General features: G+C 39.0%; 1 long non-coding RNA gene across 4 annotated transcripts; it reads right to left on the reverse strand.

Annotated features, from left to right (window-relative positions):
* Positions 1 to 34,105: 34,105 nt before the first annotated feature.
* On the reverse strand, positions 34,106 to 48,697 carry LOC143490898 (uncharacterized). 4 transcript variants are annotated; one of them, XR_013125025.1, is made up of 9 exons: positions 48,683 to 48,697; positions 47,275 to 47,300; positions 46,056 to 46,110; positions 38,364 to 44,133; positions 38,104 to 38,219; positions 37,534 to 37,625; positions 35,551 to 36,911; positions 35,256 to 35,441; positions 34,106 to 35,154 (listed from the first exon to the last, which is right to left on the reverse strand). It is a non-coding gene; the product is annotated as an uncharacterized LOC143490898 (long non-coding RNA). The 4 variants fall into 4 exon arrangements; XR_013125027.1 differs by lacking the exon at positions 48,683 to 48,697 and having other exon boundaries at positions 35,551 to 36,206; positions 36,508 to 36,911; positions 47,275 to 48,645; XR_013125026.1 differs by lacking the exon at positions 48,683 to 48,697 and having other exon boundaries at positions 38,104 to 38,247; positions 47,275 to 48,645.
* Between the last annotated feature and the right edge of the window lie 23,392 nt (positions 48,698 to 72,089).

Consider the following 72,089-nt stretch of genomic DNA (forward strand, 5'->3'; position numbering starts at 1 on the left):
TATTGTGGTTTGCACTGGAGTAAAAGTTGGTAGACAAGTGCTTTCTTAAAAGGATGGCATACATCATTGTGGTGTGTGGAATATTGCAGCACACATGCTCTATATGCAGGAGCCTTTGCTGATATTCTACTTATGGACTACTCATGGGTTATGTATGGCTTTGTATGTAGACTTTATGGTCTCTTTGGATCAGGAACTTGTGAATGTTTGTCCTAGCCCAAACAGCTTGGTTTATGTGATGGAATTGCTTGAAAGATGTTGGAGGCTGTGATCTTGCTGAAGAGAGTTCATGTCTCTGGTGTGGTGTGCCCATGAGCTTTGGAGAAGTATCTTCTGTGTTGAGACATGGCTGCTTAGAGACATGGGCACGATTTTCAACACAGGTGGCTTTAAAAGTGTCATGAAAGGTGCCAATCATTGTGATTGTAAAAATATGCTTGTGACTCTTTAGCGCATGAGAATGGTCAGTGGTATTGGAAGCCAAACTCTAAAGATGTTGCTGGAGAAATATGCTGCCCTTGCCACCTGTAAATAACGTTACCAGAGTGAAGCACCTGTGTGGTTCTAGACAGCTCACATGGGTTGTGAAGCAGGCGACTCTGAAGGTCACACAGCAGGAATTTGAATTCTTTAAGACTCTAGATTGTGGAATGGAAAGCATAACGGAAGTAGCCTAGCTGCACTACGGAAGAATGATAAGAATAATGTGTTGCAAAGACTAATCAGCTTAATAAATGATTAAACATGTGCATTTTGCTATATTGTGGTTTGCACTGGAGTAAAAGTTGATAGACATATGGGTTCTTAAAAGAATAACAGACATAATTGTGGTTGGTGGAATATGGTAGCACACAGGGTAAACAAGTAGGAGCTTTTAATGATGTTGAATTTACCCATAAAACTCTTATATGAACAGGTGTTATGAGATGGCGACACACACATGGCGGGAGTGACAACGACTGTACAGTCACATAAACAGACACAAGGCAAGCTAAACTAAATGATACTAACAATTACACACGTATTTAATAATTGTACAACCTAACCATCATAAACCTATCTTTTAACTGAGCCGCGCTGGGGCCTCATGGGTAATTTGCCTCGGTCCAATGGGGCATGCCCCACTTACCCATGCGCCCCCGTGGCTGCGCTATTCATCTGTATTACGTTACGATAATGTACAATTATTTTAAATATGTCTGTAATTATGTGTGCTATTTAGTTTACCTTGCCCTGTGTCTGTTTATGTGACTGAAAAGTTTTATTTTGTAGATTAATAAAAGAATAATCAAAAGGAGGCCGTGCCCTTAGGCTATAGGCATTTTACCAAGGCAACGGGACAACAAATCAAGACAAAACAATTCGTTTTTCAAATTAAAGCGACACTCGTGCATTTTTGTTCATTTACAAATTAAATAGTGTTAACTTTCTAACCTCTAAAGTTTGTCATTTTGATAAAGTCTGTGCCTTTGTAATGAGTTTTGACATATACAAAACTGTTCTAAACAGGTATAGTGAGAATACATTTCACATTTTCTTCTTTTTATAGAATGACCAATGATAATTATTATCGTTTTTGAAGTATACGTGTCCTGAGGACTGTTGTAAGATGACTGGATATAATGTAATAAGAAATATAATTAGTGAACAGTATATGGACTATTCATGGGTTATTTATGGCTTTGTATGTAGACTTTATGGTCTCTTTGGATCAGGAACTTGTGAATGTTTGTCCTAGCCCAAACAGCTTGGTTTATGTGATGGAATTGCTTGAAAGATGTTGGAGGCTGTGATCTTGCTGAAGAGAGTTCATGTCTCTGGTGTGGTGTGCCCATGAGCTTTGGAGAAGTATCTTCTGTGTTGAGACATGGCTGCTTAGAGACATGGGCACGATTTTCAACACAGATGGCTTTAAAAGTGTCATGAAAGGTGCCAATCATTGTGATTGTAAAAATATGCTTGTGACTCTTTAGCGCATGAGAATGGTCAGTGGTATTGGAAGCCAAACTCTAAAGATGTTGCTGGAGAAATATGCTGCCCTTGCCACCTGTAAATAACGTTACCAGAGTGAAGCACCTGTGTGTTTCTAGACAGCTCACATGGGTTGTGAAGCAGGCGACTCTGAAGGTCACACAGCAGGAATTTGAATTCTTTAAGACTCTAGATTGTGGAATGGAAAGCATAACGGAAGTAGCCTAGCTGCACTACGGAAGAATGATAAGAATAATGTATTGCAAAGACTAATCAGCTTAATAAATGATTAAACATGTGCATTTTGCTATATTGTGGTTTGCACTGGAGTAAAAGTTGGTAGACAAGTGCTTTCTTAAAAGGATGGCATACATCATTGTGGTGTGTGGAATATTGCAGCACACATGCTCTATATGCAGGAGCCTTTGCTGATATTCTACTTATGGACTACTCATGGGTTATGTATGGCTTTGTATGTAGACTTTATGGTCTCTTTGGATCAGGAACTTGTGAATGTTTGTCCTAGCCCAAACAGCTTGGTTTATGTGATGGAATTGCTTGAAAGATGTTGGAGGCTGTGATCTTGCTGAAGAGAGTTCATGTCTCTGGTGTGGTGTGCCCATGAGCTTTGGAGAAGTATCTTCTGTGTTGAGACATGGCTGCTTAGAGACATGGGCACGATTTTCAACACAGGTGGCTTTAAAAGTGTCATGAAAGGTGCCAATCATTGTGATTGTAAAAATATGCTTGTGACTCTTTAGCGCATGAGAATGGTCAGTGGTATTGGAAGCCAAACTCTAAAGATGTTGCTGGAGAAATATGCTGCCCTTGCCACCTGTAAATAACGTTACCAGAGTGAAGCACCTGTGTGGTTCTAGACAGCTCACATGGGTTGTGAAGCAGGCGACTCTGAAGGTCACACAGCAGGAATTTGAATTCTTTAAGACTCTAGATTGTGGAATGGAAAGCATAACGGAAGTAGCCTAGCTGCACTACGGAAGAATGATAAGAATAATGTATTGCAAAGACTAATCAGCTTAATAAATGATTAAACATGTGCATTTTGCTATATTGTGGTTTGCACTGGAGTAAAAGTTGGTAGACAAGTGCTTTCTTAAAAGGATGGCATACATCATTGTGGTGTGTGGAATATTGCAGCACACATGCTCTATATGCAGGAGCCTTTGCTGATATTCTACTTATGGACTACTCATGGGTTATGTATGGCTTTGTATGTAGACTTTATGGTCTCTTTGGATCAGGAACTTGTGAATGTTTGTCCTAGCCCAAACAGCTTGGTTTATGTGATGGAATTGCTTGAAAGATGTTGGAGGCTGTGATCTTGCTGAAGAGAGTTCATGTCTCTGGTGTGGTGTGCCCATGAGCTTTGGAGAAGTATCTTCTGTGTTGAGACATGGCTGCTTAGAGACATGGGCACGATTTTCAACACAGGTGGCTTTAAAAGTGTCATGAAAGGTGCCAATCATTGTGATTGTAAAAATATGCTTGTGACTCTTTAGCGCATGAGAATGGTCAGTGGTATTGGAAGCCAAACTCTAAAGATGTTGCTGGAGAAATATGCTACCCTTGCCACCTGTAAATAACGTTACCAGAGTGAAGCACCTGTGTGGTTCTAGACAGCTCACATGGGTTGTGAAGCAGGCGACTCTGAAGGTCACACAGCAGGAATTTGAATTCTTTAAGACTCTAGATTGTGGAATGGAAAGCATAACGGAAGTAGCCTAGCTGCACTACGGAAGAATGATAAGAATAATGTGTTGCAAAGACTAATCAGCTTAATAAATGATTAAACATGTGCATTTTGCTATATTGTGGTTTGCACTGGAGTAAAAGTTGATAGACATATGGGTTCTTAAAAGAATAACAGACATAATTGTGGTTGGTGGAATATGGTAGCACACAGGGTAAACAAGTAGGAGCTTTTAATGATGTTGAATTTACCCATAAAACTCTTATATGAACAGGTGTTATGAGATGGCGACACACACATGGCGGGAGTGACAACGACTGTACAGTCACATAAACAGACACAAGGCAAGCTAAACTAAATGATACTAACAATTACACACGTATTTAATAATTGTACAACCTAACCATCATAAAACTATCTTTTAACTGAGCCGCGCTGGGGCCTCATGGGTAATTTGCCTCGGTCCAATGGGGCATTCCCCACTTACCCATGCGCCCCCGTGGCTGCGCTATTCATCTGTATTACGTTACGATAATGTACAATTATTTTAAATATGTCTGTAATTATGTGTGCCATTTAGTTTACCTTGCCCTGTGTCTGTTTATGTTACTGAAATGTTTTATTTTGTAGATTATTAAAAGAATAATCAAAAGGAGGCCGTGCCCTTAGGCTATAGGCATTTTACCAAGGCAACGGGACAACAAATCAAGTCAAAACAATTAGTTTTTCAAATTAAAGCGACACTCGTGCGTTTTTGTAAATCTACAAATTAAAAGGGAGACGGACTTGATTGTAGTCACTGGAAAACAGCTGCACACACGGTCGATATGTGAAAACTCCGCCTTTTATTTAAATTACACATAAAAGATATATAAGAACACGTCTAATGACATGGCGACACAAACATGGCGGGAGTGACAACGACTGTACAGTCACATAAACAGACACAAGGCAAGCTAAACTAAATGATACTAACAATTACACACGTATTTAATAATTGTACAACCTAACCATCATAAACCTATCTTTTAACTGAGCCGCGCTGGGGCCTCATGGGTAATTTGCCTCGGTCCAATGGGGCATGCCCCACTTACCCATGCGCCCCCGTGGCTGCGCTATTCATCTGTATTACGTTACGATAATGTACAATTATTAGGGTTCACACACGTAGTGTGGGAAACCTATTGTAATTGCTGAGATTTTTAGGGTTCACACACGTAGTGTGGGAAACCTATTGTAATTGTCGGGTTTTTTCTTCTTATTATTAGGGTTCACACACGTAGTGTGGGAAACCTATTGTAATTGCTGAGATTTTTCTTATTATTAGGGTTCACACACACAGTGTGGGAAACCTATTGTTATTGTCGGGTTTTTTCTTTCTTTCTTTCTTTCTTTCTTATTATTATTTTTCTACTGATAAAACGCATACTGCAGCCTAGACCGTAAGGCCCAGGGAGACCAAACTTGGCAGGATGGTGTAGTCTCTTTGCGAGACCGTGCTAAAGCACAGAGACCCACATTGGCCTGATGGTGGCGCTATAGCGCACCATTTTGCGTTTTGGTCCATATCTCCCAAACCGTAGGGCCTAGAAACAAAATTCCACTTCTGATGGATTCCTTGGCTCAAGCCAAACAAAAAAGCCTCAAGAACCATTAAGCTCCGCCTACTTAGATTTTTTGCTAATTTGCATAATATGCAAAACCTACTTTTTTATACTAGTCCCTGGTTTTTTATCGGATCACCACAACGTTGGTGTCAAAATATTCAGGAGAATCTCATTATCAAAGTTGCTTAAAAACATTTTGAGATTTGCATATAGTCTGGCTGTCACATGTCAATCAATAGCTCCGAGGCGTGGCCAAATTTACTTAAACAGCCATATCTCAGCAACGCTTTGACCGATCTTCATAAAATTTTAACAGTTGTTAGGGCACATGACTCCGAGGTCACAGGTCAAAGCTGGCCACGATTGTCCAATAGGGGGCGCTATAACATGGGAAAAACTGTTTCTCAGAAACCATTAGTCACATCAAGCCAAAACTTTACAGGCATCATCAGGGGCCCAAGTGATATCAAGACACACAATGATGACATCACCACTCAAAAAACATGGCCGCCATGAGCCAATAATTTTTTTTTTGAATTAATTGGCCATTTGACAGACTTACCATTGGCCAAACAACATGAAACCTCACCAGTGTGCATATCTCAGGACTATGTGTCTTGCTGTGCAGTTTTGAAACATTTGGCCACTAGGTGGCGCTATTTGTGAAAATCATGCATAACTCCTCCAAATTTTCACTTAGGAACATGCAACTTGTTTATTTTTATTCCTTGCAGTAGACCTGACAACTTTGCAATTACAAGTCCTATTAAAAAATGCATACTTTTGTCACATTCATCAATTGTTTGAAAATAGCTATTTACAAACTAGTCATAGGAATTTGATCCAATTATGGAAAAATTGCTATAAGCATAATCAGTAGACTCTGTAGGTAAAAAGTGATTAAAAGAATTTTGGATTTTTATTTTTCTGATTGGTCCATTTACCCATTATATCATTGTGGCCATGCCATTTATGACCTATATTGCTATAACTCATAAACCATGTATGCAATCAACTCCCAATTTGAATGGCTTTTATATCCTGAAGTCCTTGTGAGGTATGCTAAGTTTGGTTCAAATTGGCCTGTCGGGGGCGCTACAGTACCCAAAAACCTAAGAAAACATAAAAACTCATGCTGCAATCTTGTTATGCAGAATACAGACAATTAATTGGTCTTGTATGATCCAGATCAATAAGTTCTATAACATTGCAATTACATCTTATAACAAAAAGTGCACTGCCTGACCGGAAATGAACCTTTTAATTCACCAAAATGTCATTGCATTACTGAGATTAATGAGATATCAGTATGGTAGTACTTGGGCTCCATCTAGTGGCCAAACACCGAAACTGACTGAAAACTATTGCTCACATGAAATACCACACAAACACACACAAAGCTGATCTCAGCATGTGATTTAGTTCTGTGATCTGACTCAATTTCCCAATACACATTATTTTGATCCTTTTTGGGCCTTTAGTGCCCCAATTGAACCTTTTTTTGCACATTAATTTATTTGTGCATTTTTTTCCACTCAAACAGCTTCTTTTCACATTTAGGGTCTAAAGGACCTTTTGGGCCTCTGCCTATTGAGGCCAAGAGGCCTATTCGTGTGTGAACCCGCCAATTGCCGCTTGCGGCTATATTTCTTCTTATTATTATTATTTTTCTCCGCATAAAACGCATACTGCAGCCTAGACCGTAAGGCCCAGAGACACCAAACTTGGCAGAATGGTGTAGTCTCTTTGCGAGACCGTGGTAAAGTACAGAGACCCACATTGGCCTGATGGTGGCGCTATAGCGCACCATTTTGCGTTTTGGTCCATATCTCCCAAACCGTAGGGCCTAGAAATAAAATTCCACTTCTGATGGATTCCTTGGTTCAAGCCAAACAAAAAAGCCTCAAGAACCATTAAGCTCCGCCTACTTAGATTTTTTGCTAATTTGCATAATATGCAAAACCTACTTTTTTATACTAGTCCCTGGTTTTTCATCCGATCACCACAAGCTTGGTATCAAAATGTTCAGAAGAATCTCATTATCAATATTCCTGGAAAAAATTGTGACATTTGCATACAGTGTCGTTGTGACATGTCAATCAATAGCCTCGGGGCGTGGCCAAATTTACTTAAACAGCTATATCTCAGCAACGCTTTGACGGATCTTCATAAAATTTTAACAGTTGTTAGGGCACATGACTCCGAGGTCATAGGTCAAAGCTGGCCACGATTGTCCAATAGGGGGCGCTATAACATGGGAAAAACTGTTTCTCAGAAACCATTAGTCACATCAAGCCAAAACTTTACAGGCATCATCAGGGGCCCAAGTGATATCAAGACACACAATGATGACATCATCACTCAAAAAACATGGCCGCCATGAGCCAATTAATTTTTATTTGAATTAATTTGCCATTTGACAGACTTACCATTGGCCAATCAACATGAAACCTCACCACTGTGCATATTTCAGGACTATGTGTCATGCTGTGCAGTTTTAAAACATTTGGCCATTAGGTGGCGCTATTTGTGAAAATCATGCATAACTCCTCCAAATTTTCACTTAGGAACATGCAACTTGTTTCTTTTTATTCCTTGCAGTAGACCTGACAACTTTGCAATTACAAGTCCTATTAAAAAATGCATACTTTTGTCACATTCATCAATTGTTTGAAAATAGCTCTTTAAGAACTAGTCCTAGGAATTTGATCCAATGATGGCAAAAATGGCATAGGCATAATCTGTAGACACTGTAGTTAACTAAATATGGAAAAAATGTTGCATTTTTATTTGTCTGATTGGTCAATTTTTCCATTATATCCTTCTGGCCATGCCATAAATGACCTTTATTGCTATAACTCATAAACCATGTAAGTGATCAACTCCCAATTTGAAAGGCTTTTATACACTGAGGTCCCTGTGAGGTATGCCAAGTTTGGTTCAAATTGGCCTGTCGGAGGCGCTACAGTACCCAAAAACCTGAGAAATCATAAAAACTCACGCAGCAATCTTGTTATGCAGAATACAGACAAGCAATGGGGCTTGTATGATTCAGATTAATGAGGTCTATAACATTGCAATAACATCTCATAACAAAAAGTGCACTGCCTGACCAGAAATGAACCTTTTAATTCACCAAAATGTCATTGCATTACTGAGATTAATGAGATATCAGTATGATAGTACTTGGGCTCCATCTAGTGGCCAAACACCGGAACTGACTGAAAACTATTTCTCACATGAAACACCACACAAACACACACAAAGCTGATCTCAGCATGTGATTTAGTTCTGTGATCTGAATAATTTTGCCAATACATATTATTTTGATCCTTTTGGGCCTTTAGTGCCCCAATTGAACCTTTTTTTGCACATTGATTTATTTGTGCATTTTTTCCACTCAAACAGCTTCTTTTCACATTTTGGGGTCTAAAGGACCTTTTGGGCCTCTGCCTATTGAGGCCAAGAAGCCTATTCGTGTGTGAACCCGCCAATTGCCGCTTGCGGCTATATTTATTATTATTATTTTTCTACTGATAAAACGCATACTGCAGCCTAGACCGTAAGGCCCAGAGACACCAAACTTGGCAGAATGGTGTAGTCTCTTTGCGAGACCGTGCTAAAGTACAGACACCCACATCGGCCTGATGGTGGCGCTATAGAGCAGCCTTTTGCGTTTTGGTCCATATCTCCCATCCCATAGGTCCTAGAAACAAAATTCCACTTCAGGTGGATTCCTTGGCTCCAGACAAACAAAAAAGCCTCAAGAACCATTAAGCTCCGCCTACTTAGATTTTTTGCTAATTTGCATAATATGCAAAACCTACTTTTTCCTACTACTCCTTGGTTTTTCGTCGGATTTCTTAAGTCTTGGTGTCAAAATATTCAGAAGAATCTCCTTATCAAAAATCATCAAAAAAATTCTGAGATTTCTATACAGTCTGGTTGTCACATGTCAATCAATAGCTCTGAGGCGTGGCCAAATTTACTTCAGCAGCTATATCTCAGCAACGCTTTGACGAATCTTCATGAAATTTTATCAGTTGTTAGGGCACATGACTCAGAGGTCACAGGTCAAAGCTGGCCGCGATTGTCCAATAGGGGGCGCTATAACATGGGAAAAACTGTTTCTCAGAAACCATTAGTCACATCAAGCCAAAACTTTACAGGCATCATCAGGGGCCCAAGTGATATCAAGGCACACAATGATGACATCATCACTCAAAAAACATGGCCGCCATGAGCCAATTAATTTTATTTTGAATTAATTGGCCATTTGACAGACTTACCATTGGCCAATCAACATGAAACCTCACCACTGTGCATATCTCAGGACTATGTGTCATGCTGTGCAGTTTTGAAACATTTGGCCACTAGGTGGCGCTTTTTGTGAAAATCATGCATAACTCCTCCAAATTTTCACTTAGGAACATGCAACTTGATTTGTTTGATTCCTTGCAGTAGACCTGAAAACTTTGCCATTACAAGTCCTATTAAAAAATGCATACTTTTGTCACATTCATCAATTGTTTGAAAATAGCTCTTTTGGAATTAGTCCTAGAAATTTGATCCAATTATGGAACAATTGGTATGACCATAATCTGTAGACTCTGGAGGTAAAAACTGATTTAAAAATATTGGATTTTAAAATACTCAGGCGGGTCCATTTTTCCATTATATCCTTCTGGCCATGCCATCAATGACCTTTATTGCTATAACTCATAAACCATGTAAGCGATCAACTCCCAATTTGAAAGGCTTTTATAGCCTGAGGTTTCTGTGAGGTCTGCCAAATTTGGTTCAAATTGGCCTGTCAGGGGTGCTACAGTACCCAAAAACCTAAGAAATCATAAAAACTGATGCTGCAATCTTGTTATGCAGGATACAGACAAGTAATGGGTCTTGTATGATTCACTGATTCACATCAATGAGGTCTATATAATTGCATTTACATCTCATAACAAAAAGTGCAATACCTGACCAGAAATTAACCTTTTAATTCACCAAAAGTCCTATTTCATTGCTGAAATTAATGAGATATCAGTATCTTAGTACTTGGGTCCATCTAGTGGCCAAATTCCAGAACTGACTCAAAACTATTGCTTCCATGAAATACCACACAAACACACACAAAGCTGATCTCAGCATGTGATTTAGTTCTGTGATCTAAATCATTTTCCCAATACAATTTATTTTGAACCTTTAGGGCCTTTAGTGCCTCAATTGAACCTTTTTTGAACATTGATTTATGCATTTTTTCAACTGAAACAGCTTCTTTTCACTTTTAGTTCTAAATGACCTTTGGGGATCTTTTTGCCTATACAGCCCAAGAGGCCTTTTGGTGTGTGAACCCGCCAATTGCCGCTCGCGGCTATTTTTATTATTATTATTTTTCCCCCTGTAAAACGCATACTGCAGCCTAGACCGTAAGGCCCAGAAAGACCAAACTTGCCAGCAAGGTGCAGCAGGTGTGCAATGAGAGAAATAGAGACAGGGACCCACATTGGCCTGATGGTGGCGCTATAGCGCACCATTTTGCGTTTTGGTCCTTATCTCCCAAACCGTAGGGCCTAGAAACAAAATTCCACTTCTGATGGATTCCTTGGCTCAAGCCAAACAAAAAAGCCTCAAGAACCATTAAGCTCCGCCTACTTAGATTTTTTGCTAATTTGCATAATATGCAAAACCTACTTTTTTGTACTAGTCCCTGGTTTTTCATCGGATCACCACAACCTTGGTGTCAAAATATTCAGGAGAATCTCATTATCAAAGGTGCTTAAAAACATTTTGAGATTTGCATACAGTCTGGTTGTCACATGTCAATCAATAGCTCCGAGGCGTGGCCAAATTTACTTAAACAGCCATATCTCAGCAACGCTTTGACCGATCTTCATAAAATTTTAACCGTTGTTAGGGCACATGACTACGAGGTCATACGTCAAAGCTGGCCACGATTGTCCAATAGGGGGCGCTATAACATGGGAAAAACTGTATCTCAGAAACCATTAGTCACATCAAGCCAAAACTTTACAGGCATCATCAGGGGCCCAAGTGATATCAAGACACACAATGATGACATCATCACTCAAAAAACATGGCCGCCATGAGCCAATTAATTTTTATTTGAATTAATTGGCCATTTGACAGACTTACCATTGGCCAAACAACATCAAACCTCACCACTGTGCATATCTCAGGACTATGTGTCATGCTGTGCAGTTTTGAAACATTTGGCCACTAGGTGGCGCTATTTGTGAAAATCATGCATAACTCCTCCAAATTTTCACTTAGGAACATGCAACTTGTTTCTTTTTATTCCTTGCAGTAGACCTGACAACTTTGCAATTACAAGTCCTATTAAAAAATGCAGACTTTTGTCACATTCATCAATTGTTTGAAAATAGCTCTTTAAGAACTAGTCATAGGAATTTGATCCAATTATGGCAAAATTGCTATGAGCATAATCAGTAGACTCTGTAGGTAAAAAGTGATTAAAAAAATTTTGGATTTTTATTTTTCTGATTGGTCCATTTTCCCATTATATCATTGTGGCCATGCCATATATGACCTATATTGCTATAACTCATAAACCATGTATGCAATCAACTCCCAATTTAAAAGGCTTTTATATCCTGAAGTCCTTGTGAGGCATGCCAAGTTTGGTTCAAATTGGCCTGTCGGGGGCGCTACAGTACCCAAAAACCTAAGAAAACATAAAAACTCATGCTGCAATCTTGTTATGCAGAATACAGACAAGTAATTGGTCTTGTATGATCCAGATCAATAAGTTCTATAACATTGCAATTGCATCTTATAACAAAAAGTGCACTGCCTGACCAGAAATAAACCTTTTAATTCACCAAAATGTCATATTGCATTACTGAGATTAATGAGATATCAGTATGGTAGTACTTGGGCTCCATCTAGTGGCCATACATTGAAACGAACTGAAAACTATTGCTCACATGAAACACCACACAAAAACACACACAAAGCTGATCTCAGCATGTGATTTAGTTCTGTGATTTGAATCATTTTGCCAATACACATTATTTTGATCCTTTTGGGCCTTTAGTGCCCCAATTGAACATTTTTTTGCACATTGATTTATTTGTGCATTTTTTCCACTCAAACAGCTTCTTTTGGGTCTAAAGGACCTATTGGGTCTATTGCCTATTGAAGCCAAGTGGCCTATTCGTGTGTGAACCCGCCAATTGCCGCTTGCGGCTATATTTAGGGTTCACACACATAGTGTGGGAAACCTATTGTTATTGCTCGGATTTTTCTTTCTTATTATTATTATTATTATTTTTCTCCGCATAAAACGCATACTGCAGCCTAGACCGTAAGGCCCAGGGAGACCAAACTTGGCAGACTGGTGTAGTCTGTTTGCGGGACCGTGCTAAAGTACAGAGACCCACATTGGCCTGATGGTGGCGCTATAGCGCAGCATTTTGCGTTTTGGTCCATATCTCCCACCCCGTAGGTCCTAGAAACAAAATTCCACTTCAGGTGCATTCCTTGGCTCCAGACAAACAAAAAAGCCTCAAGAACCATTAAGCTCCGCCTACTTAGATTTTTTGCTAATTTGCATAATATGCAAAACCTACTTTTTTATACTAGTCCCTGGTTTTTCATCGGATTTGTTCAATCTTGGTGTCAAAATATTCAGAAGAATCTCATTATCAATAAATTTGAACAAAATTGTTACATTTGCATACAGTGTCGTTGTGACATGTCAATCAATAGCTCTGAGGCGTGGCCAAATTCACTTCAGCAGCTATATCTCAGCAATGCTTTGACCTATCTTTATGAAAATTTATCAGTTGTTAGGGCACATGACTCAGAGGTCACAGGTCAAAGCTGGCCACGATTGTCCAATAGGGGGCGCTATAACATGGGGAAATTTGTTTCTCAGAAACCATTAGTCACATCAAGCCCAAACTTTACAGGCATCATCAGGGGCCCAAGTAGTATCAAGGCACACAATGATGACCTCATCACTCAAAAAACATGGCCGCCATGAGCCAATTAATTTTTATTTGAATTAATTGGCCATTTGACAGACTTACCATTGGCCAATCAACATGAAACCTCATCACTGTGCATATCCCAGGACTATGTGTCATACTGTGCAGTGTTGAAACATTTGGCCACTAGGTGGCGCTATTTATGAAAATCATGCATAACTCCTCCAAATTTTCACTTAGGAACATGCAACTTGTTTCTTTTTATACCTTGCAGTAGACCTGACAACTTTGCAATTACAAGTCCTATTAAAAAATGCATACTTTTGTCACATTCATCAATTGTTTGAAAATAGCTCTTTAAGAACTAGTCCTAGGAATTTGATCCAATGATGGCAAAAATGGCATAGGCATAATCTGTAGACACTGTAGTTAACTAAATAAGGAAAAAATGTTGCATTTTTATTTGTCTGATTGGTCAATTTTTCCATTATATCCTTCTGGCCATGCCATAAATGACCTTTATTGCTATAACTCATAAACCATGTAAGTGATCAACTCCCAATTTGAAAGGCTTTTATACACTGAGGTCCTTGTGAGGTAGGCCAAGTTTGGTTCAAATTGGCCTGTCGGAGGCGCTACAGTACCCAAAAACCTGAGAAATCATAAAAACTCACGCAGCAATCTTGGTATGCAGAATGCAGACAAGTAATGGGGCTTGTATGATTCAGATCAATGAGGTCTATAACATTGCAATTGCATCTCATAACAAAAAGTGCACTGCCTGACCAGAAATGAACCTTTTAATTCACCAAAATGTCATTGCATTACTGAGATTAATGAGATATCAGTATGATAGTACTTGGGCTCCATCTAGTGGCCAAACACCGAAACTGACTGAAAACAATTGCTCACATGAAACACCACACAAACGCACACAAAGCTGATCTCAGCATGTGATTTAGTTCTGTGATCTGAATCATTTTGCCAATACACATTATTTTGATCCTTTTGGGCCTTTAGTGCCTCAGTTGAATTGAATGTTTTGTCACATTGATTTACTTATGCATTTTTTCCACTCAAACAGCTTCTATTCACTTTTGGGTCTAAAGGACCTATTGAGCTTCTTTTTGCCTATTGAGGCCAAGAGGCCAATTTGTTGGTCTAAAAGACCCTTTGGGCTTTTTTGCCTTTTTTTGTGTGAACCCGCCAATCGCCGCTTGCGGCTATATTGGCAATTATAATTGCTTAGATAATAATCTAAAACTGTAACTACAGCCTACGGCATACATCCTACAACCATGAAACTTGGCAGAAAGGTGTAGTCTCTTTGCAAGACCGAGCACAAGTACAGAGACCCATATTGGCCTGATGGTGGCGCTATAGCGCACCATTTTGCGTTTTGGTCCATATCTCCCACACCGTAGGTCCTAGAAACAAAATTCCACTTCAGGTGCATTCCTTGGCTCCAGACAAACAAAAAAGCCTCAAGAACCATTAAGCTCCGCCTACTTAGATTTTTTGCTAATTTGCATAATATGCAAAACCTACTTTTTTATACTAGTCCCTGGATTTTCATCGGATCACCACAACCTTGGTGTCAAAATATTCAGGAGAATCTCATTATCAAAGTTGCTTAAAAACATTTTGAGATTTGCATACAGTCTGGTTGTCACATGTCAATCAATAGCTCCGAGGCGTGGCCAAATTTACTTAAACAGCTATATCTCAGCAACGCTTTGACCAATCTTTATAAAAATTTATCAGTTGTTAGGGCACATGACTCAGAGGTCACAGGTCAAAGCTGGCCACGATTGTCCAATAGGGGGCGCTATAACATGGGAAAAACTGTTTCTCAGAAACCATTAGTCATATTAAGACAAAACTTTACATGCATCATCAGGGGCCCAAGTGGTATCAAGGCACACGTTGATGACATCATCACTTAAAAAACATGGCCACCATTCACCAATTAATTGGTTTTGGCCATTTCACAGGCTTAACATAAGTACATACACATGAAACAGATATGGTATGTTCATCTACACACCCACACACATCTGAATCATTTTGGCAATATCTCCCACACTGTAGGGCCTAAGCAGAGAACTGCTAAACCACGCACGCTGGCCATTCTCACACACGCAGAGTGCCCTCCCTTCCTCCACTCCCTCCAGACTCCCCCGTCCTTCGAACAACCCAATGGCGATGCCTCCACCCCTCTCTCTTTCACATGCACTCACAAAAACACAGGCCTCTCTAAAAAATAAAACGCAAATACACATTATTTTGATCCTTTTGGGCTTTTAGTGCCTCAATTGAACCTTTTTTTTGCACATTGATGTAATTATGCCTTTTTTCCACTGAAACAGCTTCTTTTCACTTTTAGGTCTAAAGGACCTTATGGGTTTCTTTTTGCCTATAGAGCCCAAGAGGCCTATTCGTGTGTGAACCCGCCAATTGCCGCTTGCGGCTATATTTAGGGTTCACACACACAGTGTGGGAAACCTATTGTTATTGTCGGGTTTTTTCTTTCTTTCTTTCTTATTATTATTATTTTTCTACTGATAAAACGCATACTGCAGCCTAGACCGTAAGGCCCAGGGAGACCAAACTTGGCAGGATGGTGTAGTCTCTTTGCGAGACCGTGCTAAAGCACAGAGACCCACATTGGCCTGATGGTGGCGCTATAGCGCACCATTTTGCGTTTTGGTCCATATCTCCCAAACCGTAGGGCCTAGAAACAAAATTCCACTTCTGATGGATTCCTTGGCTCAAGCCAAACAAAAAAGCCTCAAGAACCATTAAGCTCCGCCTACTTAGATTTTTTGCTAATTTGCATAATATGCAAAACCTACTTTTTTATACTAGTCCCTGGTTTTTTATCGGATCACCACAACCTTGGTGTCAAAATATTCAGGAGAATCTCATTATCAAAGTTGCTTAAAAACATTTTGAGATTTGCATATAGTCTGGCTGTCACATGTCAATCAATAGCTCCGAGGCGTGGCCAAATTTACTTAAACAGCCATATCTCAGCAACGCTTTGACCGATCTTCATAAAATTTTAACAGTTGTTAGGGCATATGACTCCGAGGTCACAGGTCAAAGCTGGCCACGATTGTCCAATAGGGGGCGCTATAACATGGGAAAAACTGTTTCTCAGAAACCATTAGTCACATCAAGCCAAAACTTTACAGGCATCATCAGGGGCCCAAGTGATATCAAGACACACAATGATGACATCATCACTCAAAAAACATGGCCGCCATGAGCCAATTAATTTTTATTTGAATTAATTGGCCATTTGACAGACTTACCATTGGCCAAACAACATGAAACCTCACCACTGTGCATATCTCAGGACTATGTGTCATGCTGTGCAGTTTTGAAACATTTGGCCACTAGGTGGCGCTATTTGTGAAAATCATGCATAACTCCTCCAAATTTTCACTTAGGAACATGCAACTTGTTTCTTTTTATTCCTTGCAGTAGACCTGACAACTTTGCAATTACAAGTCCTATTAAAAAATGCATACTTTTGTCACATTCATCTATTGTTTGAAAATAGCTATTTACAAACTAGTCATAGGAATTTGATCCAATTATGGAAAAATTGCTATGAGCATAATCAGAAGACTCTGTAGGTAAAAACTGATTAAAAAAATGTTGGATTTTTATTTATCTGATTGGTCCATTTTCCCATTATATCATTGTGGCCATGCCATATATGACCTATATTGCTATAACTCATAAACCATGTATGCAATCAATTCCCAATTTGAAAGGCTTTTATATCCTGAAGTCCTTGTGAGGTACGCCAAGTTTGGTTCAAATTGGCCTGTCGGGGGCGCTACAGTACCCAAAAACCTAAGAAAACATAAAAACTCGTGCTGCAATCTTGTTATGCAGAATACAGACAAGTAATTGGTCTTGTATTGTCCAGATCAATAAGTTCTATAACATTGCAATTGCATCTTATAACAAAAAGTGCACTGCCTGACCAGAAATGAACCTTTTAATTCACCAAAATGTCATATTGCATTACTGAGATTATTGAGATATCAGTATGGTAGTACTTGGGCTCCATCTAGTGGCCAAACATCGAAACGGACTGAAAACTATTTCTCACATGAAATACCACACAAACACACACACAAAGCTGATCTCAGCATGTGATTTAGTTCTGTGATTTGAATCATTTTGCCAATACACATTATTTTGATCCTTTTGGGCCTTTAGTGCCCCAATTGAACATTTTTTTGCACATTGATTTATTTGTGCATTTTTTCCACTCAAACAGCTTCTTTTGGGTCTAAAGGACCTATTGGGTCTATTGCCTATTGAAGCCAAGTGGCCTATTCGTGTGTGAACCCGCCAATTGCCGCTTGCGGCTATATTGGCAATTATAATTGCTTAGATAATAATCTAAAACTGTAACTACAGCCTACGGCATACATCCTACAACCATGAAACTTGGCAGAAAGGTGTAGTCTCTTTGCAAGACCGAGCACAAGTACAGAGACCCATATTGGCCTGATGGTGGCGCTATAGCGCACCATTTTGCGTTCTGGTCCATATCTCCCACACCGTAGGTCCTAGAAACAAAATTCCACTTCAGGTGCATTCCTTGGCTCCAGACAAACAAAAAAGCCTCAAGAACCATTAAGCTCCGCCTACTTAGATTTTTTGCTAATTTGCATAATATGCAAAACCTACTTTTTTATACTAGTCCCTGGTTTTTCATCGGATCACCACAACCTTGGTGTCAAAATATTCAGGAGAATCTCATTATCAAAGTTGCTTAAAAACATTTTGAGATTTGCATACAGTCTGGTTGTCACATGTCAATCAATAGCTCCGAGGCGTGGCCAAATTTACTTAAACAGCTATATCTCAGCAACGCTTTGACCAATCTTTATAAAAATTTATCAGTTGTTAGGGCACATGACTCAGAGGCCACAGGTCAAAGCTGGCCACGATTGTCCAATAGGGGGCGCTATAACATGGGAAAAACTGTTTCTCAGAAACCATTAGTCATATTAAGACAAAACTTTACATGCATCATCAGGGGCCCAAGTGGTATCAAGGCACACATTGATGACATCATCACTTAAAAAAACATGGCCACCATTCACCAATTAATTGGTTTTGGCCATTTCACAGGCTTAACATAAGTACATACACATGAAACAGATATGGTATGTTCATCTACACACCCACACACATCTGAATCATTTTGGCAATATCTCCCACACTGTAGGGCCTAAGCAGAGAACTGCTAAACCACGCACGCTGGCCATTCTCACACACGCAGAGTGCCCTCCCTTCCTCCACTCCCTCCAGACTCCCCCGTCCTTCGAACAACCCAATGGCGATGCCTCCACCCCTCTCTCTTTCACATGCACTCACAAAAACACAGGCCTCTCTAAAAAATAAAACGCAAATACACATTATTTTGATCCTTTTGGGCTTTTAGTGCCTCAATTGAACCTTTTTTTGCACATTGATGTAATTATGCCTTTTTTCCACTGAAACAGCTTCTTTTCACTTTTAGGTCTAAAGGACCTTATGGGTTTCTTTTTGCCTATAGAGCCCAAGAGGCCTATTCGTGTGTGAACCCGCCAATTGCCGCTTGCGGCTATATTTAGGGTTCACACACACAGTGTGGGAAACCTATTGTAATTGCTGAAATTTTTCTTATTATTATTTTTCCCCCTGTAAAACGCATACTGCAGCCTAGACCGTAAGGCCCAGAAAGACCAAACTTGGCAACAAGGTGCAGCAGGTGTGCAATGAGAGAAATAGAGACAGGGACCCACATTGGCCTGATGGTGGCGCTATAGCGCAGCATTTTGCGTTTTAGTCCATATCTCCCACAACGTAGGGCCTAGAAACAAAATTCCACTTCTGTTGGATTCCTTGGGTCAAGGCAAATAAAAAATAAATTTGAACTATTAAGCTCCGCCTACTTAGATTTTTTGCTAATTTGCATAATATGCAAAACCTACTTTTTTATACTAGTCCCTGGTTTTTCATCGGATCACCACAACCTTGGTGTCAAAATATTCAGGAGAATCTCATTATCAAAGTTGCTTAAAAACATTTTGAGATTTGCATACAGTCTGGTTGTCACATGTCAATCAATAGCTCCAAGGCGTGGCCAAATTTACTTAAACAGCCATATCTCAGCAACGCTTTGACGGATCTTCATAAAATTTTAACAGTTGTTAGGGCACATGACTCCGAGGTCATAGGTCAAAGCTGGCCACGATTGTCCAATAGGGGGCGCTATAACATGAGAAAAACTGTTTCTCAGAAACCATTAGTCACATCAAGCCAAAACTTTACAGGCATCATCAGGGGCCCAAGTGATATCAAGACACACAATGATGACATCATCACTCAAAAAACATGGCCGCCATGAGCCAATTAATTTTTATTTGAATTAATTGGCCATTTGACAGACTTACCATTGGCCAATCAACATGAAACCTCACCACTGTGCATATCTCAGGACTTTGTGTCATGCTGTGCAGTTTTAAAACATTTGGCCACTAGGTGGCGCTATTTGTGAAAATCATGCATAACTCCTCCAAATTTTGACTTAGGAACATGCAACTTGTTTCTTTTTATTCCTTGCAGTAGACCTGACAACTTTGCAATTACAAGTCCTGTTAAAAAATGCATACTTTTGTCACATTCATCAATTGTTTGAAAATAGCTATTTACAAACTAGTCATAGGAATTTGATCCAATTATGGAAAAATTGCGATGCGCTTAATCAGTAGACTCTGTAGGTAAAAACTGATTAAAAAAATTTTGGATTTTTATTTTTCTGATTGGTCCATTTTCCTATTATATCATTGTGGTCATGCCATAAATGACCTTTATTGCTATAACTCATAAACCATGTAAGTGATCAACTCCCAATTTGAAAGGCTTTTATATCCTGAAGTCCTTGTGAGGTAGGCCAAGTTTGGTTTAAATTGGCCTGTCGGGGGCGCTACAGTACCCAAAAACCTAAGAAATCATAAAAACTCATGCAGCAATCTTGTTATGCAGAATACAGACAAGTAATGGGGCTTGTATGATTCAGATCAATGAGGTCTATAAGATTGCAATTACATCTCATAACAAAAAGTGCACTGCCTGACCAGAAATGAACCTTTTAATTCACCAACATGTCATATTGCATTACTGAGAATAATGAGATATCAGTATGATAGTACTTGGGCTCCATCTAGTGGCCAAACACCGGAACAGACTGAAAACTATTTCTCACATGAAACACCACACAAACACACACAAAGCTGATCTCAGCATGTGATTTAGTTCTGTGATCTGAATAATTTTGCCAATACATATTATTTTGATCCTTTTGGGCCTTTAGTGCCCCAATTGAACCTTTTTTTGCACATTGATTTATTTGTGCAGTTTTTCCACTCAAACAGCTTCTTTTCACATTTTGGGGTCTAAAGGACCTTTTGGGCCTCTGCCTATTGAGGCCAAGAAGCCTATTCGTGTGTGAACCCGCCAATTGCCGCTTGCGGCTATATTTAGGGTTCACACACACAGTGTGGGAAACCTATTGTAATTGCTGAAGTTTTTCTTATTATTATTTTTCCCCCTGTAAAACGCATACTGCAGCCTAGACCGTAAGGCCCAGAAAGACCAAACTTGGCAACAAGGTGCAGCAGGTGTGCAATGAGAGAAATAGAGACAGGGACCCACATTGGCCTGATGGTGGCGCTATAGCGCAGCATTTTGCGTTTTGGTCCATATCTCCCACAACGTAGGGCCTAGAAACAAAATTCCACTTCTGTTGGATTCCTTGGGTCAAGGCAAATAAAAAATAAATTTGAACTATTAAGCTCCGCCTACTTAGATTTTTTGCTAATTTGCATAATATGCAAAACCTACTTTTTTATACTAGTCCCTGGTTTTTCATCCGATCACCACAACCTTGGTGTCAAAATATTCAGGAGAATCTCATTATCAAAGTTGCTTAAAAACATTTTGAGATTTGCATACAGTCTGGTTGTCACATGTCAATCAATAGCTCCAAGGCGTGGCCACATTTACTTAAACAGCCATATCTCAGCAACGCTTTGATGGATCTTCATAAAATTTTAACAGTTGTTAGGGCACATGACTCCGAGGTCATAGGTCAAAGCTGGCCACGATTGTCCACTAGGGGGCGCTATAACATGGGAAAAACTGTATCTCAGAAACCATTAGTCACATCAAGCCAAAACTTTACAGGCATCATCAGGGGCCCAAGTGATATCAAGACACACAATGATGACATCATCACTCAAAAAACATGGCCGCCATGAGCCAATTAATTTTTATTTGAATTAATTGGCCATTTGACAGACTTACCATTGGCCAAACAACATGAAACCTTACCACTGTGCATATCTCAGGACTATGTGTCATGCTGTGCAGTTTTAAAACATTTGGCCACAAGGTGGCGCTATTTGTGAAAATCATGCATAACTCCTCCAAATTTTCACTTAGGAACATGCAACTTGCTTCTTTTTATTCCTTGCCGTAGACCTGACAACTTTGCAATTGCAAGTCCTAAAAAAAAATGCATACTTTTGTCACATTCATCTATTGTTTGAAAATAGCTATTTACAAACTAGTCATAGGAATTTGATCCAATTATGGAAAAATTGCTATGAGCATAATCAGTAGACTCTGTAGGTAAAAACTGATTAAAAAAAATGTTGGATTTTTATTTATCTGATTGGTCCATGTTCCCATTATATCATTGTGGCCATGCCATATATGACCTATATTGCTATAACTCATAAACCATGTATGCAATCAACTCCCAATTTGAAAGGCTTTTATATCCTGAAGTCCTTGTGAGGTATGCCAAGTTTGGTTCAAATTGGCCTGTCGGGGGCGCTACAGTACCCAAAAACCTAAGAAAACATAAAAACTCATGCTGCAATCTTGTTATGCAGAATACAGACAAGTAATTGGTCTTGTATGATCCAGATCAATAAGTTCTATAACATTGCAATTGCATCTTATAACAAAAAGTGCACTGCCTGACCAGAAATGAACCTTTTAATTCACCAAAATGTCATTGCATTACTGATATTAATGAGATATCAGTATGATAGTACTTGGGCTCCATCTAGTGGCCAAACACCGAAACTGACTGAAAACTATTGCTCACATGAAACACCACACAAACACACACAAAGCTGATCTCAGCATGTGATTTAGTTCTGTGATCTGAATCATTTTGCCAATACACATTATTTTGATCCTTTTCGGCCTTTAGTGCCTCAACTGAATCTTTTTTTTTTACATAAAGTACACAGCCTGACCAGAAACGAACCTTTTAATTCACCAAAATATCCTATTTCATTACTGACATTAATGAGATATCAGTATGGTAGTACTTGGCCTCCATCTAGTGGCCATATTCTGACTGAAAACTATTGCTCACAAGAAATACCACACAAACACACACAAAGCTGATCTCAGCATGTGATTTAGTTCTGTGATCTGAATTATTTTGCCAATGCACATTATTTTGATCCTTTTAGCCCTTTAGTGCCCCAATTGAACCTTTTTTTGCACATTGATTTATTTGTGCATTTCTTCCACTCAAACAGCTTCTTTTTCACATTTAGGGTCTAAAGGACCTTTTGGGCCTCTGCCTATTGAGGCCAAGAGGCCTATTCGTGTGTGAACCCGCCAATTGCCGCTTGCGGCTATATTGGCAATTATAATTGCTTAGATAATAATCTAAAACTGTAACTACAGCCTACGGCATACATCCTACAACCATGAAACTTGGCAGAAAGGTGTAGTCTCTTTGCAAGACCGAGCACAAGTACAGAAACCCATATTGGCCTGATGGTGGCGCTATAGCGCACCATTTTGCGTTTTGGTCCATATCTCCCACACCGTAGGTCCTAGAAACAAAATTCCACTTCAGGTGCATTCCTTGGCTCCAGACAAACAAAAAAGCCTCAAGAACCATTAAGCTCCGCCTACTTAGATTTTTTGCTAATTTGCATAATATGCAAAACCTACTTTTTTGTACTAGTCCCTGGTTTTTCATCGGATCACCACAACCTTGGTGTCAAAATATTCAGGAGAATCTCATTATCAAAGTTGCTTAAAAACATTTTGAGATTTGCATACAGTCTGGTTGTCACATGTCAATCAATAGCTCCGAGGCGTGGCCAAATTTACTTAAACAGCCATATCTCAGCAAGGCTTTGACGGATCTTCATAAAATTTTAACAGTTGTTAGGGCACATGACTCCGAGGTCATAGGTCAAAGCTGGCCTCGATTGTCCAATAGGGGGCGCTATAACATGGGAAAAACTGTATCTCAGAAACCATTAGTCACATCAAGCCAAAACTTTACAGGCATCATCAGGGGCCCAAGTGATATCAAGACACACAATGATGACATCATCACTCAAAAAACATGGCCGCCATGAGCCAATTAATTTTTATTTGAAATAATTGGCCATTTGACAGACTTACCATTGGCCAAACAACATGAAACCTCACCACTGTGCATATCTCAGGACTATCTGTCATGCTGTGCAGTTTTAAAACTTATGGCCACTAGGTGGCGCTATTTGTGAAAATCATGCATAACTCCTCCAAATTTTCACTTACGAACATGCAGCTTGTTTCATTTTATTCCTTGCAGTAGACCTGACAACTTTGCAATTACAAGTCCTATTAAAAAATGCATACTTTTGTCACATTCATCTATTGTTTGAAAATAGCTATTTACAAACTAGTCATAGGAATTTGATCCAATTATGGAAAAATTGCTATGAGCATAATCAGTAGACTCTGTAGGTAAAAACTGAGTAAAAAAATGTTGGATTTTTATTTTTCTGATTGGTCCATTTTCCCATTATATCATTGTGGCCATGCCATATATGACCTATATTGCTATAACTCATAAACCATGTATGCAATCAATTCCCAATTTGAAAGCCTTTTATATCCTGAAGTCCTTGTGAGGTACGCCAAGTTTGGTTCAAATTGGCCTGTCGGGGGCGCTACAGTACCCAAAAACCTAAGAAAACATAAAAACTCATGCTGCAATCTTGTTATGCAGAATACAGACAAGTAATTGGTCTTGTATTGTCCAGATCAATAAGTTCTATAACATTGCAATTGCATCTTATAACAAAAAGTGCACTGCCTGACCAGAAATGAACCTTTTAATTCACCAAAATGTCATATTGCATTACTGAGATTAATGAGATATCAGTATGGTAGTACTTGGGCTCCATCTAGTGGCCCAACATCGGAACGGACTGAAAACTATTTCTCACATGAAATACCACACAAACACACACACAAAGCTGATCTCAGCATGTGATTTAGTTCTGTGATTTGAATCATTTTGCCAATACACATTATTTTGATCCTTTTGGGCCTTTAGTGCCCCAATTGAACATTTTTTTGCACATTGATTTATTTGTGCATTTTTTCCACTCAAACAGCTTCTTTTGGGTCTAAAGGACCTATTGGGTCTATTGCCTATTGAAGCCAAGTGGCCTATTCGTGTGTGAACCCGCCAATTGCCGCTTGCGGCTATATTTATTATTATTATTTTTCTCCGCATAAAACGCATACTGCAGCCTAGACCGTAAGGCCCAGAGACACCAAACTTGGCAGAATGGTGTAGTCTCTTTGCGAGACCGTGCTAAAGTACAGAGACCCACATTGGCCTGATGGTGGCGCTATAGCGCACCATTTTGCGTTTTGGTCCATATCTCCCACCCCGTAGGTCTTAGAAACAAAATTCCACTTCAGGTGCATTCCTTGGCTCCAGGCAAACAAAAAAGCCTCAAGAACCATTAAGCTCCGCCTACTTAGATTTTTTGCTAATTTGCATAATATGCAAAACCTACTTTTTTATACTAGTCCCTGGTTTTTCATCGGATCACCACAACCTTGGTGTCAAAATATTCAGGAGAATCTCATTATCAAAGTTGCTTAAAAACATTTTGAGATTTGCATACAGTCTGGTTGTCACATGTCAATCAATAGCTCCGAGGCGTGGCCAAATTTACTTAAACAGCCATATCTCAGCAACGCTTTGACGGATCTTCATAAAATTTTAACAGTTGTTAGGGCACATGACTCCGAGGTCATAGGTCAAAGCTGGCCTCGATTGTCCAATAGGGGGCGCTATAACATGGGAAAAACTGTATCTCAGAAACCATTAGTCACATCAAGCCAAAACTTTACAGGCATCATCAGGGGCCCAAGTGATATCAAGACACACAATGATGACATCATCACTCAAAAAACATGGCCGCCATGAGCCAATTAATTTTTATTTGAAATAATTGGCCATTTGACAGACTTACCATTGGCCAAACAACATGAAACCTCACCACTGTGCATATCTCAGGACTATCTGTCATGCTGTGCAGTTTTAAAACTTATGGCCACTAGGTGGCGCTATTTGTGAAAATCATGCATAACTCCTCCAAATTTTCACTTACGAACATGCAGCTTGTTTCATTTTATTCCTTGCAGTAGACCTGACAACTTTGCAATTACAAGTCCTATTAAAAAATGCATACTTTTGTCACATTCATCTATTGTTTGAAAATAGCTATTTACAAACTAGTCATAGGAATTTGATCCAATTATGGAAAAATTGCTATGAGCATAATCAGTAGACTCTGTAGGTAAAAACTGAGTAAAAAAATGTTGGATTTTTATTTTTCTGATTGGTCCATTTTCCCATTATATCATTGTGGCCATGCCATATATGACCTATATTGCTATAACTCATAAACCATGTATGCAATCAATTCCCAATTTGAAAGCCTTTTATATCCTGAAGTCCTTGTGAGGTACGCCAAGTTTGGTTCAAATTGGCCTGTCGGGGGCGCTACAGTACCCAAAAACTTAAGAAAACATAAAAACTCATGCTGCAATCTTGTTATGCAGAATACAGACAAGTAATTGGTCTTGTATTGTCCAGATCAATAAGTTCTATAACATTGCAATTGCATCTTATAACAAAAAGTGCACTGCCTGACCAGAAATGAACCTTTTAATTCACCAAAATGTCATATTGCATTACTGAGATTAATGAGATATCAGTATGGTAGTACTTGGGCTCCATCTAGTGGCCAAACATCGGAACGGACTGAAAACTATTTCTCACATGAAATACCACACAAACACACACACAAAGCTGATCTCAGCATGTGATTTAGTTCTGTGATTTGAATCATTTTGCCAATACACATTATTTTGATCCTTTTGGGCCTTTAGTGCCCCAATTGAACATTTTTTTGCACATTGATTTATTTGTGCATTTTTTCCACTCAAACAGCTTCTTTTGGGTCTAAAGGACCTATTGGGTCTATTGCCTATTGAAGCCAAGTGGCCTATTCGTGTGTGAACCCGCCAATTGCCGCTTGCGGCTATATTTATTATTATTTTTCTACTGATAAAACGCATACTGCAGCCTAGACCGTAAGGCCCAGAGACACCAAACTTGGCAGAATGGTGTAGTCTCTTTGCGAGACCGTGCTAAAGTACAGACACCCACATTGGCCTGATGGTGGCGCTATAGCGCAGCCTTTTGCGTTTTGGTCCATATCTCCCACCCCTTAGGTCCTAGAAACAAAATTCCACTTCAGGTGGATTCCCTGGCTCCAGACAAACAAAAAAGCCTCAAGAACCATTAAGCTCCGCCTACTTGGATTTTTTGCTAATTTGCATAATATGCAAAACCTACTTTTTCCTACTACTCCTTGGTTTTTCATCGGATCACCACAACCTTGGTGTCAAAATATTCAGGAGAATCTCATTATCAAAGTTGCTTAAAAACATTTTGAGATTTGCATACAGTCTGGTTGTCACATGTCAATCAATAGCTCCAAGGCGTGGCCAAATTTACTTAAACAGCCATATCTCAGCAACGCTTTGACGGATCTTCATAAAATTTTAACAGTTGTTAGGGCACATGACTCCGAGGTCATAGGTCAAAGCTGGCCTCGATTGTCCAATAGGGGGCGCTATAACATGGGAAAAACTGTATCTCAGAAACCATTAGTCACATCAAGCCAAAACTTTACAGGCATCATCAGGGGCCCAAGTGATATCAAGACACACAATGATGACATCATCACTCAAAAAACATGGCCGCCATGAGCCAATTAATTTTTATTTGAAATAATTGGCCATTTGACAGACTTACCATTGGCCAAACAACATGAAACCTCACCACTGTGCATATCTCAGGACTATGTGTCATGCTGTGCAGTTTTGAAACGTTTGGCCACTAGTTGGCGCTATTTGTGAAAATCATGCATAACTCCTCCAAATTTTCACTTAGGAACATGCAACTTGTTTCTTTTTATTCCTTGCAGTAGACCTGACAACTTTGCAATTACAAGTCCTGTTAAAAAATGCATACTTTTGTCACATTCATCAATTGTTTGAAAATAGCTATTTACAAACTAGTCATAGGAATTTGATCCAATTATGGAAAAATTGCTATGAGCATAATCAGTAGACTCTGTTGGTAAAAAGTGATTTAAAAAATTTTGGATTTTTATTTTTCTGATTGGTCCATTTTCCCATTATATAATTGTGGCCATGCCATAAATGACCTTTATTGCTATAACTCATAAACCATGTAAGTGATCAACTCCCAATTTGAAAGGCTTTTATATCCTGAAGTCCTTGTGAGGTTGGCCAAGTTTGGTTTAAATTGGCCTGTCGGGGGCGCTACAGTACCCAAAAACCTAAGAAATCATAAAAACTCATGCAGCAATCTTGTTATGCAGAATACAGACAAGTAATGGGGCTTGTATGATTCAGATCAATGAGGTCTATAACATTGCAATTACATCTCATAACAAAAAGTGCACTGCCTAACCAGAAATGAACCTTTTAATTCACCAACATGTCATATTGCATTACTGAGATTAATGAGATATCAGTATGATAGTACATTGGCTCCATCTAGTGGCCAAACACCAGAACTGACTGAAAACTATTTCTCACATGAAACACCACACAAACACACATAAAGCTGATCTCAGCATGTGATTTAGTTCTGTGATCTGAATAATTTTGCCAATACATATTATTTTGATCCTTTTGGGCCTTTAGTGCCCCAATTGAACCTTTTTTTGCACATTGATTTATTTTTAGGATTTTTCTTTCTTATTCTTTGTCCCATTTTTTGACCTAAAACGTATTGTGCAGCCAAGACCGTAATGCCTAGAAACCCCAAACTTGGCAAAAAGGTTCAGTTAACTCCAAGGACCAGATTCCCATACAGGGACCCAAATTGGCCTGATGGTGGCGCTATAGCAGACCATATTGACTTTTTGTCCATATCTCCTACACCGTAAGTCCTAGAACCAAAATTCCAGTTCCTATACATTCCTTGACTAAATTCAATAGGACAATTAATATACAACCATTAAGCTCCGCCCACTTAGATTTCGAGTTAATTTGCATAATGTGCAAAATCACACACATCTTTGAGCGCGAACTAGTCCCTGGATTTTTCACATACATGCACATATGTGGTATCAAAACGTTCAGAAGAGTCTGAACTTTAAAATGTATCCAACAAAAATGCTAATTTCTTCACTACCTAGTCAGTATAAGCCAATCAAATGAGGGGGCGTAAATTCAATAGTAAATTTTGCGCATATGGAGCTCTAACTTAAGAAAACTTGCATGTAATGAGATGGCACTTCACAGACAGCTTCCCTGTGAGGGTCTGGGGCAGCTCGCAGAGGTTGCCATACCTCACCTGCTAGGGGGCGCTATAACATGCAAAAATTTGCCCCATGCACTCAGATTGGCCGATCCACATGAAACTTGGCAGACATCATCTATGGGCCTCTGGGAACCAGGTCCTAAAGCAGACACTCCATACTTCCAAAATGGCTTACGTAATCGGCCAATCAGTGATCGGCACGCGTTTGACAGGCTTACCATTGGTCGATCTGCACGAAACCTCTTGGGTGTGGACAAGTGCACGCCCCCTATGACATAATCCAGCCGGGTGTCGATTGGCCACTGGGGGGCGCTATTGCAAAAAAAGCAAGTGTATCCCCTACATAATTCCACTTGGGAACATGCAATTGGACTCTTTTGATTCCTTGCAGTAGTGCGAACAACTTTCCCATTACATGTCCTATTAAAAAATGCACAGTTTATTTACAGTTAATAATAGTTTGAAATCATCACTTTTCATACTGCTCCTAGGATTTTCATACTATCATGTCAAGCAAAGTCTTATAATACTCTACAGAGTGTGAAATCAAAAAACAATCCAAAGATTTTGGATTTGAGGACACTTATACCTGCTAAATATTTTTTTAATGGACAGCATCAATACATATAATATTCATTTTCTTAAAGCTCTTTCATATTTTATCCAATTCTGACCAAAATGCACAAGCCCATTCAGAATCCCATCCTGAACAAATTTGTCAAGTTTCATCTAAATCGGTTATCGTATGGCTCTACAGTGCAGTATTATATACAATGCATAAAAATGCATGTAAAGTCCCTCTGTCACCTTCTCCTTCTCACACGCACGCAAGCTGAAACTCACACTCTCAGTCTCTCTCACACTCTCACCCACATTCCCCCTCCCATCTCTGTGCCCTAAGTAAACATTGCTCTGGCTACCTAGATCTCTCTGTGTCTATTAACCAGGCACACACACATACAGGAGCAAGCAGGCCTTCCTATAGCATTCACAATGACACTTCTCTAGCCATACCCACCCATATCCCAGTGACTAACAGATGCTCATACAAACTGACATTTGGCTTCTTTTTTGTCTCTCTCTCACACAAACACACAGACACACACACCTTTATACCTATATGTATGTATAGTTTCTATGTATACTTATGTATGTATGTATTAGTATATGTTGTCATAGTTTGAATACATATACTACCACACACACACACACACACACACACACACACTTCTACCTAAATGTATGTATAGTTTGTATGCATATCTATAGTATATGTATAGTATATGTCAGTCATACCAGTGATGTCAGTCATATCAGACATGCCAGTCCAGTCATGTCAGTTATATCAGTCATGTCAGTCATGCCAGTCATGTTCTGCCAGTCATGTAAGTCATGTCATGCCAATCATTTCAGTCCAGTCATATCAGTCCTGTCAGTCAAATCTTCAAATCATTACAGTCATGCCAGTTATGTCAGTCATATCAGTCATGTTAATTTTGTTCGTCATGCCAGTGATGTCATTCCAGTCATGCCAGTCATATCAGTTATGTCAGTAATGCCAGTCATGTCAGTCATGCCAGGCTTTGCAGACTACATTCATACTTTGAATACACAGGCAGTCATGTTAGGCGTGCTACGTGTACAAGGAGTGAAATAACAAAGCATAGTCTCTGGCTCCCTCAATCTCTCTCTGTCAGTAATATAGAGGCCCAATCATGTATAGACAAGTGCAGGCCTTCCTATACTGTTCACATAGATGCAGCTCTAGCCAGATGTGCTATTTTTGTGTCTCCCTTTCTGACACACGCTGATGTCATCACACTCTACATCTGTAGAGCACACACTGGCCAAACCCAAACAGCTTTTTTTCACTTTTAGGTCTAAAGGACCTTTTGGGCTTCCTTTTGCCTATTGAGGCCAAAATGCCTATTGGTGTGTGAACCCGCCAATCGCCGCTTGCGGCTATATTTAGGGTTCACACACGTAGTGTGGGAAACCTATTGTAATTGTCGGGTTTTTTCTTTCTTATTATTATTATTATTATTATTTTTCTCCGCATAAAACGCATACTGCAGCCTAGACCGTAAGGCCCAGAGACACCAAACTTGGCAGAATGGTGTAGTCTCTTTGCGAGACCGTGCTAAAGTACAGACACCCACATTGGCCTGATGGTGGCGCTATAGCGCAGCCTTTTGCGTTTTGGTCCATATCTCCCACCCCTTAGGTCCTAGAAACAAAATTCCACTTCAGGTGGATTCCCTGGCTCCAGACAAACAAAAAAGCCTCAAGAACCATTAAGCTCCGCCTACTTAGATTTTTTGCTAATTTGCATAATATGCAAAACCTACTTTTTCCTACTACTCCTTGGTTTTTCATCGGATCACCACAACCTTGGTGTCAAAATATTCAGGAGAATCTCATTATCAAAGTTGCTTAAAAACATTTTGAGATTTGCATACAGTCTGGTTGTCACATGTCAATCAATAGCTCCAAGGCGTGGCCAAATTTACTTAAACAGCCATATCTCAGCAACGCTTTGACGGATCTTCATAAAATTTTAACAGTTGTTAGGGCACATGACTCCGAGGTCATAGGTCAAAGCTGGCCTCGATTGTCCAATAGGGGGCGCTATAACATGGGAAAAACTGTATCTCAGAAACCATTAGTCACATCAAGCCAAAACTTTACAGGCATCATCAGGGGCCCAAGTGATATCAAGACACACAATGATGACATCATCACTCAAAAAACATGGCCGCCATGAGCCAATTAATTTTTATTTGAATTAATTGGCCATTTGACAGACTTACCATTGGCCAAACAACATCAAACCTCACCACTGTGCATATCTCAGGACTATGTGTCATGCTGTGCAGTTTTAAAACATTTGGCCACTAGGTGGCGCTATTTGTGAAAATCATGCATAACTCCTCCAAATTTTCACTTAGGAACATGCAACTTGTTTCTTTTTATTCCTTGCAGTAGACCTGACAACTTTGCAATTACAAGTCCTATTAAAAAATGCATACTTTTGTCACATTCATCTGTTGTTTGAAAATAGCTATTTACAAACTAGTCATAGGAATTTGATCCAATTATGGAAAAATTGCTATGAGCATAATCAGTAGACTCTGTAGGTAAAAAGTGATTAAAAAAATGTTGGATTTTTATTTATCTGATTGGTCCATTTTCCCATTATATCATTGTGGCCATGCCATTTATGACCTTTATTGCTATAACTCATAAACCATGTAAGTGATCAACTCGCAATTTGAACTGCTTATATAGCCTGAGGTCCCTGTGAGGTATGCCAAGTTTGGTTCAAATTGGCCTGTCGGGGGCACTACAGTACCCAAAAACCTAGAAAATCATAAAAACTCAGGCTGCAATCTTGTTATAAAGAATACAGACAAGTAATTGGTCTTGTATGATTCAGATCAATGAGATCTATAACATTGCAATTACATCTCATAACAAAAAGTGCACTGCCTGACCAGAAATGAACCTTTTAATTCACCAAAATGTCCTATTTCATTTCTGAGATTAATGAGGTATCGGTATGATAGTACTTGGGCTCCATCTAGTGGTCAAACACCGGAACTGACTTAAAACTATTGCTCACATGAAATACCACACAAAGACACACAAAGCTGATCTCAGCATGCGATTTAGTTCTGTGATCTAAATCATTTTGCCAATACAATTTCTTTTGAACCTTTTGGGCCTTTAGTGCCTCAAATTGGCCTGTCGAGGGCGCTACAGTACCCAAAAACCTAAGAAATCATAAAAACTTGTGATGCAATCCTGTTATGCAGAATGCAGACGAGTAATGGGGCTTGTATGATTCAGAACAGTGAAATAATTAACTTTGAAATGACATCTCATAAAAGTGCACTGCCTGACCATAAATAAACCTTTTAATTCACTAAAATGTCTTATTTGTCACTATAATATCAGTATGGTAATACTAAATTCCGGAACTGACTGAAAACTATTGCTCACATGAAACACCACACAAACACACTCATACACACACAAAGCTAATCTCAGTATGCGATTTAGTTCTATGATCTGAATAATTTTTTTCCAATAAAATGTATTTTTGTCTTTAGTGCCTCAATGGCCTGTTATTTCTTGATTGGGTCCATCTATATATGCAGTAGTGTCCATGTCTACTTCCTGTTGGATGATCTGCTGATCTGTGGATTAGTCCTGAACTTTTATGATGTCCTAATTCTTCTGTGGACAGAATAACATGAGTACTTGTGTTCGTTTTGCCTGTATTGTAAATTATTGCTTTTCTGATCATATGAAATAAAAGGCACTGCTGGCCAAAAGGTCAAAATGTGCAAATCTGTCCTAACAGCTTTGTTAAAGATTTATATTCATCATTGATGACATGTGACACTAACTACACTGCACTGTATATATTTACCAAAGGTATACAAACCTCTTTCATGCAATAAGTGTCAAAAGTTGCAAATTATTTGGCCAGTAGATGGAGCTGTGAGACAAAATTTGAAATGCACATATAGTTTTTAGACTTTTCCCTTCCAAAATACAGCGCATTGTTTAAAGGTCAAAGTTTTTAAACTCTTTCATAAAGTTCTCATGATCACTCATATGTGGAGATCTGTTTATACAGGCTATGTGCACTAAGTATCTGCATTCAAGAGGCTTATTTCCAGAGGTGGGCATTGCAAGTTCAGGAAGTAAAAGTCACCAGCAGGATTTTGCTCAGTCCTCCTGGATTGTGTTGATTCCACATTTTACCTGCATTGCACTAATTAGAAAATATAGCAAGCTTCAGTAAAATCCTGCTGAAGACTTTTACTTTCTGAACCTGTAATGTCCACCTCTGATTATTTCACCTCACATGCTCAAAGTGATTAAGGCCTTTGGTCTATGGCCTTTGTATCTAACCCTAATCCCAATTTTCTAAAAACAACAAGTGTATGTGATTTTCATTTGCATAAAATTGTCAGAACATTATATATTGACAAACATTTTCATATTTGGGCTCTATTTGAGACCAGTGCAAACTGTCAATATAATAACACACGAGAACCTCTTTATAAACATAATGTATTTTATTTATAACTGACAATCAACACAATGCAAAACTTTTCATGTTCAGTATAACAACTAGGAGAGAAGGCTGAATGCAAGTGCGGACTGACCAATGATTTAATACCAAAACGAATACATACACAGCACACAGAACAGACACCAAGAATAAATCAAACATCTAACATATGAACCAAACACTAACAGAAATAACTGGGTGGGCAAGGCTAAAGAAAAGAAAATACAACAAGCAAAACCACACAAAGTACATCTAACAGAGAATGTAAAATACAAGGAGTACACACAGACTAGTATTATAGACACAAAAGACCAAGATACCAAATAACATACAAGCAAGTGGTACTTACAATAACAGACCACATAAGAGACTAAACGCAAGACTTAAATACACTGACCAAAGAAGGTACTTAACAAGACACACCAGAAAGCAATAACGAGGGGCAGAAAACAAGGCAGGGGAGTGAAGTCAGACACAATGAGGAATTTCAAAATAAAAGACAAACGGAAGACATGACCGACAGGAGGGAGGCAGGACTGTGACATTCAGTCTGTTTATTTGAGATCATTTCTCTAGATAAATATAATAAAAAAAAATTTATGATAATGTATAGTATAACTATTGTAATAATCCCTCACTAAGGAGCTGAGGTGCCCTGTACTGGTTCACAGCAAATAAAAGAAACATCAGATAATAATACAGTCCACTGTAAATTAAAATTTTGTCATTATTGAGTTCAAAGCAGACCTGTAGTTAGTAATCACAATATGTGTAGATATCTATATATCTCTATGTGCAGTATGCAAGCAGCTTTACAAGCGCATGGGTCCATATCCCTAATGAGCAAGCCAGGGGCGACAGTGGCAAGGAAAAACTCCCTTGGCATGATTAGGAAGAAACCTTGGGAGGACCAAGACTCAAAAGGGAACCCATCCTCCATTGGGCGGCCCAGCTAGTAGTCACAGTCCCTCCAATATGGAAGTTGAGCCTCAGGTAGGAAGGACTTGTGTGACTGAATTCTCCTGAAGAATCATCTGAGCACATCAAATAGAGAGATAGTTAAGGTGCAGCTGTGACAGTTAGAGTGAAGGTGTTTGTCTGGTCTCTAAAGGAATATGAAATATGTTTAGCATACCTGCAGCAACACTTGTATCACAGACCTGTCCACCTTTTAATTCTGTGATAGAGTGTATGCCAATCCACATGTGCTAGATGTGACATCATTGGTAGATGACTGTAACATGGTCCTACAGTGCACACTGATGAACCATTGATGCCATCAAGACCACATGCCTTGTGTAAGGGAACCCTCCATAAAGATCTGAGCACATCAGACACAGACATGGTTAATGTGCACCTGTCACAGTACAATGGTAGTTTAACTTTACATAAAGATATGTTTGTCTCCAAATTACAATAGAACATCTTACCTGGTGAACGCAGCAGATACCAAATCTGTCCATCTCTGTAATCTGTGATAGCATGCAAGTGATTCCATATGTGCTTGATGTCACATCCTTGATAGTTGACTGCAACTTGTCCCTGGCCTTTAGAAGGACATTCCTGGCTTTCCTGTATGACACCAGGTTCCCAGACATGTAGGCAGCACTGACCACTCTTTGACCAATAGCTCCAGCCTTTAATCAGGAATTTTGGTTTGTGCAGGATTAGATGTGAAGTTAAATGTCCATGTTTATTGCTTCTTGGAAACTGTATTACCTGTGGATTCAGTCCTGAAGTATGATATTTGTCAACAGTCCTTTAACAGATGATTTGAGAACTGTTTTGCTTTGTTAAACATTTGGCCTGTATTTTATATTAATACCTTTATATTTCATAATAAAATAAAAAAATAAAATAAATAATACATACAATAAAATAAAATGCTGTGAACCAGTTAATAGGGCACTCTCAGCTCCTTAGTCTGTTCCCACAAGAGGCCGTCCAGAAAGTTTACCCCCTGTATCCCCCAGCCCCCCACATCGTGGACGCTTCAATTTGTGCCTGACTTAATCAAAAGTTTTAGTTCAAAGTGTCACCAAATTGTCAGTAAAGTGTCAGCAAACCGTCAGCAAACGTTAAGTACCTGAAATTGAAGATTAATGAAAACAATTCAGTACAATACATTCATGAAAACTGAAATATGTTGGCATAACAGAAACACTGACATCTTCTGCAGAAACATCTTTGATATATACATGATCAATCAAAGTGCCATGTTCAGTTGTTGGTTCTCTTATAACCTGAGTAAAGCCATGGAGTTGCATAGTATTACTGACTGTACTTGTTACAAAAAGATTTTCATTGAAATCTCCCATGATCACTTTTCTTCCTGGGAACCTGTCAATATGAGAAATCAAGTGTATCAGGTTATTTTGAAACATTACCAGATTGTAGGAAGGAGGTCTGTACAGAACTGCCACTGTTGTATTCAGCTGAGGTAGGATGAACTGCAGGCATTCAATGTTAATGCATGGTAAATCAACAATACTACAACCAGTATGTCGTTTATAATACACACCAACACCACCATGTTGTCGATCCTTCAAGTCAGCAAACATCACCTGACTAGTGTCATATGAAAAACATCTGGGTTTACTATAGAATGTAAATTCAGATAATTCAATATCAATGTTGCAATCATTTGGTTGTAACCAAGTTTCTGTCACACAGATAATGTCAGCTTCCATGTACCTCGTATCATGTCTCAGGTTTTCCACATGGCATGTTAGTCCTTCAACATTGTGCAGAAGAATCTTGTATGACCCACAGGGAGGTGGCAGCTCTGTCACTGGTTCAATAAATAGAGGCATGTTATGTAATGACTGTTCAATGTCTTCTTTTGCATAAATAGCACTCTCTTTGAAATCTTTTATCTTAAGCCCTTCCAAAGATGTTACACGACTCAAGGCCACATATGCTTGTCCTGCTGCAAATATCTTTTTTAGTGACACAACAGCTTTTTCCACAGTAAGACCTTGTACTTTGTGAACAGTGCAAGCCCAAGCTAATTTCAGGGGAAACTGTCGTCGCATTCCACCACTTTTTGTCACTCTTTCTTCTTCAGGGAAAATAGGAGTGGCTTTTTCAAATCCTGGTTTTAAACAAGGATGTTTTGCTCTTAATTTATTTCCTATTCTTTCATTTTCAAATGTGACATATATTTTGGCTGGAAAGTCATCTTCAGAATCAAAACACACTTCAGCAACTGTACCAAATGCACCGTTTACAAGTCCGTCTGCTACATCAATGTTTTTAAGAAGCATAACATGAGCATTTACAGCGATGTGAAGAGATTCTGGTAAAGACGTGTGGGTAGTATGAACATGATGTCCATGCATTTTTTCCAGCCGACCTGTTTTTGCAACCTTTTCAAAGTCCTGTGCATGAATGATAGTAATGTCTGCACATACCTTCTTCAACATGTTTGCATTGTGATCATCCACTTCAGCATTTGTTGCATAAATATACAGAGCAGTACTGTCCAGTTCATCACCTTCACCACCTGTTTCACATAATTTCAACATATTCACATCATGTTCTGACAAATTATCTTGTCTTTTGTGTTTCCTTAAACGACTCAGTAACTGAGCAAACTCCATGTTTTTTTGTCTCATGATTTGTGACAGCTCAACCAATGCAAAGTGGTTCTGCCATAGATTTACACCTTTAGGCTCAGTGTATAGAGACTTTCCTTTCACAGGAGAAAGTTGATAAAAATCTCCAACTGCAATTATAGACACATTTCCAAAAGCAGAATAATCTCCTTGTTGTTTAATTTGTCTCAATCTGCCATGAATATACGATAAGAGTTTGTGATCAACCATTGAGATTTCATCAATAATGACAATTTGTAGATTTCCCAATTTAGCTCTCAGTGAATTTATCTTTTCATCTCCGAGCGGTTGATAAGGCAGCGTTACCTCTGGTGATATAGAGAAACAGTTGTGTATTGTTGCAGCGTCGATGTTAAATGCACTTACACCAGTTGGAGCTGTTATTAACACATGCGTCTCATCTGGATTATCTGACAATCGGGACAGGATGCGACATGATTCGTAGTATATTGCTTTGATTAACATGGATTTTCCAACACCACCTGGACCAGATATAAACACATGAAATGGCTGCGGGTTTTTAGCAAGTGTCTTTTCTAAACACCAATGTCGAATTTTGTAAAATATTTCAGACTGTTGTTCGTTTAGTGAACGAAGCACATACATTGCTTCCTCTTTTCGCATACCTTTCTCTTTTCCTATAGCACAGCGTGGTTCAGCTGGTAATAAATCAGGTATGTCAGCAGCAGAAATATTTTGCTCTGTTTCATCAGTAGGATTTTCTTTTCTGTGAAGACATTCTAAACGTTCACGTTCATTCTCTGGACAGATTTCCGCCCAAGCATCTTCCACTGCACCGTTTCTTTTTAACTGTTCCTCGGCTTCATCTATTGTGTCAGCATCTTTCTCGAAATATGACATATTTAAGTCTACTATTGTTTTGACTGATTGGACTTCTTCATCAGAATATTTGATAAACCCAGTCTTATAAAAATCCTCATAAGTGTTGAAAGTTGGTGGCTTGAGTTGACAATCCAAATAATGAGGCAAAAACAATTGCAAAATACTTTGATAATGCTTCTCTGGATGTTTTGTGGGTGAAAAGCGAGCGTATCGCACAACAGCAGAATCTGTTCGTGTCCGTTTCCTTATGAATCCTAAGCTTTTCTCCAACTTTATGGCATCACGAGCTGAACTTTCAGATTTTGACAATATTCTGTACTCCGATGCAAAACTGGCTAAACACATCTGGGAAAATTCGTCCGTTTTTGGTCTATATCTGTATCTGTCTGTGATGCTGTTCATCCATATGTTTTGATTATCATCATTGTCATATTCAGCTCGCGTTTGTATTACGTGAAGTGGAAGACTCATTCTCACTACGTTATCACCAGTAGGAATAAATTGCACTTTGCGAGAGGCTTCTTTCAGTTTCATGTTAGTAAGTCGGTACACACTTTCCTGAGCTGAAACTTCACGATTGTGTAAAAATACACTTCCGAGTTTCCGTAAAGCATGTTTAGCGTCAAGGTTACCTTGTTCTGTGGCTTCTTTTTGAGTACGTGACAAAAGCAATCCCATCTCTCTCTCAGCTTTGGAAATGTAAGAGATTATATACACAATGCAAGAATATGCATCAACTACAAACTGAATGTCCATATTTGCATTCCAACAACGTATAAGATCTCTGTTGTATTGGTTTACCCATATGTCACCTGGTTTTCTTTTTAGGACAAAAGTAGTTTTTCGAGACACTCTGATGTAAGCAGCTTCAAATATCTCTTGACTTATACCAAGCGAAGCAAATAACTCCTCAGTAGAATCAAAGATAACATCTGTATTCAATAACGCATCTTTTACTTTTTTCATGATAGCCTCTGCTACATCTTTTTCCATTGAAGGCATGTTATTACCTTTGGCTGATTCCACATAATTCTCATCTTTCTCTTTAGCATCTTTTTCAGGATTGTCAGTTTTACGCCTTGTTATAAATGTTCTGCTACTCGGTGGGCGTGGAAAATTAAAACGACAAGTTGTTTTCTTTTTTCTGCATGATTTTGAATGTCTTTTGCTGTGTTGTTGTACACTGGAAACAATGTCATGCATTTCTTTGTCATCCTCCGATGGCATTTCACATGTCACATAGTGATCTACAAATGACACAACTTCATCATCATCATTTTTGTCCACTTGAGGTGCATCCTTGACCCAAAACAAGCAGTGAGTGTGAGGTGAGCCACGCTGTTGAAATTCAACTCTGTAAAAGTAATCAACAATTTCGCCAATCGGTTGTGCTTCAGACATAATCACATCTTTAAGGAAATAGTGGAATCGATGTTCAAACATCCTGGCTGCTGTGACAGGGTTAGTTTTTATTAGAGCACATCTTTCTGACCAGTCTAGATCATCAGTAGAAGTTTCTCTCCCCTCTTGTTTGAGAATAGTTTGCAATAATTCTGGCCAACGCAGATCAGCAGATGAAAATGAGCAAAACCATGTGGGAATACCCAGTTGTCGCACCATTGCAAACAGGTCTTTTTGAACACTTTGCCAGAAAGGGGGTGTACCACGAATAGGTCTTAAGAATTTATACCCTTCATCAAAATTGAAAATGTTCTGCAAGGCTTCTCTGTTAGTCAACATTTCTGATGTAATCACAGGTTTGTTGCGTGTATCATGTCCTTTTCTCAATGCAATAGACACATTTGACACAATCTGATTTAACTCTGACAAATATTGACCATAAAAAATGTAATCCAAGTTCTTTGCAAAACGTCCGTCTGCGTTGAGTATTCTGGTGTTCAAGTATCTGCTCAGTGTGAGTTTCTCTTTTCTGTGGTCATGAAAAGTACCCGTACCATTTGGAAATAGAACTGGAAAACACTTTGCCTCATTTGAATGATCGTTCAAGAGCCTTACAGGATTATTACCTTCTGCAGGTGCCACAGACATTATGCCATCAAAGTGCTGATCCAAAACCTCTTGTGCAATATCAACAGGTTGTAAACAGGTATCCATGAACATACCGTGCTGTTGTCTGTCGTGCAAGGTTTCATCTATATCCACATCTTCAGATTCATTATTCTCATCATTGTTCTCCTCATCAACATGCTGTGTACATGTGTCATCAGGCTCTTGTGTTTCATGTTCAGTTTTATTTAGTGGATTGACCCAGTCATTATTAAATGTCACATCTCTGTAAAAGTCATTATGTTGTTTGAGGTACAATAATGCATCCTTTATTTTTTCTGTATTAACAAATTTGTACTCATAGTGCCCCTTGTAAGTCAATTTCCTCTTTAGTTTTATGCGAATCATCAAATCAACATTTTCTGTTCTTGGTAGCACTTCAGTTACATCTGTAATGTTAGATGGAACACACACAACAGGTCCATGAACACCATTCTGTCCACCTTTTGGTAAAGACACAAGTCTCATGAATGGAATATTCATCCCAATCAGATGTTGTTCAAGTGAGTTTAGATTGTGTAGTTCAGGTGGAATTGGTTCTAGTGCAAGATTGTTCATAACACTTTCTTCTGGCATTTTCCCATTAAGAATCTTTCTGTGACATGTGTAGCAAATCCACAGTGATCCAGCAGGGCCAGTTTGAATGTTACACTTAGGAACACAGGTATGACTACATCGATGTAAGTATGTGTCAGTAATACATCTCTCTGCTATGGAAACAACCTCCTGGGCTTTATTGAGATATGTATCTTTTCTGCATTTGATTACTTGATTCTTGAACAATAGTCGATGGCATACTGAGCACACATATTCAGGACCAGTACTTATTTTCTCTCTGAAGTTTTCAGTCACATAGTTAATATCTTTGTGTTTCCTTTTTTCTGTGTTCTTTCTTTCTTTACTTCTGTTTTTAGTAACGTTAGCATAGCAGATGTCTGTTTTATACCTCTCAATACCAAGTTGTTTCTTAGCTGCTTGATGTTGAGGATCATGATGATAAGCTTCAAAACTCCTCTCCATACTCTTCTTTTTCTTAGCCGTTTGATATTCTGGATCGGTATGATAAGCGTCAAAACTCTGTCTTTTTATAGTCTCTCTGTGATGTTCATTTGAGGAATATTTATTAATACTTAATTGTTTCACATGTTCCCTGTGTTCCATATCCGTCGCATATTTGTTTACACTTGCTTGTTTAACTTTTCCACTGTGTTCCATATCCGTCGCATATTTGTTTACACTTGCTTGTTTAACTTTTCCTCTGTGTTCCATATCCGTCGCATATTTGTTTACACTTGCTTGTTTAACTTTTCCACTGTGTTCCATATCCGTCGCATATTTGTTTACACTTGCTTGTTTAACTTTTCCTCTGTGTTCCATATCCGTCGCATATTTGTTTATGCTTAACTGTTTATTCCGTTCTTTATGTTGCGAATTCGTTGCGTATTCAACACTGCTACGTGTTTTGACACTATCTCTGTATATTTCATTTTCACGGTATCGTTTCAGTGTTCTCTGAATCTTTTCCTCCTGGCTTGTTCCATATTTGATTCTCCGTTTCTCAAGTTCAGAGCGACTGGACTTTGTTTCTGATTTTCTGCTGTCACATCTCTTTAAACCTAGTGCGGCACAGGTCTGTCCATCAGGAACTTTAACACACGTCACTACTTCATAATGAGACTCGCTACAATGTTTGAGGTATATTCCCGCATCTTGGTCGCAACTATTGCACGATGAATATTTTAGCCACGTATTTCTAGTGAATGTAAATATATTGGTAAAAAAAAGATCGGCTGCAGCTTGTATTTCAACTTCAGTAGCCCAGGTTCCCACGTATTTCATTCGGGAAGTAGCAAGATAATTTGCAACAGATGAAAACCCTTGTCGAAGACAGTTAATGTACTTAGATTCGTTTCTCTCCATTTGTGTAGTTACAGCACGTCGTATTTTTCTGTGTTCTTTCTCACTTCCGCTAATTGCAAATGCCAGTGATCTGAATAAACAGTTACCGTCACCAATGATAGTTTTTGTTTCACAAGGATCACCCATCGGTACTGGTATGATTTGGTCGCTACGAGCATGTTCGATGTACACAACGTTTTGCCTTAAACATAATGTCTTCTGCTGTTTCACTGTCAATGGACAAAACTGAAAGTATTCACGTTGTGTGTCGCCAATCAGCACGTCACTGTCATTTCTCACAGATACATCGGTAAGGTTGTTTACATGCTTCATTCGTTTACCAACATGCAGTTCGGGTACCGTTTTCACCTCGGAATCATTGTCAGCTGCTTTGCGTTTACTTTGCACGTTTGCTTTGCTGCAGGGTTGTGAACGGTCAAATGCGTCACCTTTTTTAGTTTCATTTTCATTTGTGTTACGATTTCGTTTTAGCACACTGCTGTAGAGCTCTCGGTGTGTAGTGACAGACAAACCACCTTGTGTTTTCTCTTCCGCTGTGCTTCTGCCAGTTATGTTCACAACAACGCCAGTAACTTCAAATTGTGCTCCTTCAGCTTTCAGTGAAAGACCAAGTATCATAACGTGGTTAAGTAATGATTCCATGTCAGCATAAAAAGCAGCCAAACTCTTGCCTGAATCAATACGTGCACCGTTTTCGCTTCGTGAATGAGAGTCAATCAGCACATACCAGGAGTCTTGTTTAATGATAGCACATGTATTCTCTTTAACAGTAAACAAACATGCTTCACATTGCATAAACACTCTTCGGATTGCCTCATCATGTGACATAAGAACGTTTTGTAACGGTCCATATTCAGTGACGCCAAACTTCCCAGTAAACATTTCATCATGAAAATTTATTGAAAAGTCATATCCACACACAGTGTATTCTGTAGGTACATCTGTAACATATAAATAGCCCAATGGATCATGAATTTTGCCGGCATCTCTTATATTGCTGTAGAATCTGTCACCATTCAGCAGAACATCATCAAGGTCTCTGATTGTCCAAGAAAGCACATTTTTTACTTTGTTAGTCATGATGGCAGTAATACTATTTGCAACACATTGTTTGTTACTGTTTATGCCAAACTTTGGATGAGCTTGATGAAAAGAACCTCTGAGCATATCCACATGTACACATTCATCAGAATCAGTTTTGCAGCTTGTATCTGGTAAGGTATTTGGCAAGTATTTGGCAATTGTATTTGGCAAGGTATTTGGCAAGGTATTTGGCAAGGTATTTGGCAGGTATTTGGCAGCTTGAGTTTGTAAATTGCTTTGAGGAGTGCTCTTCAGGAGCACTCCCGTGTCAGTCAGACCTTTTTTGTCAAGGGATGAAGGCATAACCCCGTCAGTCAGAGACGAGATCTGGTCTGCAGGACAGCTGTGGCTCACAGGAACAGTCTCAGTCAGGACCTTTTTGTCAGGGGAAAAAGCCAGAACCCCGTCAGTCTGAGCCACAAGCCGCTCCGTAATCCTCCTCCTGGCTGCAGCCGACCTCAGCGAAGCTTTCGTGCGAGGCATCTGAAAATACAAACACACAACCAGTCAAAACCTATGATGTCTATCCCAACACGACATACTAATCAATCAATATTACTTAATACAAACAGCACATATCAAATCATAAAAAGAAAAAAGGTAAAAAAAAATCAGAACAGACATTGTATTCGTGACAGGTGTATTCATGACTAATTTCTTACTTGCATACATTGTTACAGTATTGCATATAGAAATTACTGTGAAGTAAATGCCTTCCTAACACCATGTTATACAAACTAAGCATTACTTTATAATCAAGGGACTTGATTCAAGGGACCATTTCCACTAATGTACATTTTTCAGAATACAATGAGCAAAACCACGCTTTACTGCTCATTTAAAAGCTGTATAGCTTTAAAACAAATAACCACATCAGAATACTTGATCAGACAAGCTTAAGTTGCAAATATGTACATCACTAAACACTTTCAGCTCAACAGTTTAAAAATGTATTGTGTGTGTGAGATGTGTTCAGCAGGCTTTGCTTCAACAGGACATTCTTGCTTCTTCCTTGGAACGCCAACATTCATTCTTCATCTGATTCAGGAGCTTGATGTCAGCAGCACCTGTGTAACAGCTGTTTCATATACTCTACTTGTGCTAAGCACTGATCACTTAGTGTATATATAAATAAACAATTTAACACATTAAATGTCTTTGTTCCAATAGCGTAGTTAATCTAACAGACAAGTTAAACAAAAACATTCCATTTGGTTCCACTTTAGCAATTAAAACATATTACCACATAATGCATTGTGAAACAGAATATGTATTATGAAAATGTTGCTGGGTGTTATCGTGCCCATGCTAACTTCTAAGCATTAATTTCAATAGTAGTTAAATTAATAATACATTGTTCAGCTCATCATTTGTGCACTTACTCAACTGGACACTAAACTCAACCATGTTTACTCACTATATAATAATTTTGTATACCACCACTCAACACTAAATCAACTTCACAGCTAAAATGCATGTGTGTGTCATCTTCATACAGCAGGCATTGCTCCAAGATTAATCTTGTGTGTGTGGCACATCATCTAGCAGGCGTTGAGTGGCATCCTCAACCAGCAGGCGTTGAGTGGCATCCTCAACCAGCAGGCGTTGAGTGGCATCCTCAACCAGCAGGCGTTGAGTGGCATCCTCAACCAGCAGGCGTTGAGTGGCATCCTCAACCAGCAGGCGTTGAGTGGCATCCTCAACCAGCAGGCGTTGAGTGGCATCCTCAACCAGCAGGCGTTGTGTGTGTGTGTGTTATTCTTGTGTCTTAATTGTCACACCAACAGCACATTTCACATCTTTCAAAGTTGATCAGTATCATGTAATCAGCAGCACATGTGATACCTGTTGCACATACTCACAAGTGTATTACCATTTGATGGGCTATTTTATAGCATGCATTAAATATTTCTAGTGCAAATACTACACATTCACTGCATTAATGTAATTACTGCTGCATAATCTTTAAACTATTGGACAGAATATTCATGAGCCAATTAAACTGTGAGAATGCATCAAATTGTCCTCAACACAGAATACAATGAAGACTACTTCAAGACATCCGCTACACTGCAGTTTACTCTGTTCCAAATAGGAGTATAAATTTAGTCTAGGCAATAAGCAGGTTAACTTACTGTACCTAATCAAGTTTCAAACATCAAAGCACAATTAAGACAGGGTACACATTGAACAGGACTTTGAGAAGTTGGAGCTGCAGTTTCTGAGTTCTCTTCTATACATTTTACATTATTGCTTCCAAGTGTTTACATATCACTACAGATACTCATCATAAATGAACAATTATTCTGCAACACATCAACTACTCTCACCATTCATTGTGTGCACCGTTTTATAAAGGTATACCAGTTCAACCACTGTTCATACACGATACACTTCAAACGTACCTTTAATGTGTTCCAGCACAATTCTCCTTCACCACAATTCTCCTTCACCAACAAGCTATTCATACAAAATAGACAAAACACATTTGTAACAGTTAGTAAACATTAAGGGGTTAAAAAATTCATATGTATAATTTTAAAAAGCTGCTATAACGACATGAATCATCAATTGGACAAACACTTAGAATCTTTCTATTCTACTTAAGGCTACAGTTATACAGCATTACTAAAGCCCCATACTTATCAAGTTATTTGGCTAGTGTATATAAGTATGGTATGGAAGTTTATCTATGTTAATTTTAAAATGAAAATGTGAAAATAATTAAAATATTAGTCCATTCTAACTTCTAAGCATCAATTTCAACACAGGTTGTTAAATTAATAATACTATATAATAATTTTGTATACACCACTCAACACAAAATCAACTCCACAGCTAAAATGCATGTGTGTGTGGCATCTTCATCCAGCAGGCGTTGTGTGTGGCATCTTCATCAAGCAGGCGTTGCTCCAAGATTATCGCGTGTGTGTGGCATCTTCAACCAGCAGGCGTTGTGTGTGTGTGTGTGTTATTATTCTTGTGTCTTAATTGTCACACCAACAGCACATTTCACATCTTTCAAAGTTGATCAGTATCATGTAATCAGCAGCACATGTGATACCTGTTGCACATACTCACAAGTGTATTACCATTTGATGGGCTATTTTATAGCATGCATTAAATATTTCTAGCGCAAATACTACACATTCACTGCATTCATGTAATTACTGCTGCATAATCTTTAAACTATTGGACAGAATATTCATGAGCCAATTAAACTGTGAGAATGCATCAAATTGTCCTCAACACAGAATACAATGAAGACTACTTCAAGACATCCGTTACACTGCAGTTTACTCTGTTCCAAATAGGAGTATAAATTTAGTCTAGGCAATAAGCAGGTTAACTTACTGTACCTAATCAAGTTTCAAACATCAAAGCACAATTAAGACAGGGTACACATTGAACAGGACTTTGAGAAGTTGGAGCTGCAGTTTCTGAGTTCTCTTCTATACATTTTACATTATTGCTTCCAAGTGTTTACATATCACTACAGATACTCATCATAAATGAACAATTATTCTGCAGCACATCAACTACTCTCACCATTCATTGTGTGCACCGTTTTATAAAAGTATACCAGTTCAACCACTGCTCATACACGATACACTTCAAACATACCTTTAATGTGTTCCAGCAGAATTCTCCTTCACCAACAGGCAATTCATAGAAAATAGACAGAACACATTTGTAACAGTTAGTAAACATTAATGGGTTAAAATAATTCATATGTATAATTTTAAAAAGCTGCTATAACGACATGAATCATTAATTGGACACTTAGAATCTTTCTATTCTACTTAAGGCTACAGTTATACAGCGTCACTAAAGCACCATACTTATCAAGTTTTTGGGCTAGTGTATATAAGTATGGAAGCTTTTCTGTGTCAATATTAAAATGAAAATGTAGCCTAACACGCATGTTCCACACATACAAGCAACTTTGAGCTCAAAATTCAAATGCAATAACTCCATTTACATTTGCAATGTGATAGACGTCTATTCATATTTCACATACATTTTGGTGCTGACAAACCACCGACACAAAAAAACATTCACATTCAGACTAGTATAAAAAGCACAAATTGCCTCTGCAAGCACGTACATTTTTATACACAACGTAAAAAATTATATACATAACATACTCATAGTCCATTATTTTGACTAAAAAAATTAAAACCTGTGCGTGACCAGGTTTTCCAACGAGCACAAAACATGCATAGCAACACTCGACCCAGCAGACGCTTCATTTACCCAAATACACCATTATCTGGGCTACATTAAACCATATACACGAATCGCCCGATTGTACAGTTATAAATCAGTACGTGTAAGTGCTACTACTTCACTACATCTACAACCACGCCTACTCAGCCAGCGCCCTCGTGGTCAGCTGCACTGGGCGCCGCCATTACAGGCACAAGACCCACACGCCATCTTAGAGCAACTACAAAACCGCTCTTACTCATACATATACAAATCATGTATACTTGCTCATACATGTACACTGCAAATATATGTAACATCAAATAACTCGTTTTCATGAAAGAACTAGGCAATATAAATGAAAACTGATGGCACTCTGGACAACTACAACAGCACAAAAACGTTCCGCTAGCATACGCACGGAACATGCTAGCGTTGTACTAGCGAACGCACTAACCACGTTATAACATACTTTAATCCTTTATTTAGCTCATTTGCCATCTCATACACTAAAACGTCCATCTAAACACAATTAACCAAACAATCTAGAGCAAAAATCCGACGTCAAAACAACACATTTCTGACATTTGTCTAATCGGACTAGCATGCTAAGCGCAAACAGCATGATAGCATTGAACTAGCACACGCGCTAATTACATTATAACATACTTTTATTCTTAATTTATCTCATTATCTCCCTCACTAAACTTTACGTACACACAAGTAACTTTATCACAAACAAGAACATTAACCCAGCATATTAAAAAACAGCACATTTTAGACAATTGTCTTACACTACTTAAGAGACCAAAGCACATCTTACCTCAACAAGAGCAGAATGCACGAAAGAACCTGATCGCACGTGCGAGGGAACATTCTGGGGCGGGGCCATCGACCAGAACAGGATACACGGGCAGCAGACACCCTTCAACAACCACAATGACTTTAAGTCCACATTAGTCAGTCTTTTAAAGCCATCACATTTGTTGTGATCCTAATATTTATGATTCTGAAAATCAAATAATTAGAAGTAAATGTCTTGTGTGGTTTTCATGTCCCATGGCCTCAAAAACGCACACACACAGCCCTGTAAGTAAACATGCACTCACTTTCTTTATTATACTTGGCTACCACAAGAACACCATGACAAACCAAAATAAGTATTTGTCAGCATGTTGATAAATTCTGTTTTTTTTTTATTATTATTTAGTCATGTTTTTTACTGCCTCATAGGCCTATTGTCTAGACTTCTCATTAAGAAATCCACTTCAAGCATTCTAATCAAAACGTATCACATATAGCATAAACACTCACAGATCTACCTACAGTACTCACTACACATGGTCTTTTCTCCCTCTTATCTCTCTCTGTATTACACACTCCACCATATTATGTCAGACATGCTCACTGTGACAACTAACACTGCCCATTATACACACACAGACACACATTCACATACAGCCCTTACTCATGAACACTTTCACATAATCACAACAAACCTATCTCTCTCTCTCTCTCTCTCTCTCTCTCTCTCTCTCTCTCTCTCTCTCTCTCTCTCTCTCTCTCTCTCTCTCTCTCTCTCTCTCTCTCTCTCTCTCTCTCTTTATTATACATGCACACACATGCACTGGCCTACCTATTGGTTTCATATACACATTGCTTCACCCATACCTACCCAGTGATTACATACATGCTTACGCATCTCAGTCATAGGTTCAGCACATACACTACATACACCATCATCAGACATGTGAGTTGTCTGTGACAACTGACACTCCTAAAACCTCTTCATGACATATATATTTCATATTGCAACTGCCCCATAACTACACTGCCCTAGCCATTCTTATCCATACTTCAGGGACTAACAATCACATGCACAAACTAACATTTAGTTTGTTTTTGATAACACTCACACACTCTCTCTATCACACACACACATACACAAACAAATACAGCTCTAGCTCATGAATGCTTTCATGTACTCACACCAAACGTCACAGGCACACTCCTGTCTTGTCAGACATGTGAGTTCACTGTGACAACTGACACTGCCCATTATACACACACTCACTGCTGTGTAGTGAAAGTCTAAACAGCGAATGCCAGGGTGAGTCTGACTCCTCAGCCCACAGCTCTGCCCAGTTTTGGGGAGGGCTTGATTTCAGAGCTCAACTAGGTGAGGAAAAGCAATATGTAGCCTTTCCCTTTTACTCTTCCATCTAGAGGTTGCTGAGCACTTAACCACTTAACGCACGCACACACACACACACACACACGTGCAGTCAAAGGCCAAGTGGTTTATATATGCAAACTGAGTGAAAGTCACAATGTACACGAGTAGATGATTGGCAAATATTTTTATTAAAGATGAAATGATGAGTGATGGGTTTGTTTTGGTTTACAAAGATAAACAACTGACAATCAATAAGAGCTGTGTGAAGGATATATACAGCATGTTAAACAATGTAGTCCTACAAGAAATAACTAATAATTATGATTACGACAAGCATAGTCATCTACTTAGTTGTCATTCCTGAGAAGTCGTAGGCACTATGATAGTGCTTCTGTATGTGGTATGAGAAGACGACTAAACACCAGTAGCCAATCTGTGCAACAAATGTCATGGTAGAGGTGCAAATGTGCATAACAAGTGGCCCATTAATTGCAGTATTTTTCAAGCATTGTGTGAGTCCTGTAGTGCTTCATAGTGTCTTACGATGAAAGAAAGTCCACGTGAATGCAGAAATCATCAGTGCACTGGAGTGTACAGATTTCTCAAGCTGTTCATATTTCAATTCACATCCAACTCACATAGTATGTTAAGGCATAATATTGCCCATTATACGCAAACACAAACACACACATTCACATATACAGCCCTAATTCATGAACACTCTCAATCACACCAAGCCTATCTCTCTCAGTCTATTACACATGCACACACACATGTACTGGCCTACCTATGGGTTTCAAATACACATTGCCCTAGCCATACCTACCCAGTGACGACACAAACACACACGTGCACAAGCACAGGCACACACATGCTTACTCAAGTGTTTGCATCTCAGTCACAGGTTCAGCAGGGAGTGACACAGAGCCACAGTCTCCCACACACGCTGCCACTCACACAAACATCCCCCCGTCAACCACCACACAATACGTGGGAAACATATTGTAATTGCTGAAATTTTTCTTATTATTAGGGTTCACACACATAGTGTGGGAAACCTATTGTAATTGTTAGGTTGTTTCTTCTTCTTTTGGTCCATATCTCCCACACTGTAGGTCCTAGAAATAAAATTCCACTTCAGTTGCATTCCTTGGCTCAAGCCAAACGAAAAAGCCTCAAGAACCGCCCACTTAGATTTTTTGCTAATTTGCATAATAAGCAAAACTACTTTTTTATACGATTTTGGTGTCAAAATATTCACAAGAATCTCATTATCAAACATTTCGACATTTCCATACAGTCTGGTTGTCACATGTCAATCAATAGCTCAGAGGAGTGGCCAAATTTACTTAAGAAGCTGTATCTCAGCAACGCTTTGACCAATCTTCATGAAAATTTATCAGTTGTTAGGGCAAATGACTCAGAGGTAACAGGTCAAAGCTGGCCACGATTGTCCAATAGGGGGCGCTATAACATGGGAAAAACTGTTTCTCAGAAACCATTAGTCACATCAAGCCAAAACTTTACAGGCATCATCAGGGGCCCAAGTGATATCAAGACACACAATGATGACATCATCACTCAAAAAACCATTTATAGCCTGAGGTCTTTGTGAGGTATACCAAGTTTGGTTCAAACTGTCGGGGGCGCTACAGTACCCAAAAACCTATAAAATCATAAAAACGCATGCTGCAATCTTGTTATGCATAATACAGACAAGTAATTGGCCTTGTATGATTCAGCTCAATGAGATCTATAACATTGCAATTACATCTCATAACAAAAAGTGCACTGCCTGACCAGAAATGAACCTTTTAATTCACCAAAATGTCATTGCATTACTGAGATTAATGAGTTATCAGTATGATAGTACTTGGGCTCCATCTAGTGGCCAAACACCGAAACTGACTGAAAACTATTGCTCACATGAAACACCACACAAACACACACAAAGCTGATCTCAGCATGTGATTTAGTTCTGTGATCTGAATCATTTTGCCAATACACATTATTTTGATCCTTTTGGGCCTTTAGTGCCTCAACTGAATCTTTTTTTTTTACATAAAGTACACTGCCTGACCAGAAATGAACCTTTTAAGTCACCAAAATGTCCTATTTCATTAATGAGATTAATGAGATATCAGTATGGTAGTACTTGGGTCCCATCTAGTGGCCAAACACCAGAACAGACTGAAAACTATTGCTCACATGAAACACCACACAAACACACACAAAGCTGATCTCAGCATGTGATTTAGTTCTGTGATCTGAATAATTTTGCCAATACACATTATTTTGATCCTTTTGGGCCTTTAGTGCCTCAACTGAACCTTTTTTTGCACATTGATTTATTTGTGCATTTTTTCCATTCAAACAGCTTCTTTTCACATTTTGGGGTCTAAAGGACCTTTTGGGCCTCTGCCTATTGAGGCCAAGAAGCCTATTCGTGTGTGAACCCGCCAATTGCCGCTTGCGGCTATATTTAGGGTTCACACACGTAGTGTGGGAAACCTATTGTAATTGTCGGGTTTTTTCTTTCTTATTATTATTATTATTATTATTTTTCTCCGCATAAAACGCATACTGCAGCCTAGACCGTAAGGCCCAGAGACACCAAACTTGGCAGAATGGTGTAGTCTCTTTGCGAGACCGTGCCAAAGCACAGAGACCCACATTGGCCTGATGGTGGCGCTATAGCGCACCATTTTGCGTTTTGGTCCATATCTTCCAAACCGTATGGCCTAGAAACAAAATTCCACTTCAGGTGCATTCCTTGGCTTCAGACAAACAAAAAAGCCTCAAGAACCATTAAGCTCCGCCTACTTAGATTTTTTGCTAATTTGCATAATATGCAAAACCTACTTTTTTGTACTAGTCCCTGGTTTTTCATCGGATCACCACAACCTTGGTGTCAAAATATTCAGGAGAATCTCATTATCAACGTTGCTTAAAAACATTTTGAGATTTGCATACAGTCTGGTTGTCACATGTCAATCAATAGCTCCAAGGCGTGGCCAAATTTACTTAAACAGCCATATCTCAGCAACGCTTTGACCGATCTTCATAAAATTTTAACAGTTGTTAGGGCATATGACTCCGAGGTCACAGGTCAAAGCTGGCCACGATTGTCCAATAGGGGGCGCTATAACATGGGAAAAACTGTATCTCAGAAACCATTAGTCACATCAAGCCAAAACTTTACAGGCATCATCAGGGGCCCAAGTGATATAAAGACACACAATGATGACATCATCACTAAAAAAACATGGCCGCCATGAGCCAATTAATTTTTATTTGAATTAATTGGCCATTTGACAGACTTACCATTGGCCAAACAACATGAAACCTCACCACTGTGCATATCTCAGGACTATGTGTCATGCTGTGCAGTTTTAAAACATTTGGCCACTAGGTGGCGCTATTTGTGAAAATCATGCATAACTCCTCCAAATTTTCACTTAGGAACATGCAACTTGTTTCTTTTTATTCCTTGCAGTAGACCTGACAACTTTGCAATTACAAGTCTTTTTAAAAAATGCATAGTTTTGTCACATTCATCTATTGTTTGAAAATAGCTATTTACAAACTAGTCATAGGAATTTGATCCAATTATGGAAAAATTGCTATGAGCATAATCAGTAGACTCTGTAGGTAAAAACTGAGTAAAAAAATGTTGGATTTTTATTTATCTGATTGGTCCATTTTCCCATTATATCATTGTGGCCATGCCATATATGACCTATATTGCTATAACTCATAAACCAGGTATGCAATCAATTCCCAATTTGAAAGGCTTTTATATCCTGAAGTCCTTGTGAGGTATGCCAAGTTTGGTTCAAATAGGCCGGTCGAGGGCGCTACAGTACCCAAAAACGTAAGAAAACATAAAAACTCATGCTGCAATCTTGTTATGCAGAATACAGACAAGTAATTGGTCTTGTATGATCCAGATCAATAAGTTCTATAACATTGCAATTGCATCTTATAACAAAAAGTGCACTGCCTGACCAGAAATGAACCTTTTATTTCACCAAAATGTCATATTGCATTACTGAGATTAATGAGATATCAGTATGATGGTACTTGGGCTCCATCTAGTGGCCAAACACCGAAACTGACTGAAAACTATTGCTCACATGAAACACCACACAAACACACACTAAGCTGATCTCAGCATGTGATTTAGTTCTGTGATCTGAATCATTTTGCCAATACACATTATTTTGATCCTTTTCGGTCTTTAGTGCCTCAACTGAATCTTTTTTTTTTACATAAAGTACACAGCCTGACCAGAAACTAACCTTTTAATTCACCAAAATGTCCTATTTCATTACTGACATTAATGAGATATCAGTATGGTAGTACTTGGCCTCCATCTAGTGGCCATATTCTGACTGAAAACTTGCTCACATGAAATACCACACAAACACACACAAAGCTGATCTCAGCATGTGATTTAGTTCTGTGATCTGAATTATTTTGCCAATACTCATTATTTTTATCCTTTTGGCCCTTTAGTGCCCCAATTGAACCTTATTTTGCACATTGATTTATTTGTGCATTTTTTCCACTCAAACAGCTTCTTTTGGGTCTAAAGGACCTATTGGGTCTATTGCCTATTGAAGCCAAGTGGCCTATTCGTGTGTGAACCCGCCAATTGCCGCTTGCGGCTATATTTCTTATTATTATTTTTCTCCGGATAAAACGCATACTGCAGCCTAGACCGTAAGGCCCAGGGAGACCAAACTTGGCAGCATGGTGTAGTCTGTTTGCGGGACCGTGCTAAAGTACAGACACCCACATTGGCCTGATGGTGGCGCTATAGCGCAGCATTTTGCGTTTTGGTCCATATCTCCCACCCCGTAGGTCCTAGAAACAAAATTACACTTCAGGTGCATTCCTTGGCTTCAGACAAACAAAAAAGCCTCAAGAACCATTAAGCTCCGCCTACTTAGATTTTTTGCTAATTTGCATAATATGCAAAACCTATTTTTTTATACTAGTCCCTGGTTTTTCATCTGATCACCACAGTCTTGGTGTCAAAATATTCACAAGAATCTCATTATCAATAAATATCAACAAAACTGTGACATTGGTATACAGTCTGGTTGTCACATGTCAATCAATAGCTCTGAGGCGTGGCCAAATTGACTTCAGCAGCTATATCTCAGCAATGCTTTGACCAATCTTCATGGAAATTTATCAGTTGTTAGGGCACATGACTCAGAGGTCACAGGTCAAAGCTGGCCATGATTGTTCAATAGGGGGCGCTATAACATGGGAAAAACTGTTTCTCAGAAACCATTAGTCACATCAAGCCAAAACTTTACAGCCATCATCAGGGGCCCAAGTGGTATCAAGGCACACAATGATGACATCATCACTCAAAAAACATGGCCGCCATATGCCAATTAATTTTAATTTGAATTAATTGGCCATTTGACAGACTTACCATAGGTACATACACATGAAACTGACATGGTATGTTCATGTACACACCCTCTAAGACATACTCATGTTAGAAGGGAATTGCACCACTAGGTGGCGCTATACTAGAAAATCCAGAATTTCTCCTACATATTTTCACTTATCAAGAAATGCTTGCACTCATATGATTGTATGCAGAATTCCTAGCAACTTTCTAATTACATGTGCTTTGCAAAAATGTACCACTTTTTCACTATTATCAAATATATATAACGTGTCATTTTCATACTAGTCCTAGCATTTTAACTCCATGACCTTTAAATCACACCTTGTAATACTCAGCAGACTCTGAAATGCTAAGATTAGGGAGAAAATCCTAAGGTTTTCACAAATTAATATTTTTCATATGCATCACAATGCTACCATCGTAACACATCAAATTCACAGTTCAATAACTACGCCATAGTATGTCTGATTGTTATGAAAATTGACATCCACATTCACATGACCATTGTGGTGTGATGTGCCAATTTTGAGCCAAATCCGTCCACAAACAGCTCTACAGTGAATATTTTCATTTTCCATACTGAGCTGTGCAGGGAGAAGACGAGAGCTGCTCAGCCCACACGCACGTGCCATTCTCGCACACGCTGCCCCCCTCCTCCACTCCCCCACCCTTCTAACATTTTACAACCCATGGGCTCTCCCTCCTCCCTCTCTCTCTTTCACATGCACTCACAAAAACAAAGGCCTCTCTGTTTTTACATACACACTAATTCTAGCCATTACTACCAATTACCCAGTGACTAATATACAGATATTTAGCTTCTTTTTTTCCACACACCCTCACACAGGACTTCCTATATGCTTCATATATACATTTCTCTAGCCATTTCCAACACACTAACTGATATTTAGCTTCACTTTTCCATCCACACTCTCAACTCATGCCCTCTATACATCCTGAAATGACATAAGAGAGGACAGAGATATGTAATTCACATTTCACACACAACCTCTATATAACTGCATGCTTTACTTATCATCAAAGTCTTGTTATATACACATTCCTAGTGGCCTCCCTACTATGGGCACAACAGTGAGAACATGTCAGAGTAGGGATGAGAACATCATGAACAGGCAAAGATAACAATATTTGTGTTATTTTATTGTATAGTAAGCCATCACTCTTTGGTTTGTTTGAGATTCACATGTGACAGATTTTGTCAGCTAAATGAAAAGGGTTAAAGAGTGGGGTTTACATGTGGGGCATTAACAAGAGCTCTCCTGCTGCTATTTTCACAACTTCTGACAAATTCAGCCAAAGGTATATTTATTTGACTAGGCCCCTGGGTCAGTGTGTCAGTGCTTTTAACCTAATCTCAGCATTTGATTTAGTTGTATGGTCTGAATCATTTTGCTAATATCTTCCACACTGTATGGCCTAGAAACAAAATTCTACTTCAGCTGTATTCCTTTGCTCAAGCTAACCAAAAAAGCCTCAAGAAGCCCTTACTGCATACATGAAAAAACACACAAACACACACATACAAAGCTAATCACAGCATTTGATTAACTTCTATGATCTGAATCATTTTGCCAATACATTTTATTTTGATCTTTTGGGCCTTTATTGCCTCAGTTGAATAAGACACGCACGTTTGCCATTCTCACACACGCTGCCCCCCCTCCTCCACTCCCCCATGCTTCTAACACTTTACAACCCTTGGGCTCTCCCTCCTCCCTCTCTCTCTTTCACATGCACTCACAAAAACAAAGGCCTCTCTGGCCTATAGGTTTCACATACACACTAATTCTAGCCATTACTACCAATTACCCAGTGACTAATATACAGATATTTAACTTCTTTTTTCCACACACCCTCACACAGGACTTCCTATATGCTACATATATACATTTCTCTAGCCATTTCCAACACACTATCTGATATTTAGCTTCATTTTTCCATCCACACTCTCAACACATGCCCTCTATACATCCTGAAATGACATAAGAGAGGACATAGACATGTAATTCACATTTCACACACAACCTCTAAATAACTGCATGCTTTACTTATCATCAAAGTCTTGTTAGATACACATTCCTAGTGGCCTCCCTACTAAGGGCACAACAGTGAGAACATGTCAGAGTAGGGATGAGAACATCATGAACAGGCAAAGATAACAATATTTGTGTTATTTTATTGTATAGTAAGCCATCACTCTTTGGTTTGTTTGAGATTCACATGTGACAGATTTTGTCAGCTAAATGAAAAGGGTTAAAGAGTGGGGTTTCCATGTGGGGCATTAACAAGAGCTCTCCTGCTGCTATGATCACAACTTCAGTCAAATTCAGCCAAAGGTATATTTATTTGACTAGGCCCCTGGGTCAGTGCTTTTAACCTAATCTCAGCATTTGATTTAGTTGTATGGTCTGAATTATTTTGCATATATCTTCCACACTGTATGGCCTAGAAACAAAATTCTACTTCAGCTGTATTCATTGGCTCAAGCCAACCAACAAAGCCCTTAATGCATACATGAAAAAACACACAAACACACACATACAAAGCTAATCACAGCATTTGATTAACTTCTATGATCTGAATCATTTTGCCAATACATTTTGTTTTGATCTTTTGGGCCTTTATTGCCCCAGTTGAATAATTTTTTGCAAATTACATTATCTGTCCATTTTTTGGACTGAAGTAGCTTCATATCACTTGTTGGTCTAAAAGACCCTTTGGGCTTTTTTGCCTTTTTTTGTGTGAACCCGCCAATCGCCGCTTGCGGCTATATTGGCAATTATAATTGCTTAGATAATAATCTAAAACTGTAACTACAGCCTACGGCATACATCCTACAACCATGAAACTTGGCAGAAAGGTGTAGTCTCTTTGCAAGACCGAGCACAAGTACAGAGACCCATATTGGCCTGATGGTGGCGCTATAGCGCACCATTTTGCGTTTTGGTCCATATCTCCCACACCGTAGGTCCTAGAAACAAAATTCCACTTCAGGTGCATTCCTTGGCTCCAGACAAACAAAAAAGCCTCAAGAACCATTAAGCTCCGCCTACTTAGATTTTTTGCTAATTTGCATAATATGCAAAACCTACTTTTTTATACTAGTCCCTGGTTTTTCATCGGATCACCACAACCTTGGTGTCAAAATATTCAGGAGAATCTCATTATCAAAGTTGCTTAAAAACATTTTGAGATTTGCATACAGTCTGGTTGTCACATGTCAATCAATAGCTCCGAGGCGTGGCCAAATTTACTTAAACAGCTATATCTCAGCAACGCTTTGACCAATCTTTATAAAAATTTATCAGTTGTTAGGGCACATGACTCAGAGGTCACAGGTCAAAGCTGGCCACGATTGTCCAATAGGGGGCGCTATAACATGGGAAAAACCATTAGTCATATTAAGACAAAACTTTACATGCATCATCAGGGGCCCAAGTGGTATCAAGGCACACATTGATGACATCATCACTTAAAAAACATGGCCACCATTCACCAATTAATTGGTTTTGGCCATTTCACAGGCTTTACATAAGTACATACACATGAAACAGATATGGTATGTTCATCTACACACCCACACACATCTGAATCATTTTGGCAATATCTCCCACACTGTAGGGCCTAAGCAGAGAACTGCTAAACCACGCACGCTGGCCATTCTCACACACGCAGAGTGCCCTCCCTTCCTCCACTCCCTCCAGACTCCCCCGTCCTTCGAACAACCCAATGGCGATGCCTCCACCCCTCTCTCTTTCACATGCACTCACAAAAACACAGGCCTCTCTAAAAAATAAAACGCAAATACACATTATTTTGATCCTTTTGGGCTTTTAGTGCCTCAATTGAACCTTTTTTTGCACATTGATGTAATTATGCCTTTTTTCCACTGAAACAGCTTCTTTTCACTTTTAGGTCTAAAGGACCTTATGGGTTTCTTTTTGCCTATAGAGCCCAAGGGGCCTATTCGTGTGTGAACCCGCCAATTGCCGCTTGCGGCTATATTTAGGGTTCACACACGTAGTGTGGGAAACCTATTGTTATTGTTAGGATTTTTCTTCTTTCTTATTATTATTAGGGTTCACACACGTAGTGTGGGAAACCTATTGTAATTGCTGAGATTTTTCTTATTATTATTATTATTATTATTATTATTTTTCCCCCTGTAAAACGCATACTGCAGCCTAAACCGTAAGGCCCAGAAAGACCAAACTTGCCAGCAAGGTGCAGCAGGTGTGCAATGAGAGAAATAGAGACAGGGACCCACATTGGCCTGATGGTGGCGCTATAGCGCACCATTTTGCGTTTTGGTCCATATCTCCCAAACCGTAGGGCCTAGAAACAAAATTCCACTTCTGATGGATTCCTTGGCTCAAGCCAAACAAAAAAGCCTCAAGAACCATTAAGCTCCGCCTACTTAGATTTTTTGCTAATTTGCATAATATGCAAAACCTACTTTTTTGTACTAGTCCCTGGTTTTTCATCCGATCACCACAACCTTGGTGTCAAAATATTCAGGAGAGTCTCATTATCAAAGTTGCTTAAAAACATTTTGAGATTTGCATACAGTCTGGTTGTCACATGTCAATCAATAGCTCCAAGGCGTGGCCAAATTTACTTAAACAGCCATATCTCAGCAACGCTTTGACCGATCTTCATAAAATTTTAACCGTTGTTAGGGCACATGACTACGAGGTCATACGTCAAAGCTGGCCACGATTGTCCAATAGGGGGCGCTATAACATGGGAAAAACTGTATCTCAGAAACCATTAGTCACATCAAGCCAAAACTTTACAGGCATCATCAGGGGCCCAAGTGATATCAAGACACACAATGATGACATCATCACTCAAAAAACATGGCCGCCATGAGCCAATTAATTTTTATTTGAAATAATTGGCCATTTGACAGACTTACCATTGGCCAAACAACATGAAACCTCACCACTGTGCATATCTCAGGACTATGTGTCATGCTGTGCAGTTTTAAAACATATGGCCACAAGGTGGCGCTATTTGTGAAAATCATGCATAACTCCTCCAAATTTTCACTTAGGAACATGCAACTTGTTTCTTTTTATTCCTTGCAGTAGACCTGACAACTTTGCAATTACAAGTCCTTTTAAAAAATGCATACTTTTGTCACATTAATCAATTGTTTGAAAATAGCTCTTTTCGAACTAGTCCTAGGAATTTGATCCAATTATAGAATAATTGGTATGAGCATAATCTGTAGAATCTGGAGGTAAAAACTGACTAAAAAATGTTGGAATTTTAAATGGTCAGGTTGGTCTATTTTTCCCTTATATCCTTCTGGCCATGCCATAAATTACCTTTATTGCTATAACTCATAAACCATGTAAGTGATCAACTCCCAATTTGACCTGCTTATATAGCCTGAGGTCCCAGTGAGGTATGCCAAGTTTGGTTCAAATTGGCCTGTCGGGGGTGCTACAGTACCCAAAAACCTAGAAAATCATAAAAACTCAGGCTGCAATCTTGTTATAAAGAATACAGACAAGTAATTGGTCTTGTATGATTCAGATCAATGAGATCTATAACATTGCAATTGCATCTTATAACAAAAAGTGCACTGCCTGACCAGAAATGAACCTTTTAATTCACCAAAATGTCATATTGCATTACTGAGATTAATGAGATATCAGTATGGTAGTACTTGGGCTCCATCTAGTGGCCAAACATCGGAACGAACTGAAAACTATTTCTCACATGAAACACCACACAAACACACACAAAGCTGATCTCAGCATGTGATTTAGTTCTGTGATCTGAATCATTTTGCCAATACACAATATTTTGATCCTTTTGGGCCTTAAGTGCCCCAATTGAACCTTTTTTTGCACATTGATGTATTTGTGCATTTTTTCTACTCAAACAGCTTCTTTCACATTTAGGGTCTAAAGGACCTTTTGGGCCTCTGCCTATTGAGGCCAAGAGGCCTATTCGTGTGTGAACCCGCCAATTGCCGCTTGCGGCTATATTTAGGGTTCACACACATAGTGTGGGAAACCTATTGTTATTGCTCGGATTTTTCTTTCTTATTATTATTATTATTATTTTTCTCCGCATAAAACGCATACTGCAGCCTAGACCGTAAGGCCCAGGGAGACCAAACTTGGCAGACTGGTGTAGTCTGTTTGCGGGACCGTGCTAAAGTACAGAGACCCACATTGGCCTGATGGTGGCGCTATAGCGCAGCATTTTGCGTTTTGGTCCATATCTCCCACCCCGTAGGTCCTAGAAACAAAATTCCACTTCAGGTGCATTCCTTGGCTCCAGACAAACAAAAAAGCCTCAAGAACCATTAAGCTCCGCCTACTTAGATTTTTTGCTAATTTGCATAATATGCAAAACCTACTTTTTTATACTAGTCCCTGGTTTTTCATCGGATTTGTTCAATCTTGGTGTCAAAATATTCAGAAGAATCTCATTATCAATAAATTTGAACAAAATTGTTACATTTGCATACAGTGTCGTTGTGACATGTCAATCAATAGCTCTGAGGCGTGGCCAAATTCACTTCAGCAGCTATATCTCAGCAATGCTTTGACCTATCTTTATGAAAATTTATCAGTTGTTAGGGCACATGACTCAGAGGTCACAGGTCAAAGCTGGCCACGATTGTCCAATAGGGGGCGCTATAACATGGGGAAATTTGTTTCTCAGAAACCATTAGTCACATCAAGCCCAAACTTTACAGGCATCATCAGGGGCCCAAGTAGTATCAAGGCACACAATGATGACCTCATCACTCAAAAAACATGGCCGCCATGAGCCAATTAATTTTTATTTGAATTAATTGGCCATTTGACAGACTTACCATTGGCCAATCAACATGAAACCTCATCACTGTGCATATCCCAGGACTATGTGTCATACTGTGCAGTGTTGAAACATTTGGCCACTAGGTGGCGCTATTTATGAAAATCATGCATAACTCCTCCAAATTTTCACTTAGGAACATGCAACTTGTTTCTTTTTATACCTTGCAGTAGACCTGACAACTTTGCAATTACAAGTCCTATTAAAAAATGCATACTTTTGTCACATTCATCAATTGTTTGAAAATAGCTCTTTAAGAACTAGTCCTAGGAATTTGATCCAATGATGGCAAAAATGGCATAGGCATAATCTGTAGACACTGTAGTTAACTAAATAAGGAAAAAATGTTGCATTTTTATTTGTCTGATTGGTCAATTTTTCCATTATATCCTTCTGGCCATGCCATAAATGACCTTTATTGCTATAACTCATAAACCATGTAAGTGATCAACTCCCAATTTGAAAGGCTTTTATACACTGAGGTCCTTGTGAGGTAGGCCAAGTTTGGTTCAAATTGGCCTGTCGGAGGCGCTACAGTACCCAAAAACCTGAGAAATCATAAAAACTCACGCAGCAATCTTGGTATGCAGAATGCAGACAAGTAATGGGGCTTGTATGATTCAGATCAATGAGGTCTATAACATTGCAATTGCATCTCATAACAAAAAGTGCACTGCCTGACCAGAAATGAACCTTTTAATTCACCAAAATGTCATTGCATTACTGAGATTAATGAGATATCAGTATGATAGTACTTGGGCTCCATCTAGTGGCCAAACACCGAAACTGACTGAAAACAATTGCTCACATGAAACACCACACAAACGCACACAAAGCTGATCTCAGCATGTGATTTAGTTCTGTGATCTGAATCATTTTGCCAATACACATTATTTTGATCCTTTTGGGCCTTTAGTGCCTCAGTTGAATTGAATGTTTTGTCACATTGATTTACTTATGCATTTTTTCCACTCAAACAGCTTCTATTCACTTTTGGGTCTAAAGGACCTATTGAGCTTCTTTTTGCCTATTGAGGCCAAGAGGCCAATTTGTTGGTCTAAAAGACCCTTTGGGCTTTTTTGCCTTTTTTTGTGTGAACCCGCCAATCGCCGCTTGCGGCTATTTAGGGTTCACACACGTAGTGTGGGAAACCTATTGTAATTGCTCGAATTTTTCTTCTTTTTTTTTTTTTTTCTTCTTATTAGGGTTCACACACACAGTGTGGGAAACCTATTGTAATTGCTGAAATTTTTCTTATTATTATTTTTCCCCCTGTAAAACGCATACTGCAGCCTAGACCGTAAGGCCCAGAAAGACCAAACTTGGCAACAAGGTGCAGCAGGTGTGCAATGAGAGAAATAGAGACAGGGACCCACATTGGCCTGATGGTGGCGCTATAGCGCAGCATTTTGCGTTTTGGTCCATATCTCCCACAACGTAGGGCCTAGAAACAAAATTCCACTTCTGTTGGATTCCTTGGGTCAAGGCAAATAAAAAATAAATTTGAACTATTAAGCTCCGCCTACTTAGATTTTTTGCTAATTTGCATAATATGCAAAACCTACTTTTTTATACTAGTCCCTGGTTTTTCATCGGATCACCACAAGCTTGGTGTCAAAATATTCAGGAGAGTCTCATTATCAAAGTTGCTTAAAAACATTTTGAGATTTGCATACAGTCTGGTTGTCACATGTCAATCAATAGCTCCAAGGCGTGGCCAAATTTACTTAAACAGCCATATCTCAGCAACGCTTTGACCGATCTTCATAAAATTTTAACCGTTGTTAGGGCACATGACTACGAGGTCATACGTCAAAGCTGGCCACGATTGTCCAATAGGGGGCGCTATAACATGGGAAAAACTGTATCTCAGAAACCATAAATCACATCAAGCCAAAACTTTACAGGCATCATCAGGGGCCCAAGTGATATCAAAACACACAATGATGACATCATCACTCAAAAAACATGGCCGCCATGAGCCAATTAATTTTTATTTGAAATAATTGGCCATTTGACAGACTTACCATTGGCCAAACAACATGAAACCTCACCACTGTGCACATCTCAGGACTTTGTGTCATGCTGTGCAGTTTTGAAACTATTGGCCACTAGGTGGCGCTATTTGTGAAAATCATGCATAACTCCTCCAAATTTTCACTTAGGAACATGCAACTTGTTTCTTTTTATTCCTTGCAGTAGACCTGACAACTTTGCAATTACAAGTCATATTAAAAAATGCATACTTTTGTCACATTCATCAATTGTTTGAAAATAGCTATTTACAAACTAGTCATAGGAATTTGATCCAATTATGGCAAAAATGGCATAGGCATAATCTCTAGACACTGTAGGTAAAAAGGGATTAAAAAAATTTTGGATTTTTATTTTTCTGATTGGTCCATTTTCCCATTATATCATTGTGGCCATGCCATATATGACCTATATTGCTATAACTCATAAACCATGTATGCAATCAACTCCCAAATTGAAAGGCTTTTATATCCTGAAGTCCTTGTGAGGTATGCCAAGTTTGGTTCAAATTGGCCTGTCGGGGGCGCTACAGTACCCAAAAACCTAAGAAAACATAAAAACTCATGCTGCAATCTTGTTATGCAGAATACAGACAAGTAATTGGTCTTGTATGATCCAGATCAATAAGTTCTATAACATTGCAATTGCATCTTATAACAAAAAGTGCACTGCCTAACCACAAATGAACCTTTTAATTCACCAAAATGTCATATTGCATTACTGAGATTAATGAGATATAAGTATGATAGTACTTGGGCTCCATCTAGTGGCCAAACACCAGAACAGACTGAAAACTATTGCTCACATGAAACACCACACAAACACACACAAAGCTGATCTCAGCATGTGATTTAGTTCTGTGATCTGAATCATTTTGCCAATACACATTATTTTGATCCTTTTTGGGCCTTTAGTGCCTCAACTGAACCTTTTTTTGCACATTGATTTATTTGTGCATTTTTTCCATTCAAACAGCTTCTTTTCACATTTTGGGGTCTAAAGGACCTTTTGGGCCTCTGCCTATTGAGGCCAAGAAGCCTATTCGTGTGTGAACCCGCCAATTGCCGCTTGCGGCTATATTTAGGGTTCACACACGTAGTGTGGGAAACCTATTGTAATTGTCGGGTTTTTTCTTCTTATTATTATTATTATTTTTCTCCGCATAAAACGCATACTGCAGCCTAGACCGTAAGGCCCAGAGACACCAAACTTGGCAGAATGGTGTAGTCTCTTTGCGAGACCGTGCTAAAGCACAGAGACCCACATTGGCCTGATGGTGGCGCTATAGCGCACCATTTTGCGTTTTGGTCCATATCTCCCAAACCGTAGGGCCTAGAAACAAAATTCCACTTCTGATGGATTCCTTGGCTCAAGCCAAACAAAAAAGCCTCAAGAACCATTAAGCTCCGCCTACTTAGATTTTTTGCTAATTTGCATAATATGCAAAACCTACTTTTTTGTACTAGTCCCTGGTTTTTCATCCGATCACCACAACCTTGGTGTCAAAATATTCAGGAGAGTCTCATTATCAAAGTTGCTTAAAAACATTTTGAGATTTGCATACAGTCTGGTTGTCACATGTCAATCAATAGCTCCAAGGCGTGGCCAAATTTACTTAAACAGCCATATCTCAGCAACGCTTTGACCGATCTTCATAAAATTTTAACCATTGTTAGGGCACATGACTACGAGGTCATACGTCAAAGCTGGCCACGATTGTCCAATAGGGGGCGCTATAACATGGGAAAAACTGTATCTCAGAAACCATTAGTCACATCAAGCCAAAACTTTACAGGCATCATCAGGGGCCCAAGTGATATCAAGACACACAATGATGACATCATCACTCAAAAAACATGGCCGCCATGAGCCAATTAATTTTTATTTGAATTAATTGGCCATTTGACAGACTTACCATTGGCCAAACAACATGAAACCTCACCACTGTGCATATCCCAGGACTATGTGTCATGCTGTGCAGTTTTAAAACATTTGGCCACTAGGTGGCGCTATTTGTGAAAATCATGCATAACTCCTCCAAATTTTCACTTAGGAACATGCAACTTGTTTCTTTTTATTCCTTGCAGTAGACCTGACAACTTTGCAATTACAAGTCCTATTAAAAAATGCATACTTTTGTCACATTCATCTATTGTTTGAAAATAGCTATTTACAAACTAGTCATAGGAATTTGATCCAATTATGGAAAAATTGCTATGAGCATAATCAGTAGACTCTGTAGGTAAAAACTGATTAAAAAAATGTTGGATTTTTATTTATCTGATTGGTCCATTTTCCCATTATATCATTGTGGCCATGCCATATATGACCTATATTGCTATAACTCATAAACCATGTATGCAATCAACTCCCAATTTGAAAGGCTTTTATATCCTGAAGTCCTTGTGAGGTATGCCAAGTTTGGTTCAAATTGGCCTGTCGGGGGCGCTACAGTACCCAAAAACCTAAGAAAACATAAAAACTCATGCTGCAATCTTGTTATGCAGAATACAGACAAGTAATTGGTCTTGTATGATCCAGATCAATAAGTTCTATAACATTGCAATTGCATCTTATAACAAAAAGTGCACTGCCTGACCAGAAATGAACCTTTTAATTCACCAAAATGTCTTATTGCATTACTGAGATTAATGAGATATCAGTATGGTGGTACTTGGGCTCCATCTAGTGGCCAAACATCAGAACGGACTGAAAACTATTGCTCACGTGAAACACCACACAAACACACACACAAAGCTGATCTCAGCATGTGATTTAGTTCTGTGATTTGAATCATTTTGCCAATACACATTATTTTGATCCTTTTGGGCCTTTAGTGCCCCAATTGAAAATTTTTTTGCACATTGATTTATTTGTGCATTTTTTCCACTCAAACAGCTTCTTTTGGGTCTAAAGGACCTATTGGGTCTATTGCCTATTGAAGCCAAGTGGCCTATTCGTGTGTGAACCCGCCAATTGCCGCTTGCGGCTATATTGGCAATTATAATTGCTTAGATAATAATCTAAAACTGTAACTACAGCCTACGGCATACATCCTACAACCATGAAACTTGGCAGAAAGGTGTAGTCTCTTTGCAAGACCGAGCACAAGTACAGAGACCCATATTGGCCTGATGGTGGCGCTATAGCGCACCATTTTGCGTTTTGGTCCATATCTCCCACACCGTAGGTCCTAGAAACAAAATTCCACTTCAGGTGCATTCCTTGGCTCCAGACAAACAAAAAAGCCTCAAGAACCATTAAGCTCCGCCTACTTAGATTTTTTGCTAATTTGCATAATATGCAAAACCTACTTTTTTATACTAGTCCCTGGTTTTTCATCGGATCACCACAACCTTGGTGTCAAAATATTCAGGAGAATCTCATTATCAAAGTTGCTTAAAAACATTTTGAGATTTGCATACAGTCTGGTTGTCACATGTCAATCAATAGCTCCGAGGCGTGGCCAAATTTACTTAAACAGCTATATCTCAGCAACGCTTTGACCAATCTTTATAAAAATTTATCAGTTGTTAGGGCACATGACTCAAAGGTCACAGGTCAAAGCTGGCCACGATTGTCCAATAGGGGGCGCTATAACATGGGAAAAACTGTTTCTCAGAAACCATTAGTCATATTAAGACAAAACTTTACATGCATCATCAGGGGCCCAAGTGGTATCAAGGCACACATTGATGACATCATCACTTAAAAAACATGGCCACCATTCACCAATTAATTGGTTTTGGCCATTTCACAGGCTTAACATAAGTACATACACATGAAACAGATATGGTATGTTCATCTACACACCCACACACATCTGAATCATTTTGGCAATATCTCCCACACTGTAGGGCCTAAGCAGAGAACTGCTAAACCACGCACGCTGGCCATTCTCACACACGCAGAGCGCCCTCCCTTCCTCCACTCCCTCCAGACTCCCCCGTCCTTCGAACAACCCAATGGCGATGCCTCCACCCCTCTCTCTTTCACATGCACTCACAAAAACACAGGCCTCTCTAAAAAATAAAACGCAAATACACATTATTTTGATCCTTTTGGGCTTTTAGTGCCTCAATTGAACCTTTTTTTGCACATTGATGTAATTATGCCTTTTTTCCACTGAAACAGCTTCTTTTCACTTTTAGGTCTAAAGGACCTTATGGGTTTCTTTTTGCCTATAGAGCCCAAGAGGCCTATTCGTGTGTGAACCCGCCAATTGCCGCTTGCGGCTATATTTATTATTATTATTATTATTATTTTTCTCCGCATAAAACGCATACTGCAGCCTAGACCGTAAGGCCCAGAGACACCAAACTTGGCAGAATGGTGTAGTCTCTTTGCGAGACCGTGCTAAAGTACAGACACCCACATTGGCCTGATGGTGGCGCTATAGCGCAGCCTTTTGCGTTTTGGTCCATATCTCCCACCCCTTAGGTCCTAGAAACAAAATTCCACTTCAGGTGGATTCCCTGGCTCCAGACAAACAAAAAAGCCTCAAGAACCATTAAGCTCCGCCTACTTAGATTTTTTGCTAATTTGCATAATATGCAAAACCTACTTTTTCCTACTACTCCTTGGTTTTTCATCGGATCACCACAACCTTGGTGTCAAAATATTCAGGAGAATCTCATTATCAAAGTTGCTTAAAAACATTTTGAGATTTGCATACAGTCTGGTTGTCACATGTCAATCAATAGCTCCAAGGCGTGGCCAAATTTACTTAAACAGCCATATCTCAGCAACGCTTTGACGGATCTTCATAAAATTTTAACAGTTGTTAGGGCACATGACTCCGAGGTCATAGGTCAAAGCTGGCCTCGATTGTCCAATAGGGGGCGCTATAACATGGGAAAAACTGTATCTCAGAAACCATTAGTCACATCAAGCCAAAACTTTACAGGCATCATCAGGGGCCCAAGTGATATCAAGACACACAATGATGACATCATCACTCAAAAAACATGGCCGCCATGAGCCAATTAATTTTTATTTGAATTAATTGGCCATTTGACAGACTTACCATTGGCCAAACAACATCAAACCTCACCACTGTGCATATCTCAGGACTATGTGTCATGCTGTGCAGTTTTAAAACATTTGGCCACTAGGTGGCGCTATTTGTGAAAATCATGCATAACTCCTCCAAATTTTCACATAGGAACATGCAACTTGTTTCTTTTTATTCCTTGCAGTAGACCTGACAACTTTGCAATTACAAGTCCTATTAAAAAATGCATACTTTTGTCACATTCATCTATTGTTTGAAAATAGCTATTTACAAACTAGTCATAGGAATTTGATCCAATTATGGAAAAATTGCTATGAGCATAATCAGTAGACTCTGTAGGTAAAAACTGAGTAAAAAAATTTTGGATTTTTATTTTTCTGATTGGTCCATTTTCCCATTATATCATTGTGGCCATGCCATATATGACCTATATTGCTATAACTCATAAACCATGTATGCAATCAATTCCCAATTTGAAAGGCTTTTATATCCTGAAGTCCTTGTGAGGTACGCCAAGTTTGGTTCAAATTGGCCTGTCGGGGGCGCTACAGTACCCAAAAACCTAAGAAAACATAAAAACTCATGCTGCAATCTTGTTATGCAGAATACAGACAAGTAATTGGTCTTGTATGATCCAGATCAATTACTTCTATAACATTGCAATTGCATCTTATAACAAAAAGTGCACTGCCTGACCAGAAATGAACCTTTTAATTCACCAAAATGTCATATTGCATTACTGAGATTAATGAGATATCAGTATGGTAGTACTTGGGCTCCATCTAGTGGCCAAACATCGGAACGGACTGAAAACTATTTCTCACATGAAATACCACACAAACACACACACAAAGCTGATCTCAGCATGTGATTATTTCTGTGGTTTGAATCATTTTGCCAATACACATTATTTTGATCCTTTTGGGCCTTTAGTGCCCCAATTGAACATTTTTTTGCACATTGATTTATTTGTGCATTTTTTCCACTCAAACAGCTTCTTTTGGGTCTAAAGGACGTATTGGGTCTATTGCCTATTGAAGCCAAGTGGCCTATTCGTGTGTGAACCCGCCAATTGCCGCTTGCGGCTATATTTCTTATTAGGGTTCACACACGTAGTGTGGGAAACCTATTGTAATTGCTGAGATTTTTCTTATTAGGGTTCACACACGTAGTGTGGGAAACCTATTGTAATTGCTGAGATTTTTCTTATTAGGGTTCACACACGTAGTGTGGGAAACCTATTGTAATTGTCGGGTTTTTTCTTTCTTCTTATTATTATTATTATTTTTCTACTGATAAAACGCATACTGCAGCCTAGACCGTAAGGCCCAGGGAGACCAAACTTGGCAGGATGGTGTAGTCTCTTTGCGAGACCGTGCTAAAGCACAGAGACCCACATTGGCCTGATGGTGGCGCTATAGCGCACCATTTTGCGTTTTGGTCCATATCTCCCAAACCGTAGGGCCTAGAAACAAAATTCCACTTCTGATGGATTCCTTGGCTCAAGCCAAACAAAAAAGCCTCAAGAACCATTAAGCTCCGCCTACTTAGATTTTTTGCTAATTTGCATAATATGCAAAACCTACTTTTTTGTACTAGTCCCTGGTTTTTCATCCGATCACCACAACCTTGGTGTCAAAATATTCAGGAGAATCTCATTATCAAAATTGCTTAAAAATATTTTGAGATTTGCATACAGTCTGGTTGTCACATGTCAATCAATAGCTCCGAGGCGTGGCCAAATTTACTTAAACAGCCATATCTCAGCAACGCTTTGACCGATCTTCATAAAATTTTAACAGTTGTTAGGGCACATGACTCCGAGGTCATAGGTCAAAGCTGGCCACGATTGTCCAATAGGGGGCGCTATAACATGGGAAAAACTGTTTCTCAGAAACCATTAGTCACATCAAGCCAAAACTTTACAGGCATCATCAGGGGCCCAAGTGATATCAAGACACACAATGATGACATCATCACTCAAAAAACATGGCCGCCATGAGCCAATTAATTTTTATTTGAATTAATTGGCCATTTGACAGACTTACCATTGGCCAAACAACATCAAACCTCACCACTGTGCATATCTCAGGACTATGTGTCATGCTGTGCAGTTTTGAAACATTTGGCCACTAGTTGGCGCTATTTGTGAAAATCATGCATAACTCCTCCAAATTTTCACTTAGGAACATGCAACTTGTTTCATTTTATTCCTTGCAGTAGACCTGACAACTTTGCAATTACAAGTCCTGTTAAAAAATGCATACTTTTGTCACATTCATCAATTGTTTGAAAATAGCTATTTACAAACTAGTCATAGGAATTTGATCCAATTATGGAAAAATTGCTATGTGCATAATCAGTAGACTCTGTAGGTAAAAACTGATTAAAAAAATTTTGGATTTTTATTTTTCTGATTGGTCCATTTTCCCATTATATCATTGTGGCCATGCCATAAATGACCTTTATTGCTATAACTCATAAACCATGTAAGTGATCAACTCCCAATTTGAAAGGCTTTTATATCCTGAAGTCCTTGTGAGGTAGGCCAAGTTTGGTTCAAATTGGCCTGTCGGGGGCGCTACAGTACCCAAAAACCTAAGAAATCATAAAAACTCATGCAGCAATCTTGTTATGCAGAATACAGACAAGTAATGGGGCTTGTATGATTCAGATCAATGAGGTCTATAACATTGCAATTACATCTC

This window comes from Brachyhypopomus gauderio, unplaced genomic scaffold, assembly GCF_052324685.1.
Source record: "Brachyhypopomus gauderio isolate BG-103 unplaced genomic scaffold, BGAUD_0.2 sc67, whole genome shotgun sequence".
Lineage (NCBI taxonomy): Eukaryota > Metazoa > Chordata > Actinopteri > Gymnotiformes > Hypopomidae > Brachyhypopomus > Brachyhypopomus gauderio.